Here is a 60,224-nt window from a genome sequence, read left to right on the forward strand (position 1 = left end):
GCACTCCAGTCTGGGCAACAGAGTGAGACTCCAACTCAAAAAAAAAAAAAAAAGAACCCAGAGGAAATCTGTTACCTTGGTATTCATATGTATTGGGTTTTGGACTTCTGTACTAATAGGTAAACAGTCCACAGACCTCAGACCCCCAAAGATCAGTGCCAGAATGGCATACTGGAAGAATAACATGGAAAAGGAGAAGTGACAGGAGTGTCCTCCGTTTGACACTCAGCATTTTACTGTATTGGGGTGTTTTCCTTATCACCCCCTTAAAGATTACAAAATCCTACCGGAAAGTGCAGTAATCAATTCTCTGTTCCTCTGTAGCACAGTGGGTGCACCTGGAGCTCCTGCTCCGCCCCAGTGTGCCCTCAGAACCCGGGGCGGGGAGACCCCCAGGGGCTCTGGTGGCCTGCGTCTGACTGAGGGTCCCTGGACCTACGCCTCCAAAGGGCCGCTTTCTCATCCCGCCAGGATGCCGCAGCCTCGCCTGAATCACTCCACACCCCACCTGCTTTCTGTGTCCTCTGTGCTCCCAGGTGCACTCTGGTGGAGAGGCCTGGTCTCGCCCCAGGTCGCCGGGCCCTTCGGGCCGCCGTGCTGGTCTCTCTGGGGAAAACCTCCGCGGAGTCTGGAGCTAAGAAGCGGCCCTGCCCAGTAAGAGCGGAGCGCACGCCACAGCGCCAGGCCCGGGGACTGTCACTCTTCTCCGTCCTCCTAACGGCGGTCAGGAGCGGACCAGACACCTGAAAGGTGTAGAGAAGCGAGGCTTTAAGGATCTGAGCCTAGGGGCTACGGAGAACCTCCCTACCGACCGGCAGGTCCACCCCGCCGGCGTCTCCATGGAGCACTGGCGCGCTCCGACCTCCCGCTAGGGCCCGCTCCCGTGTCCTGTCTGGTTGGAGAACGCCACCCGGCCAGGGTGCCATAAAGGTGGCGGCCACGAAGTAACCACAGCATTTACCGAGTTTGAAAGAATGACAGTCGTGGCTATCACTGTGGACCTGCGTCTTCCTCACCTCCCGGCACCCTACCCAGCAGGCACGCCGGGTCGGTGGGTTCCTGTTTGAATTGCTTGGTGCGCCCCTGCGCCCAGTCCCCTCCCACCAGAGGATGGGGTGCCTGTGTACCGGGGTGGTGGAATAGGAAATAGAGCCTCCTGCGCTTCCACAACCGTACACACACACCCTAAGAACCCCTAAGCTGTTTGCCAGCTCTGTATCTTATTGCTGAAATTTTTTTTTTAATTTTTATTATAAAGATGTGGGGTACAATTCAGGGTTAGGTATATAAACATTGATCATGGAGGTCCCTTGTTGATGAGGTGTGCCCCTCCCTCCCCTAGCAGTTTCCCTCAACTGCCATTCCCACCCCCACCCCACCCTCCACAGTTTCCCACTACTGCCAATCGCTTTCTCATATTGCTGAACTTCTTAAAGCACGTGCGACTAGGGCACAGATTCTGAGGTCCACGCCAGGGCTCTGGGATTTGGCTACCGATGGTGATAGGAGCTGGTGGTGGGATTCAGAGAAGATAAAATCGAGCCAATATCTTCCGGGCACTAGCGATGTGCCAGGCTCCGCGCCCAGGGCCCTGTTCCGACTCCAGCAGGCCCAAGGAGGCAAGGGCGGAGAAGCCCGCTGCACGGAGAGCGGTTGCCTGCACGCAAGTCCTGGGGCTGTCTGCAGCACCCTGGGGGCTCTCGGCGGTTTACTCAGTTCCTGCTCCAATCGCAGCTCTCAGGACGCTCTCTGCCATTCTGTGTTACAAAAGACATTATTTCACCACTCTCCTGCCCAGAACCAGTGAGTCACTTGAATGTGCCGAGGCCAGTTGAGGAATCTACAAGGATGAACTTCTTTCTCTCAAAGCCCCATTTCCCTAAGTGACCTGTTGAAATATAGTTTCACAAAAATAGAGACGCTCATCAAGAAACGTGGACTGTCAAACGGGTTAAGAGAAGGGGACTAATCCGTTGTTTTATGTAATCACAGCTCTAAGAGAAAGGCATTATTCGCTTTTTAAATTAAGTGTTTTAAGTAGCAAAAACATGGAACCAATCATGTTTCCCATCGAGGCTGGACTGGTAAAGAAAATGTGGTGAATATACACAATGGAATATTATGCAGCCATTAAGAAGGACAATATATGGACTTTGCAGCAACTTGGATGGGTTTGGAGTTGATCATACTCAGTGATCTATCACAGAAACAAAGAACAGAGTACCATATGTTCTCACTTGTAAGCGGACCTTGAACAATTATAATACTATAAGAAAGCGTTTGGCAGTAATGGGAAACTGTCAGGGGAGGGGGGTGGGATTGGTAGTTGAGGGAAACTGCTATGGGAGGGAGGGGCATACCTCATCAACAAGGGTACCTGCATAATCAATGTTTGTATACCTAACCTTGAATTGTACCCCACATCTTTATAATTAAAAAATAAAAATAAACTAAGCATTTTAACAATAGCAAAAACATGGAACCAACTGTGCAAAAATAAAATAAAATTAAATTAAGCGTTTTAAATACTCATATGCTCATTGCAGCACTATCCACAATGGCAAAGTCATGGAATCAAACTAAGTGCCTGGCAATGACTGGCTGGATAAGAAATTGTGATCTATATATAATGAACTGCTATATCTCATGGAAATATATATCGTGGACTGCTATACAGCCATAAAAAAGAATGAAAACAATCTGAAACTTAGGCCACTGGCATCCTGAGCAGCTAATCACGATGTCAAGACAACCCCCCACCCCCTTTCCTAAACCCCTGTAAGAAAGTTTCAAGATCCCTAGCCCTTTGCATTTGGGGCCGTGCTCCTCTTATTGTCTGGCACCTTCTCCTCTCTTGGGAAAGTGAATAAACTCTTTTTCTGATCTTAAGAAAAAAAAGAAAAGAACAAAATCATGTCCTTTGCTACAACATGGATGGCGCTGGAGAACATCATTTGAAGTGAACTAACTCAGAAATAGAAAACTAAACACCACATGTCCTCACTTATTTGTGGGAGCTAAATGACCATAAATATGGAAATAATAGACACTGGAGACACTAAGAGAGGCAGAGTGAGGAGCTAGGGTTCAGAAATTACCCATTAGTTGTTTTAGATAGCTTTACTACAATGTTCACTATCTGGGGAATGGGTCACCTGAAGCCTAATCCCCTCCAGTATCCAAGATGTCCATGTAACAAACATGCAGCTGAATCTAAAATAAAATTAAAATAAAAATATTAAATTCTTTAAAAGTGAAACATAGCATTATACATAAAAGTACACAAATCATAAACTTGAAAATGAACGCACCCAGACCAAAACTTAGAAGCTGTCTTGGTGCCCCTCCTCGCTGAAACAGTAAAAGACAAGAGAGTAACATAACTAACTCTATTTTAGGCTGGACAGTGGTCTCTGGCCTCTGTTCATGCTTGCATGTAGGCTAAAATAATTTTGAAACACTGAAAATGACCGGGCGCAGTGGCTCACACTTATAATCCCAGTAATTTGGGAGGCCAAGGTGAGAGGATTGCCTGAGCCCACCAGTTCGAGACCAGCCTGGGCAACTTGGTGAGACCTCATCTCTACAATAAATCAAAAAATTAGCTGGGCATGGTGGTACATGCCTGGAGTTCCAGCTACTTGGAAAGCTGAAGCAGAAGGATTACCTAAACCCAGCAGGTAGAGGCTGCGGTGGCCATGAGCGTGACACTGCACTCCAGTCTGGGTGACAGAGTGAGACTCCAACTCAAAAAAGAAAAAAAGAAACGCTGAAAATATAAAGTAGGAACAAGAAGTATGCAGCTGTTGAAACTAACTCTGAGTAAAAGGGGGAATGTGTACGTGAACCATGCTTTGTTAAAGATTTGAAGGAACAAGAAGACTATTATACAAGGACAAAGAGATGTCACAGCTTCTTTCAGACCTCTCCCAGTGCCCAGATGTCTTGGGTTCTGGGCCACCGTTTGATCTGGGCCCCCTCTTTTACCCCATGCCTAGATAAAAACTTAACAAAGCATACACAATTCAAGATGGATCTTTAGGACACTAGGCATTAATCTTCTCGTTTTTGCTGGCACTATGAAATAAAATCACCTTTCTTGCTCCAACTCCTTGCCTCTGGATTTATTGGCCATTGTGCAACGAGCAGAATGAATTTGGATTCGGTTATACCATCACTATCCTTACCCTCCAACTACAAGTAACCACTATCCTGACTTTTAACATCATAGGCTAGTTTTGCCTGGTTTTGAACCTATATAAATGGAATCATTCACTACACAGTATGTTCTCTGAGACCTAGCTTCTTTCATATGTTTGTCAGTCACATGTAGCAGTATTTTGTCCTTTACAATGGTGTATTGTTTTCCATTTTGGGAGCCATGATGAAAAATGTTCTCTCTCACTGTTATACATGTACGTAAGTACATATTTCCGTTGGCTGTGAACCTCAGAGTTGCTGGCTGTGCATATGTTCAATTTTATGCCAAACACTTTTAAGAGATACTGCCACATACACTTCCCTAAACTTCCCAATGTAAATGCATATGAGTTTTCATTACTCCACATTCTCACCATCACTTGATTTTTTCAGTGGTTTTAATATTAACTATTCTGATGGGTCTAGAGTGACATCTCATTATAATTTTCTTTTCCATTTCCCTGATGACTAGTAAGACTGAGCACCTTTTCATATACTTTTTGGCCTCTTTTATAAAGAGCCTGTTCAAACTGGGCTTGGTGGCTCAACATGTAATCCCGCGCCTTTGGGAGGTTGAAGTGAGTGGATTGCCTGAGCTCACGGGTTCAAGATCCGCCTGGGCAACTTGGTGAGACCTCATCTCTACAATAAATAAAAAAAAATTAGCCAGGCGTGATAGCACGTGCCTGTAGTTCTAGCTACTTGGAAGGCTGAGGCGGAAGGATCTCCAGAGGCCGGCAGGTCGAGGCTGCAGTGGCCAGGAGTGGCCACTGCACTCCAGTCTGGGTGACAGAGTGAGATTCCAACTCAAAAAACAAAACAAAACAAAAAACAATAACAAAAAAAAAACCCATTTCATTCCAGATACAATATAACCCTTTGTTGATTAAATGTTTAGCAATCTTTTTCCACTCGGTGACTGACTTTATTACTCTCTCAGTGGCACCTCTGGATAAATTGAAATTCCCTATTTTAGTGAAGTCCAATTTATCAATATTTTCCTTTATGGTTAGTACTTTTAAGTCTTATTTATTTTTTGGTTTTTTTTTTTGAGTTGGAGTCTCACTCTGTCTCCCAGGCTGGAGTGCAGTGGCACATCATGGCCATCGCAGCCTCAACCTGCTATATTCAGGCAATCCTTCCGCCTCAACCTTCCAAGCAGCTGGAACTACAGGTGCATGTTACCATGCCCGGCTGATTTTTTGATTTACTGTAGAGATGAGTTCTCTCCAAATTGCCCAGGTTGGTCTTGAACCCCTGGTCTCAGGCAATCCTCTCGCCTCGGCCTCCCAAAGTGCTAGAATTACAGGCTTGAGCCACTGTGCTTGGCCTATTTTTAAGTGTTATTTAACAAATATTTGCTGGCTGGGCTCAGTGGCTCAGCCTGTAATCCCTGCACTTTGGGAGGCCCAGGTGAGTGGATTGTCTGAGCCCGCGGGTTCGAGACCCACCTGGGCAACTTGGCGAGACTTCATCTCTACAATAAATCAAAAATTAGCCGGGCATGGTAGCCGGGCGTGGTAGTGCCAGCTACTTGGAAGGCTGAGGTAGAAGGATAACCGGAGCCCAGCAGATCAAGGCTGTGGTGGCCGGGAGCGGCCACTGCACTCCCGTCTGAGTGACAGAGTGATACTCCAACTCAAAAAAAAAAAAAAAAAAGAAAGAAATATTTGCTTACTCCAAGACACAAAGATATTTTCCAGTGTTGTCTTCTAGAAGATTTCTAGGGTTTTTTGCTTGTTTCTTTGGTTGCTTGCTTGCTTATTTTGAGTTGAGGTCTTACTCTACCACTCAAGCTGGAATGCAGTGGCATGATCACAGCTTACCAAAGTCTCGACCTTCTGGGCTTAGGCGATTCTTCCACCTCAGCCTCCCTAGTTGCTGGAACTACAGAAGTATACCACCATGCCCAGCTACTTTTCTGATTTTTTTTGTAGAGACAAGAGTCTCGCTATGCTGTCCAGGCTGGTCTCAAATTCCTGAACTCTAGTAATCCTCTCACCTTGCTTGGCCTCTCAAAGTTCTGGGAATATAGACATGAGCCACTGCACCTGGCCTTCTAGTTTTATTGTTCCTATTTATTTATTTATTGAGACTGAGTCTCATTCTGTCATGCAGGCTGGAGTTCAGTGGCAGATCACGGTTACTGCAGCCTCAACCTGCTATGCTCAGGCAATCCTTCTGCCTCAGTCTTCCAAGTAGCTGGGACTAGAGGCATGCGCCACCACACCTGGTTAATTATTATTATTATTATTGTTGTTGTTGCTGCTGTTATTGTTATTATTCTTATTATTTTATTTATCGTAGGGATAAGGTCTCACCATGTTGCCCGGGCTGGTCTTGAACTCCTGAGCTAAGGCAATCCTCTCGCTTCAGCCTCCCAAAGTGCTGGAATTACAGGTGTGAGCCACCACACCCAGAAAGATTGTGTACTTAACTGGCAAAGGATTAATATCATACAGAGCAAGTTCTCTGACAACAATGTACTTAAATTAAAAAGCAATGATAAAATTATTGAATTTTTCCATTATATGTTGGAAAATGAAGAAACATACCTCTAATTCATGATTTTTCTCTAAGAGAACTGGTTGGAAAAACTTAGAAAGTTGGCAAGTATTGGTTGTTTCTTGTTTTGTTTTATTTTTAGCAAACTACTTCAATAAAGAGATAAGCTCAGGCTAGCATTGACCTATTTGCAAGCACAGATAGAAAGAAATAGAACTCTGCTGAAAAAGCCTTCTTACCTGTGGTCTACAAAGCAAAAATGACTAAGAGTCCAGACTGGAAAAGCCAACTGCTTTTATAACCTGAACAGTGAGAAACAAAGACCATTTCTCATAGCTTTCCTTAAAGGTCTACCATGAAGATTTCTTGGCCAGACAATGGGACGCATCCTGTGACAAAAATCAGATAAAGGAATTCACCTTCCCTCCCAAGGTGATTGGTTTCTTTGGATCTTCTTGGACTATTTGCAGAAAATTCATGTTAAAGAATGTGGTCTCTTCAACCCAAACAAGATAAGATTTATCCAACTGACCCTGAATGCCTCTGACAGATATTACCTCCTCAAAGTCAAAATGAGTAAGACTGTGGTGCTACTTCTGAGAGATTTTTCTCATAAGGAGCTAAATATACTCACTCCATCCCAAATATGAGAAAAGAAGAATTTGGCTGGAGATCAAATCACACCATTTACTGACAATGAATGTTGTATGTATTTTCAAAAGGGCTACACCCCAAAGTTGATTGTCATTCTCTATTAGAATAAGAAGGGTAGGATGAGTTTAGTTTTCTTCTGTGAAAGAAACCCATGCAAGACTTAGCAAAATGGAGGTTGTATGTGAAGATGTTAGTGCAGGAAAGAACTGAGAAACTATGGTTTTCCTGATATTCGCACGTGTTCTCTGGCAGTATAATGGGGTATTGTGTTGGATTTGGTCCATGTCCTAACAGTGCAACTTTTCAATAATCTGTCCCTTGTCCAGCTGATGTCCCGGGCATATATACAGTTACATTTATTATACCAAAAAATTTTTACTTATTGTATCAAGAACCATAAATCTGAATGCCCTACTCTCTATCCAGTGCTGAGAATAGAATTGTTGACCCTTCAATAAACATGGATAAAATTGGGATATACTAGAATGTCAGTACTAGATCATAGTTATCTTAACTACACTAGAAAGGCAATATTACTAGAGAAGTTCAGATCTACAAGCATATTACTTATGCCATTCTTTTGTAGCTAGGCCTGATGTATAGAACAAGTTCTTTGGTCTGCCCAACTTTTTTTATGGTGGCATGCCTCTTTTGTTCCTTAATCACCCTAATCAGTCCATGTCAATCGGATAGGGATGAAGCTCTTTCTCACCCCTGACATGCATATATGACCAGCCCTGGCCAGTTAGTATTACACCCTGGATATATTGGCTCATGGATGGAAATGTGACCTGAGACACAGACAGATCAGAGTCATCCCTGGCAATTTTGCTGGGTTACTGAGAATACTTCTCTCTCTTCTCATCCATAGTGAACTATAACAACTATGTAAGTCTGGAGCTGCTGGGGATGATCTTTCCTACTACATGGAGAGAGCTTGCCAGAGAATGAAGTTAACTCAGCGGAAATCAAAGACAAGATATGGGAGAGGGGGATAAGAGAAAGAAAAGGGCACACACACCGATAATAATATTGGTGACAACATTTGAGCCTCTGGGTCTAACAGTGTCAGGCCCTTCCCTGGATGGCCAAGATACATGAACCAATGAAGAACTTTGAGTTGGTTTCGTTTACATTCATTATGTCTGTTTTACTTGGAAGACTTTCCCAAGCAAATTGCAAAGATCATGTCACAGTGCACCAGAGACTCAGAAGGGAGAGAGGGGAAGGGGTGGAGGGAAGAAAAATCACCAATAGGGTACAATGTGCACAGATGGGGGTGATAGGTACTCGTAAAGCCCAGACCAAAAACTATTTGTACCCCCAAAGTAATTGAAATTGTTTAAAAAATCATGTCACACTGTTGAACCTAAACTCTATTTCCATCACAGATGAGTGATAGGAGTGGGCATGGACTGGGACAGAGGGCTTGTGGGTGAAACATGAAGTTCTTTTTCTTTTTCTTTTTTTTTTTTTGAGTCAGAGTCTCACTCTGTCGCCTAGGCTGGAGTGCAGTGGCCCCCTCACAGCCACCCCAGCACCCCAGCATCAACCTGCTGGGCTCAGGCAATCCTTCCGCCTCAGCCTTCCAAGTAGCTGGAATTATAGGCTTGAGCCACCACGCCCGGCCAACATGAAGTTCTAAACAGCTTAATTCCAGCAGTGTGGGAGACAAGGTATGAAAACCAGCACAGATCAGCATCAAATACAATAACATTAATCTTTATGTTTACCTAACTTTATGTGTGCCTTTATTAGTTCTTACCACACAATCCATTTTCCAAAATATAAAAACTTCAACCCATTGTCATTGCCTTCAGAATGGGTACAGAAGAATCATCCCACCTGTCTTCTAATCATAGTTAAAAATTATTCTAGGAGTTTCTGGAACATGACACATGTAAAGAGACAGAGAGCAAGAGAGATAGTGAAACATTCAAACTTTGCCAGAACAAAGGGGAAGGCTCACAACTCATGGAACAATCAAGTCTTTCCTTTATATTGAGACTACATTGTTATGCTGTGATCCCTGGACAACCTGACCCTCCAGGAGTTCCCAGTTCAGGACTCTGCATGGTACAGAACCAGTCCCAGCAGCCCCCTGGATCCCAGTCTAAGACACTGGTTTAATGTAGCCATAATCTATACACTTGATGAGACATTCCCGGGCTGTCTGGACCACTTCCGTGTTCTTCTCGTTTGGTTCCTGCTTGCCCACCACAGTCAGGATCTCCAGCATCTCACTCTCCACCAGTTTCTTGGCCAGCTCAGCATCAGCTGCCAGCAGGTTGTAGGCAATGACCAGACCCCGGTGTTGGACAGACAGCCGGTCGTGCAGGCAAAGTCGTTGTAGGATCTCCAACCATTGGGATGTCTGGAGAGGGGGAAAGGGTAAGGAAGGTACTAGATTTGAGTGTGTCCTCAGAATTCATGGTGGAAATTTGGTCCCCAGTGTGACAGTGGTGGGAGGTAGGGTCTTTAAGAGGCAATTCGATCATTAAGAGGAATTAATGCTGCTCTCACAAGATTGGGTTAATTCTTGCAGCAGTGGGTGAATTCTTGCTCTCAAGGGACTAGATCAGCTACAAGAGCTCTTCATGGCCCTATGTGCTGCCTCTGGTGTTTTGCCCTTTTCACACATACCTACTTCCTTTCCCACTTCTCCACTGTGTTATGACATGGCTTGAGACCCGCACCAGAAGCTGACCAGATGTGGTCACCCAGTCTTGGACTTCTCGGCCTCCTGAACCATGAGCCAAAGTAAACCTCTTTTCTTTATAAATTACCTAGTCTCAGGTATCAGAACAGAAATGAACCACTACAGAAGGATTAAAGGAATAGCTGTAACTTAGCTATGGTCATACACCTGGAAAATGGTAGAGGGCTAATATCCCCCATCCATTTATTTCTCAAGCAGACTGAGAATCAAAGGGCAAGGCCCACTGCATTCCTGAGCAGAACAGGGATGCAGTGCTCAAAGGGAAGATTCTCACCCTGGGCACATGGGAAATGCCTGCCTCTGCCACCCAGGTACTCTTTTAGACATGCAAACATGCTCTTCATCAGCCCTGGCTTTGACTGGAATCAACGCAAGAGACTGGGGTGTGTCTTCCCCTCCATTCCTCCTCCCTTTCCAGTCGTGAGGCAGCCCAACTACTAAGCATGAGGAGGCCACTTTGCATGACCCCAGGAGACAGGGATGAAGCTAAGAATAAAACTGGAAGACTAGGTGGGGTAAGGTAGCTCAAGCCTATAATCCCAGCACTTTGGGAGGCCAAGGCAAGAGGATTGCCTGAGCCCAGGGTTTCAAGACCAGCTTGAGCAACTTGACGAGACCTTGTCTCTACAATAAATAAATTTAAAAATTAGCCAGATATGGTAGCGCATGCCTGTAGTTTCAGCAACTTGGAAGGATCTCCTGAGCACAGCAGATCAAAGCTGCGGTGGCCGTGAGTGTGTCACTGCACTCCAGCCTGGGCAACAGGCTCTGACTCAAAAAAAAAAAAAAATCTGGAAGGCAGCGGGCTCAGTGGCTCAGCCTGTAATGCCGCGCTTTGGGAGACTGAGGTGAGAGGATTGCCTGAGCCCGCGGGTTCATGACCCACGCGGGCAACTTGGTGAGACCTCATCTCTACAGTAAATCAAAAAACTAGCTGGGCTTGGTAGCGCGCACCTGTACTTCCAGTTACTTGGAAGGCTGAGGTGGAAGGATCGCTGGAGCCCAGCAGGTCGAGGCTGTGGTGACCGGGAGCGGCCAGTGCACGCCAGTCTGGGCAACAGAGTGAGACTCCAACTCAAAAAAAAAAACAAAAACCTGGGAGGCTTGACTCCTGTATCATTCAATAGACACACACAGGCAGCCGAGTAGAATCATCATCAGCATGGGTTCTGGTGTCAGAGAGATGACTGTTCAGGTCCCAGCTCAGCCATTTACGAACTGTATAACCTGAGCTCAGTTATTTAATCTCCTCAAACCTCAGGAGACTCATCTATCAGCCACTATGCCTACCTCTAATGTTGTGATGATTTAATAAGATGATACTTGGAGAACTGAAGTGTAGTAAGTACTCAATAAGTGGAAATGGACAGGGTTGATGATTTAAGATACCAACCCAAAGTTCTGCCCCCTCAGGCTTCCTCATTCCTGTTATCCTCACTTGGCATTTGTCGAAGGGATCACTTTCTTTTTTTTTTTTTTGAGTTGGAGTCTCACTCTGTCGCCCAGACTGGAGTGCAGTGGCCGCTCCCAGCCACCGTAGCCTCGGCCTGCTGGGCTCCGGCGATCCTTCCACCTCAGCCTTCCAAGTAGCCGGAATTACAGGCATGCGCCACCACACCCAGCTGATTTTTTTATTTATTGTAGAGATGAGGTCTCGCTGCCCAGGCGGGTCTCGAACCCACGGGCTCAGGCAATTCACTCACCTCAGTCTCCCAAAGGCGAGGGATTACAGGCTGAGCCACCGAGCCCGGCGGGATCACTTTCTACATATACTGCTTTCAGATGAGAGACAGACACAGAGGAGGAGAAAAGGCAACTTCTTGGCTTCTGGGCATCTAAGTGAACTTTTATAAACTCTGAACTGAGTCTTCTACCCCAAGGAAAGAAAATGAAAGCTCAGCTAGCTGTGGTAGGGCTCAGGGAAAGGTTCTGTGCCAATGGGTAACTGATAATGGCTCCAAGGCCCATTACCCTCTAGAATGAATCATTGCGGGTCAAAGGAAAGGGTGATAGAAACCCAATAGGGATAGAATCCCAGGGTAAGAACTGTTGTCTTGTTTCCCCAGGCATATCCCAGCCGACATGAGACTGTAGAGATGTCCAGCATCCAATGTGGCCACAAGGCCATACAAAAGATGGGTCTGGGCAGCTTCACATAATCCCCAGGATATCTTTGCAGGACAAAAATGCAGCCAAGAGTTCTCTGTGTGGCCTTAGGCTAATTATTTTCTGCACCTCCATTGACTCATCTATAAACTAGGGATAATAATAATAATATCCACCTTATAGGGTCATTGGGAGAACTAAATGACAAAACATATATAAACACTTAGGGCAATGCCTGGCTTACTGTCAGCGGAAGGAGCCACAGATGTCCTGCGAGAACCTGTCAACAGGGGTTATATGACCAGTTACTCCAGCAGAGGCGACTCTAGGGCAGTAGTTTCAAAGTGTGGTCCCCAAGTCAGAAGTGCTACACCTCCAGTCTACTGAATCAGAATATCTGGGGAGAATGTTTTAACAAGCTCTTCAGGTGATTCTCATATACGTTACAGTTTTGAGAAGCTTGCCTTAGGAAAGGGGTCAAAGACCAGAGACCACACAGGACGAGCTACATCCAGCAAAGACACCCTCACCTTGTGCCAGGACAGTGTAAGCCCCCTTTGAACTTAGAGAACACACCCATCTGTTCACACACCCCTTCAACTGACTATCTAAAAGAGCCTGACTGTATGTTTGTTTTGTTTTGAGACAGGGTCTCGCTCTGGAGTGCAATGGTGTGATCATAGCTTGTTTGGCTCAAGCAATCCTCCCACCTCAGCCCACTGAGTATTGTATCTAAGACTACAGGTGCACGCCACCACACCCAACTAATTTTTTAAGTTTTTTTGTAGAGATAGGGGTCTCATTATGTTGCTCAGGCTGATCTCAAACTCCTAGGCTCAAGGAACCCTCCTGCCCTGGCCTCCCAAAGTGCTTCAGTTATAGACATGAGCCACCATGCATAGCCTAAAAGAACCTGCCTTTAAACTGGAGGTGAGTACATTCAAATTTAGATGTTTACATGTTTCACCATCAAGGGAGATGAGTGCCCATCAACTAAGTTCAGTTTGGTGAAATGTGGAAAGTTTAATTTTGCACCTCCATGTTGGTGACTATGTGAATATCATTCTATCATTCCCATTGCACCAGCTGTGATGTCCACAGTCCCACCACAGGGACTGGTCATCATGTCCACTTAAGAGAATCTGTCTGCCAGGCATGATGGCTCACACCTGTAATCCCAGCACTTTGGGAGGCCAAGGCAAGAGGACTTCCTGAACCCAGGAGTTCAAGACTAACCTGGTCAACATGGCGAGACCTCATCTCTACAGTAAATTAAAAAATTAGCCGGTGTGGTAACGAACATCCCAGCTACTTGGAAAACTGAAGTGGAAGGCTTGCCTGAGCCCAGCAGGTTGAGGCTGCAGTGGCCATGATCACGCCACTGTACTCCAGCCTGGGCGACAGAGTAAGATTCCAACTAAAAAAAAAAAATAAAAAGATTAGAAAACTTGGGAGCCCCACGGCCATAGTTAACATTGCTGTGACTATTGGTAAGTAATGAGTTGTGTGCACCAACAAAAAGCAATGGAGAAACTACAGTGGAAGGGATTTCAGATAGAAATCTGGAAGGACCAAATAATGAACTAAGATGCTGAAGGGAACAGACCCTCCTCTCTGTAGGTGGTAGGAACAGATACCTGGGGGCTGGGAGGGGTGTGGTCTCAGGGTGGGGAGATTCCCCAGAGTCCCCCAGCCCTTCCTGTCCTCAGAACCCACTCTTACCACTTGAGTCATCTTGAGGCACAGTTTCTTGTGCGCTGCTGTCAGCATGGCCAGGGCCCCCGCAGCTGCATTCTGCACCTTGTCATCGTCTTCCCCACAGAGCAGCACCACCAGCTTCAGCCGGTCATTCCCATCAGCCAAGAACCTCTCTTGTACCTGTGGGAGGCGAGTACACAGCATAGGAAGTTCTCTGACCCAGGATCCCTCAGAGTGATCCCCTAAACAGCTCATTCATGTCACTTCCCCCAGGAAGGCTTCCTGTTGTTGGATGAAGGGGCTACAAATTCCTCCAGCTAAAGGGTAAAGAAAATAAGGGATTCCTCTTCTAGGGTGTTTCACCACCTCTGTTTGCATTCAGTTCTCCACACCAGGGGAAAGAGGCAGGCACAGACTCCCAAAGATGATACCTGAAGAACCGATGGGCTTTCAGGGTCTGCCATAAAATGACTTTGCAGGGACTTGGAAAGGAGCAGGGGACATTTAGGTAGTTTACTTGGTATTAAAATCTGCTGTGCCATCTCCACCAGATGAAGGATGAGACTTCCCAAGGACCTAAAAAATCAGAAGAGCCTCCCTGGGGCCAGGGCCCTGACATGTCTCAGAGAGATATTAACCCTCACAGCATCTCACTTTCACTCCTATAGGCTACTGGTAAAATCTGCTTGACCAAGTTTAAGGGCATTTTATTGGGTCAGGTTTCCTAGACGTGGAACTGTGACAAAGGTCACAGCTGCCCACGAGTAACCCTACACGTGCATATCTCTGAAGCTGGAGTAGTGGTCATCAGAAGTGAGAGTATGGCAGCATGGCCCCCTCTCATGGGGCACAGCCTGGCCTCACACTAGCCCTACATGAGGGCCAGAAGGACCACTTGGCCTGGCCTCATGTTCATGAAGAGTTGCTGGGAAGCAGTTGTCCCACCAAGGACTACAGTCCCCCTCCTCTCACACCTACATGGGGCAGTGGCCTAGTTCTCATGGATGGAACGTGAGTGGAAGTGATGTGTGTCACTCCCAGGTCACCACAGTTGGGTACTACAGGTGCCTGTCCCATGGTCTCTCTCCCCAATAATCAGAATGGAGACCACTCCCAGGGTAGCAGAGGAAGAGACAGTTTTTGATAATCAAAGAAGCCTAGATCCCTGAGTCGCTGTTTGGAAGGGAGCCACTCATCCAAATGGGACTATGATGTGGTGAGCAAGAAATGAATTTCTATCCTATTGGGAGTACTGTATTTTCATTGGGATTGTTGCAGCAGTTGGTGCCCCCACAGGGAAGATTGCCTCTCCCCTCTTATTGTCTCTCTCCATCCCCCATCCCCACCCCCACCCCATCTCAATGGACATACTTTCTCCCACACAGCTGCCAGACCTCCAGTTCAGCCTTAGGTCAGCTCCCTGGTAGACCCTGGTAGCTTTGTTTTCCTTGACTTTAACAATTTTAATGGGTCAGACTTTCCTCTTGTAACAGTGAGAAGATCCGAGGTTTAGGTATTGAGGGTAAACAGACTGGGTCTCACACTAGCCCCTACATGAGGGCCAGAAAGGCCTCTTGGCCTGGCACTCACATTCGCGAAGGGCCTCAAATGTAGACTATGTAGTTATTTCTAATAAGATTATACTCTGATGGGATGGTGAGAAGGTATTCAGCAGATGGTTATAATTTGTCCCATTACTGGACCATAAGGCCGATAGTATATTCTGAGTTCATTTTATTTTTATAAATTCTATAATTATTCTGCGAAGAGCACAGTTATATTACACTGAAGTTTCTTTGGAAACTGCGATGGTTCATTAAATGTTAAACATTTAAAATATTCATCTTTGTTTTTTTGGGTTTTAGTTGGAGGTCTCACTCTGTCACTCAAGCCAAAGTAGTGGCAGAATCACAGGTCACAGAATCACAGCCTCGATCCCCTGGGCTCAGACGATCCTCCCACCTCAGCCTTCCAAGCAGCTGGGATTATAGGTGTGCACCACCACACCTGGTTAATTTTTTTTTTTTTTTTTGTAGAGACAAGGTCTCACTATGTTGCCTAGATTGGTTTTGAACTCTTGGGCTCGAGCAATTCTCCCAAAGTGCTGAGATTATAGGCATGAGCCACCACACCTGGCCTAACATATTCTAAAATCAGTTTCTTTTTTTTCTTTTCTTTTTTTTTGAGTTGGAGTCTCACTCTGTCACCCAGACTGGAGTGCAATGGCCGCTCCCAGCCACCACAGCCTCGACCTGCTGGGCTCCGGCAATCCTTCCGCTTCAACCTTCCAAGTAGCTGGAACTACAGGTGTGTGCTACCATGCCTGGCTAATTTTGGATTTGTTGTAGAGATGAGGTCTTGTCAAGTTGCCCAGGCGGGTCTCGAACCCGCGGGCTCAGGCAATCCACTCACCTCGGCCTCCCAAAGTGCTGGGATTACAAACTGAGCCACCGAGCCCGGCCTAAAATCAGTTTCTAACTGTATTTTGGCATTTCTTCTTCTTTTCGTATATGTGAGCTTCAGTAAATGCAAATGGTCTAGCTTCTTTTGACCTCTAACAGACACTGGTCTCATATCCTGCTCTGTTATGAGGTTATTTAGGCCTAAGTATCTTTGGGAAATGGTATCTTTCACCTCATCTAGCCCATGCTTTGGAGTCAAAGCTCCAGCTTAGGATAAGATTACTTTGTGTTTTTTTCTTCATGTATATATTTCTCTCAGGGCCTTCACAGGGAGGGAGGGAGGCTGTAATCTGGGAAAGATCTGGGGATTCCTGGGTTCTCTGGTCAAAATACTACCTTAGTGCTATCATAATAGCCCCAATCTCACCCGTGGCCCTGACCTCTGACCTGACTTTCTGCACCTTGATCATGCCCCATCTCCATTCCAAGTCCCCACCCTCACCTCCTTGTTGACCACCATGTTGCACATGCACTCAGTGGCCGCCTGCCGCAGTTGGTCATGATTCTCAAACATGTAGTTCTCGATGTCTGGCAAAGCTCTCTCCTTAAATATCTTCTGCCTAGGGTGGGAGGGTGAAGGAAGAGAGGCTCTTGAGTTCTCTATAGTGAGCGTGTGGGTTTTCTGGACACCCAGGGGCCATTCCTCCATCCAGGTGGTATCCCTGCAGTGGTACGCTCATGGCCACCACAGCCTTGACCTGCTGGGCTCAGGGGATCCTTTCACCTCAGCCTCCCAAGTAGCTGGAACCACAGGCATGTGCCACCATGCTTGGCTAACTTTTTGATTTATTGTAGAGACAAAGTCTCGCCAAGTTTCCCAGACTGGTCTCGAACCCATGGGCTCAGGCAATCCTCTCACCTCGGCCTCCCAAAGTGCTGGGATTACAGGCATGAGCCACCACGCCCAGCCTTCCAACATGGTTTTCATGGCATTTGAACATCCCCCAGCTCCAGGATGGGCACCATGGACTTAAACTAAATGACATAGCATAGCATCCTGGCCATAGCAATGGGCTCTGGGATGAACATGTCACCCAACTAAGAATCTGTATTATTGTTGGGGAAGAGAAATTCTCTTTCTCTTTCCCCTGCTGTACATGAAGCCAAGAAGATGTGAAGTCCAGAGCTGCCCTTACAACCAAGAAAGAGCAGAAGAGCTCATCTGAGAACTAAGACAACACAGAAAGGGGAAGAGACACAGAGAGAACAAGGACCCAGGGTAGCTTCCTAAGCCCAGTATCCAAGCCACGCCTGAATCTGGTTGCCCCAGACTTTTAATTTACATGAGTCAACACTTAAGCCTATTAGAGTTGAGTTTTCTGCTACTTGCAACTCAATCCCACTCCAATACATTCCACCATACCCCTGCTTCCAAGAAGAAATGTACTTCATCCCCACCATCCACCTGGATATCTACTTACTACTTTAGAAAGAAATGTTTTATAGTGTCCTTTGGCTTCTAACATTCACAACATGCTTTTCCAAGCGCTAGCTCAAATCCCTCCCATTGCCTTTGTTTCCAGTCACTTCCAGGAGAGCAGTTTTAGCACATTAAGTATATGAAATTTCAACCAAACACTTCATGGGTCACCTTTCTTCACCCCATCCTCTCCACCTTGCCCCACTCACCGGAGTTTGTCACTCCGCCCAGACAGGTTGGTGAGGCCTAGGAGAGCCTCATAGTTCTGGATCCCATCTCTCTGTGTGTCCAGGAGACTCACAAGGGGCCGCACCACCTCATACACCTGTGGAAGGGGCTGGGGGTCAGGTGGGGAACTTGTTCCCCCAGAACCTCTCATTTATAGGTAGGTACCCAGCTTTAAAGTTTCCAAAGCAGGTCAGGTATGGTGGCTCAGACCTGTAATCCCAGTATTTTGGGAGGCTGAGGCAGGAGAATCACTTGAGCTCAGGAATTCAAAACCAGCCTGGGCGGCATAGCCAGACCTCATCTCCACAAAAAATACAAAAAGTAGCTGTGCATGGTAGTGCATGCTCGTAGTCCCAGCTGCTCGGGAGGCTGAGGCGAGAAGATCACCTGAGCCCAGGAGGTCATGGCTGCAGTGAGCCAGAATCATACCACTGCACTCCAGTCTGAATGATGGAGTGAGACCCTGTTTCCAAAAAAAAAGAAAATGCTTCCAAAGCACTTTCCCATGCATTGCCTGATTTGATCTCCACAATGATCCTGAGAGGCAGGATTATTTCTTTCACTTGGTAGCTGAGATGACTAGTTTTTAGGGGGACAGTCCTGTTTGTCAGAGACTCAACCAGGGTTAAGGTGACAAAGGGAAAGACTCCTAGGAGCAGTGAAAACTCCTCCCACTGTACACCCACCCAAACACCCACCCGCTCCCCGGGGAAAGCGATGTCTGGATTGGAGACAGCAGCGATCTTCGCTAGAGCATGGGCTGCCTTCACCTTGCCCACATCTGTGCCCTCCAGTGCCAGGGGAATCAGGGCCTGCAAGAAAGGGCGAGGTCACTACTCAGTCACAGACATCCAGAGGTCTCTCCCCATCCTCCCACTCCAGCTGCTGTCTCTCTGCCACACCCATAGATCCAGGAAGAATCAGATATAATAAGTCCTTGCTCATCATAGAAAACAATTAAGTACTTAATGATGGATTCACTCCCCGGTTCCCAACCCACATCAAGGTCTTTCCCCCACTTCTGTCCACCCATCCTTCAGTTGCTGGAAAAGTAAATGGTCCTCTTTAGCATGACACCTTCTAGGACGGTGAGGACCTTATCCTGCCCAATTACCTTGCCACCACCTTGAGCCACAATGGTGCCTCGGTCCTTTGGGTTGTCACACAGTGCCAGGAATACCCTGTAGGACCAAGGAGAAAGGAGAACATTTAATGCCCCATCACACCCTTTCCAGGAGTTGGCAGGCCAGCCAGTTTGAGCCAGTGAAACCCTGGGACGAATAGTAAAACTCTGGAAAGTGCAACTGTGTGCCTTGCCGCAGAATTAGTCAACTTGGGAAGATACTGCCACGGAGGAAGTGAGGACAAGTGAGGCTGCAAAAAGCCCCTCCATTCCTATTTAAGGAGACAACTGCCCAGGAGAAACTCTTCAACATAGAGGTACTCCAGGACCTCCCCTCTGGTCTCATCTAACGTGGCTCTCTCCCATGCACTCCCTGCCCCAGACATACTGCAAGAGAATCCCAGATTCACTCCTTCTCCCTTCATCCTCAATGTCTTTACAGATGCTATTCCTTCTGTCTGGAACCCTTCCCTCCCCTGCATTCAGGTGGCTGCTTCCCTTCCTTCAGGGCTCCTTTGAGTTGCCACATCCTCCAGGAGGCCTTCCCGGCTGCCCACCCACCTCCCATCCAGTCTGGCTGGTGGGGGCCACAACCTGTGCCCCAGCCAGCCCTCTGTGCTTTCAATTCGTGGCACTCCGGCATTGGTCTGTTGCTGTGATCTTGCCTGCCTCCCCCGTGAGGCTGCACAGATGCTGTGCCTTTAATTTCTGGGAACAGGTAACCAGAAGAGACAGTGCCTCCTTCCTCCTGACGCAAACTTCCACCTGTGACGAGCTGCCTACCTTGTTGTTTTTCCAAGCTGATCCCCCTAGACCTCCCCAGTAGCTTATCCCCTCATTTAGACCTCCATTCCTATCTCCCTGTCCAGGCTCCTGCTCTCCAGGTCTTTCAGCCTCCAGCCCTGGCCCACCGCAGCCACACCTGGCCAGCAACTCCTTGGTCTGGTCGGTGAGAATGGCACTGTCCGCTTTCACCATGCAGGCCAGCACAGAGATGACACCCGCCTTCAGAAGCCGCTTCACCCGCATGTCTATAAAGTCCTTCTTGTCCTGGGGAGATGAAAGGATGGCAATAGGGAAGGGGCCTGGGCCAATACAGGCCAATCTGTATTGCAGCTAAAGATGGTACATGTCTGAATCCTTGGGGTAGGTTCAGCAATGGTCCCCAGAGATATCCGTGGCCTAACCCTCAGGACCTGTGAATGTGCAACCTTGAAAAATACCATTGTCCTAAGTGAAGTAACTCAGGAATGGAAAACCAAACACTGCGTGTTTTCACTGACATGCAGGAGCTTAGCTATGGGTCTGTAAAAGCATATAAAGTGGCATAATGGACACTGCAGAAGAAGGGGCAAGCAAAGGAGGAGGTAAGGGATAAAACAGCACGTATTGGTTACTCATATGCAGACCCTGAACATCTGAACATTTACCATAATACTATAAGAAAGGGATTGGCAGTAGCTGGAAACTACTAGGAGGATGGGAGAGGACATAACATTAATAAGGGTACCTGATCTCAAACCAGGCAAAGTGAGAACCAAAGGGAGGCCCAAACTTTACCTGTACAATGACCACTAATCCTGAATTGTACCCCACGTCTTTAAGATAAAATACATTTTTTAAAAAATTACCTATTGAGGTGATGGGAACACTAAAAGCCCAGACTTCACCACTATACAATTAACCCATGTAATTAAAAACCACTTGTACTCCTAAAGCTACTGAAATCAAAATAAATAATTAAAAAAAAAAAAAGCAAAAGGGACTTAGCTAATGTGATTAAGTCAAGGATCTTGAGATGGAGAGATAATTCTGAATTATCTAGGTGGGCCCAATATAATCACAAGGGTCTTTATAAGAGGGAGGCAGGAAGTTCAGCATTAGTATTTAGGAGATGTGACCATAGAATTCAAGCAGGAGATTGGAGTGATTCAGGGCCATGAGCCAAGCAATGTAGAGGCCTCTAGAAGTGAAGAAGGCAAGAAAACAGATTCTCCCCTGGAGCCTCCTGAGGAACCAGCCCTGCTGACACCCTGACTTTACCCCTATGAGACTGATTTTAGGATTTCTGACCTTCAGAACTACAAGATTTTTAAAGTTATATTGTTCAAGGTCATGTGCTCCAGAAGCAATAAGAAGCTAATACACTTCTCCAGCTTACCTTTGCCCAAATAACTACCAAGGGGCATACAGCACGTTCTGCGGCTGCCTGTGACTCTCCTCTGCCTTGCCCTCCCTACTCCCAGTACAGAGTCTGAGGAGCAGATACCATAAGAAAATCAACCTCAAAGATGCTGTCATTCACAGAGGAGTGAAATTGTTAAAAAGATCATCTAAAACGCTAGATTACCATATGTTGGTATTCTTGCAAAAAGTTTGGTTTGGGGTCAGGGTATGGAGAGGATACAGGCAGGAGTGAAAGGGTGTAGTAGATGAAACTGCCCACTGATGGACTGGGCTTTGCTGGAAACCCAAAGCTAACCCAGAGTTGAATAGTCCCTACAGACAATCCTTGGAGGCGGGAGTGGGGGGGTGGGGCGTGGGGGCGAGAGGCTGACAATCACAGGCAATCTCTGGAAGCCACACTCGGACCTCACAGCCACAGAACATGCTCTGCACCCTGGCTGGGATGAAATGCTACACAGCTTTTAAAAACGATTTTGAGAATGAGATGGTAATCTAGAAAATGCATCAAGGGAAGACCAAAAAAAAAACCTTGAAATTTATTTATAAAAAATTGTGTATTTATTCTTACATGTTTAAACCTCGGTCACCTTCAAAGTACTCATTTGATGCAATACACCTATTAAGATACTTTTTCCACTGCTCAATACTTTTTCCAATGCACAACTCATGGATGTTGATGCCTTTTAGTGCTTCTGTTGTTTTTGTTCTACCTCTTCCACATCAGCAAAATGTTGCCCTTTGAGGACTGTTTTCTTTTTTTTTTTTTTTTGAGTTGGAATCTCACTCTGTCGCCCAGACAGAGTGAGGTGATCCTTCCGCCTCAGCCTTCCAAGTAGCTGGAACTACAGGCATGTGCTACCACACCCGGCTAATTTTTTGATTTATTGTAGAGATGAGGTCTCGCCAAGTTGCCCAGGTGGGTCTCAAACCCGCGGGCTCAGGCAATACACTCACCTCAGCCTCCCAAAGCACGGGATTACAGGCTGAGCCACCAAGCCCAGGTTGAGGACTGCTTTCATCCAAGGAAACAATAAAAGTTGCTCGGGGCCAGTGAAGAGGGAGAGTGTGGCATGGGGATCGTGCTGTTTTTGATCAAAAACTGCTGATACTCATCACAGTGTGGACAGGTTGTTTATGTAAATCACTCATCATGAAATGGACAAACACATAGAAAGAATTTCCAAAAAAATTCACTGGAGCTGAACATAGCCTCTCATAACAACACTAGTTGGTACACTGATGCTGATGGGTTCCTGAAACATTTACCTAGTGTGGGAAGCCTGTACTACAAGGGGTCTGCCCTCCAAAAAATAATTCTGTTTTTTGGGGGATGTCCCCCCTTGTAAAGTATGTTTCCAAAATCAGACACAAATTAATAACGACATTCTATGAAAAAAATGCATAGAAAAAAAGCCTCTGGTAGGTAGCCTAACACATCAAAATGCCATCATGTGGAAATGATGTCATTGTGGGTGGTTATTTCTTTTTCTCTACATTTTCATTTGTTTTGCAGCATGGTTATATTAATTTGATCATTTTTTAAAAGTCTAAATTATTTTACTGGCTGAGAATGTCTTTGTATATACATTCATATGCAAATCACATACAAATAATATCTTTGTGTGCAGGGAATCATTAGGGAGGTCCCTACGGTATTTTGAGACACCTGGGCTAAAGCTGACCTCATCCCTCCTCCTCTCATTATTCCTGCTTAGCACTCATAAGATCCAGATAACCCAGAAAATCAAAATTTTACAAGTGTTTAGAACATGAAATAAAATTGTCTTACAACCACATACATTGCAAAATATTCATCATGGCCCTATTTTCTCAGATTAAATTGTTTGCACCACCACCTTAAGAAAGAAAATCGGGGAAAACTTGCTGACCACATGCAGAAGATTAAAACAAGACTTCTGCCTATCACCATACACAAAAGTTAATTTTAAATGTTTCAAAGACCTAAACATAAAACCTAAAACTATAAGAACCTTAGAAAATGCAGGAGACACCCTTATGGAAATTGGAACTGGCAGTCAATTCCTGATCAAAACCCTAAGTGCCCATGCCACAAGAGATAAAATAGACAAGTGGAACCTCATCAAACTGACAAGCTTCTGCAAAGTCAAAGAAACCATCGAGAGATCAGGGAGACAGCCCACAGACTGGAAATAAAATATTTGCCAACTCCATGTCTGACAAAGGCCTAACAACTAGGATCTACAAGGAACTCAAAGGTGCCAAAAAGAAAAAAACAAACAGCCCCCTTACAAAGTGGGCAAAAGATATGAATAGGCACTTCTCAAAAGAAGACATAAAAGCAGCCAACAGATATGTGAAAAAATGCTCAGCCTTACTAGTCATCAAAGAAATGCAAGTTAAAAGCACACTGAGATACCACCTAACTCCAGTCAGGATCGCCATAAATAACTGAAAAAACAACAGATGTTGGAGAGGATGTGGGGAAAAGGGACCACTTCTATGCTGTTGGTGGGAGTGTAAACTAGTACAACCTCTGTGCAAAACAGTTTGGAGATTCCCAAAAAGTCTAAAAATCAACCTCCCATAGGACCCCGCAATCCCCTTATTGGGAATATACCTGGAGAAACTCAAATCACTCTATGAAAAAGATAGCTGCACACGCAGGTATAGCAAAACATGGAAAAAACATGGAACTAGCCATGCTACCCATTGGAAGAAGATTGGGTAAAAAAAAAATGTAGTATATATACACGAAGGAATATTACGCAACCACAAATAAGGACAAAATTATGAACGTCACAGCAACTTGGATGAACTTAGAGTCTATAATACTGAGTGGTCTATCACAGAAACAAAGAACTGAGTATCACATGTACTCACTCATAAGTAGACCTTGAATAATTACTGTAATACTGTAAGAAAAGGATTGTCAATAGTAGGAAATTGCCCTGGATTGGGGGGTGGTAGGGGTTGGCAGTAGTGGGATTCTGCAGGGGAAGGTGGGGGGCACACCTCATCAACAAGGGTACCTTCATAACGAACATTTATATACTTAACCCTGAATTGTATCCCACATTTTTAAAATAATTTTTTTTTTTAAGATAGAAAATTGGGATTGGAAACATCTGGCAGGTCTCCTGCAGGGAAACAGTATGACCAGGAAAAGACCTTTCCCCTTGTCTCCTCCCATCAGGAACCCAGAGATGTTAATCTCTCTGGAGCCAGTTACCTGGACTCCATCCATTAGCAAAGCAATAACTAGGAGCTATATCTAGTTTGGAGTTGAGAGCAAAAGCGTGGTTTTCTTCTTTGAAAAACTTGTTCATCACAGGTCTTTCTGCCATGAATCTTCCTTCTTCCTTTTAATCTTTTTCTCGCTAATAAATTTTATTTGAAAACTGCAAAAATAAATAAATAAAATAGAAAATTGAAACAAAGAAAAGCAGGAGCGCCACCTGTTGGGGAAATTTCCCACTATCATCTTCGATTTATCTCTCATCCTAACTCATCCCACACACCGCGCAGCAAGCAACACCGCTCTTTTTTTCTGTTCCATCTCCTTTGGAGGCCTGGTGGCACAGACCCCTCCAGGGCCATCCCCATCCCCACCTTGGGGTGCTCCTCGGGCACGTGCTGCTTGGAGAACTTGGCGAGCTGGACGAGCTCCGGGATGACCTCTTTGACATCGTAGCTGTTGGTGCAGTTCACCAGGGTGGTGGCCACCGAGTACAGGATGGTCTTGTCACTGGTCTGGAGACACAGGGTGGGGGAGGGAGAAGGCAGAAAAGGAAACCTTAGGACCAACCTCTGTTTCCAGGGCACTCCCTCATATGGCCCCAAGTTGGCTAGGGAGGAGTGTGGGCAGTGGGGCCCATCCTGGGAAAATACAGCAGCACAGAAGGAGAAGAACAGCTCTGCTATAAAGTATAAGCAGAAATGTCTCCTGCACCCTCAACAGTACCTTTGAGTATATGAGTAGGAGTCTTCTCCCAAAGCTCCCTGCTTTGTGGCTCTTTCAAAAGCCCACAAAGTCAGCCTGGTGCAGTGGCTCACACCTGTATTCCCCGCACACAGGTGAAGGTGGGAGGGTCATTTGAGCCTAGGAGTTTGAGACCAGCCTGGGCAAAATAGCAAGACCTCGACTCTACAAAACAGTAAAAAAATAAAATAAAATAGCCAGGCATGGTAGCATGAGTTTGTAGTTTCAGCTACTCGGGAGGCTGAGGCAGAAGGATCGCCTGAGCCCAGGAGGTCCAGGCTGCAGTGAGCTGTGATGCTGTGATTGTGTTACTGTGATTGTATTACTGCACTCTAGCTCACGCAACAGAGTGAGATCCCTGACTAAAACAAAACAAAAGAAATAAAGAAAAAAACATAAAAAATAAAAAGCCCAGTCTAACACTTTCCCATCCAACTGAGGTGGGGATGGTGTGGGAGCTGGATAGCCTTTGGTCCAGCCCTGGTGGAAATCCCTCCCATATTTCCTCCCCTACTGGTAAAAAGGAGCCAGGGAGGTGGCCCAGCAAAGGAGGAGAAGAATCTGGGAGGGGCTAGGAGGAAGAGGATGCCATCCAGAGAGGCTAGACACTGCCTCTTGTCCCATGAGACCTCACTTCTAGGGGGCCCCAGAAAAAATGTACTGCCCTTTTGTTCATTCTCCCACTGCCTGGAAGGTCTGAAGAGTCATGAGTCCATTTAACACTCAGGTAAAATGAGGGCCAGAAAGAGGGAAATGACCAATCCAGGTTTACACTGGGGGATGGGGGTAGAGCCAGGACAAGTACACAGGGGTTCATTCTCTGTGGGTCTGGACCCAGAAGACCTTTCCAGAGGTTAGCAATCAAGGCAGACTCCACACTTGCCTTGGCCAGCTCAAACATGGCCTGCAGGGCAGGAATGTCCTGGACAAAGTCATCCTTCACATCAGCGTCCAGTGTGAGGTAGGCCAGGCCCTCCACTGCCCAGCGCCGGGTCCGCGTGTCTATGGCCGCATTGCACAGCCACCTGGAATGGGGGGAGCATTGCTGAGAAGGATGTCAGGGCTCAGGTCAAGAGGGTGAAGCGATTTCAGGGTAGTGGACAATGGCCAAGGCCCCTTTCACTCTCTGGCGCCCAAAGAGACCTCTACATGGAAGCCCATGAGGAGATGGAGGACCTGGGAAATGAAGCCCCCTTACTTGCGACACTGTTTGGCCAGTTTCTCTGTCGATCCTTCCGCAAACTGCCTGAGACCGTAGTCTGTGCCACCTGCAGAGCCGAGCTTACAGAGTCCCTGTGGAGGAGCGAAGACAGTGGACACGCAGGATCAGAGACACCAAGGCTTAGGGACGATGACTTGTACAAACAGTGCCCTGTGGCCAGAACACTTCACCCTCTTTCCTTGCCTGGATACACCTCTGTGTCACCTCTTCTAAAATGCCTTCCCTGATGCTTCTTGGTTAGGGTAGGTGCCCAAGAAGCTGCAGGTTCTTATTCTGCCTGCTTTCCCCCAAAATGTTTGATTCAAAATGTTTTGTGCCCAGCATTTTTGAAAAATCAGTAAAAGACCATGCTAACTGTATCTGAAACTACAATTGTAAGTCTTGCTATGGCACAAAAACTGGCAGAGAAATCTGTTATCCATCTCTTGTGGATAACAGATTCAGATGCACATTTGACCTAGAGAAAATTGGACCCTTCTTGGGTGGGGGGGAGTCTTCCATAAGAGAAAACTCACAATGGCAGAAGCTAAAATTAGTTTTTTAAAAAATTGTTATAGGTTGGGTTTGGTGGCTCAGCCTATAATCCCACGCTTTGGGAGGCCGAGGTGAATGGATTGCCTGAGCCCACGGGTTCAAGGCCCGCCTGGGCAACTTGGCGAGACCTCAACTCTACTATAAATCAAAAAATTAGCCGGGCGTGGTAGCACGCGCCTGTAGTTCCAGCTACTTGGAAGGCTGAGGCGGAAGGATCGCCAGAGCCCAGCAGGTCGAGGCTGCGGTGGCTGGGAGCCTGCCACTGCACTCCAGTCTGGGCGAAAGAGTGAGACTCCAACTCGGAAAAAAAGAGAACAAAAAAATTGATATAAACAAAAAACCAAATCAATGGCTCAAATCGTCAATGTAACTGTTTACAAGAAAAAGAAAAGATCAATAAAAATAATTTCAATAAAATGAGAGTGGAAAAAATAAAATGGGTTTAACTATGCCACAGAGAAACTTATTAAGGAAACAAACTTTTTGAAATTTGCTCTGAAAATGCATTCTGGACGCAAGCTCATCGCGTCAGTGTCATTTGTAAGCAGGGAGGTGAATGTTCTTTGTTAAATAGTGGGCCCGCCACTCTGATCCTCTATCCTCATAGGCCCCACAGATGGCCCCATTCTGCAGGAGCCTATGGGTGGGTCTGGTACCCCCTCACACATTGTTTCCCAAGGACAAGGGCCTCGACTCATTCATCCTGGTGTCCCTGGCACCTGCCATGGCATCTGGAGCCAGGTAGGTGGGTGGTAATCGCTCCCACTCACCACCAGCGTGCGGATCTTGATCTTTTCATTTTTGGTGGTCTTGTAGATTTGTTTGAGCATCGATACGCCATTGGTGATGATGAAGGTGGCACGACTGAGCTTGGTGGAGGCATGGATGAGGGCCTCCACGGCCACCAGTTGGTCCACCTCACGCTCCGAGCCACACAGAGCCACCATCATCTCCATGACACCTTTCAGGCCCAGCAACTGGTTGCCCAGGTCAAAGGGGCCCTGCAGGATTCCTGACACTGTCTGGATGGCATTCAAATTCTTGTCCATGTCCTGGGGGTCAAACTTGCCCCTAAAACAGAAGGCAGGGTGGTCAAGAGAACGGGCCCAAAGGGGTGGGAAAAGTGTGAAATCTGGAGGCAGACTGATTTGGATTTTTATCCCAACTCCACCTCTCATGTGCTATGTGACACCTGGCCAGTTAACTGAACCTCTCTGCACCTCAGCTCCTGTAAACTGAGAATAGTACAACTACTTCTCAGAGTTGTGATGAGGATAAGTGACACAAAAGATGCGTCACTGGATGTGCCCCCTAGGAAGCCCATGCTGACTCGGAGATTGGCATGCAGAAAGTTTATTAGACAGAACTCTTGGGAAGAGAAAGATACAGAACTGAGCAGAAGAAGGCATTGGGCTGCAATGCAGTCACCACAAAGTCTTAGCCCATGAAGAGTTCTGGAGCTGGGGCACCCTCCAGAGTTTCTCCAAGCTGAGATGAGTCTTTGGGTACAGGCTGCCCTGGGAAGGATGAGAAGGCAAGTCCCAAGGAGAGGTGACAGCTGAACACTGTCAGTCAACAGACTTTCCAACAGCTATAACAACTCAAAAGGGCCTCGTATTGCTCTGCAACGTGGCCGGGGCCAGCCACTCTCTTCTGGTGATCTGATCTCAGTCCCTTCCCCTGTCACTGAGGGTGTGGGCTAGATATCCAGGAAGGTTCTGCCTTGTTTTCAGAATCTACTCTAGGGGAGAGTCTCTGCGTGGGGATGGCAGAGGGGACATGCCTTCTGCTGTTTCTTTGATCTGCTCAGGTTGGTTCAGTGCAGAGAATCGGGATAGATGTGCACAGCAGAAATGCAGATCCGCATCAGTGAAAGAAGGTGGCATGGACTGGTCAGGAAAACCCCACACCAAGAGTCCCAGACCTGTGCTTTGGTTCCTTATCTGCCTCTGAATGCTGGGAGATCTTGCGCAAGTCCTTCTTGGGAGAGGAGTTGGCTTTGGAAGTTCTGAGAGCCCTCCTTCCCCAGCTTCCATGTCCTGTGCCTCATCTCTCCACCCAGTGCCCGGAGAACACAGTGTCTTTCATAACTAGTTGGGGTGTGCTCTTTGAGCTGGCGCCTGAGCCTCCTCACAGGCTCTGCCCCTGATGAAGCAAAGTGCATTTCACCCTTGCTGGGGCCACGTTGGGCACCATTTGATGAAGGCAGTGAGCCCCATACTCAGCATTCCACAAGATGACCAGAAAGGGACCTCAATCAAAAAGCCCAACAAGGACTCTCTGGGTTACTGGAACTCAATTTGGGACTTCATGAGGGACTTCATTTAATCAGCAGGCAAAGCAGAAGTGGAGATAGAGAAAGACAGAGAAGCCATGGGGAGCTTTAAGTGAACCAAGGGCAGGGGTAAGTAGAAGCTGTGGGATGGAACAGGAGTTAGCAAATCCAGGAGCTGAGGATAGCTTATGCATTTTAAAGGGTTTTTTAGAAAAAGAATATGTGTTAGAGACTGGATGTTGCTTCAAGTCACTGAATTTTGGAATACTTTTTTACACAACCATAGTTAACATATACAAAGCCCCACCCTGTGAGGCCTGCAGGAAACTTACGTGATATATTCCTCGCAGATCTTGCGAAAGTGATCACGTTCCGGGTCACAGCGCAGGTCATCATAAAGCTTGTTGATGAGGATAGAGGCCAGCATGCAGGTGTTATCGGTCAGGGGCAGGCAGGACGACAGATCTGGAACCTGCCCCACGACCTTCAGGATCTTCCTCAGGCCTACGGGGTAGACAGAGGTAAACATGAGATTCCTCACAAACACATTGCCTGCTCGGTGATGTCTTGTCACCAGTTTCATTCCAGCCCTGTCGTAGGCAGCACATGGGCACTATCCAGAGTGAGGGACACTAGATTGGGGTCAAGACACCCTGGTTCTACCCTGACCTTGACCAATTTACCTCCCTCTAGAAGCACTTGCACGTGTATCTTGCTGAGATCTGTGAAAATCAAACTAGGGAAGTGTAATATCAAAAGATAATAAATTTCAAGCTGATCTGAACCTTTCAGAACAAGGTATAGTCTATATATCATAAAACCTTTGGGAGAATTTACCATAGCAGATTTTAAAGCCACAGGTATGATTCCTGAACAATTAAAGAAATTGATTTAGGAGAGGGGTAGCACCCTGGAGCTGACAGATTAAGTGAATATCTGCTAAAACACTTTTATTGTGCTTTATATAAAACTTACTTGACGTCATTTTCTCCCTTCTAGAAGACCTGTAAAGTATTTCACCAACCATGAGCCATTCTAGCAAGTTATAGAACCTGAAGGAGGGGATCGTGGGGACTTATAATTTATAGTTGGCCAGTCAGAAGCACAGGTGGCAACCTGGACTTGCAGCTGGCATTTGAAAGGGGGCAGTCCTCGTGGGACTGAGCCCTCAACCTGTGGGGTCTGTGCTAACCTGGAGAAGGAAGGACTTAAGAGACTTCTGGAATTTTATCCCACGGTTGGTGGAGTCCTGTTTGTTTTTGACACATGCCCCTATTTTTCAGGTAACTCCACCCAGTTAGTCTGGGGTGGGTTTGGGCACTTTCTGGGTGTGTTTAGGAATTCAGAACCTTGGCCTACACCTTCACCTGCCACTGATGGCCTTGAACTTGCTAATGCCTTTTCACGCATTTTTGATTGGGATTGAAGACTCTGGCCTCTTCCACTTTGTGCTCAGAGCAAGGTACGTTGGTGCCCACTTCAAAGGCTTGAGTGAGCCCCAAACCCTCCCATGTCCTCACCGTTATCCACCACGTAGATGGTGCGCGAGTTGTCGTGAATGGCAAGGTCTTTCCTGGGGACGTTCTTATTGAGCAGGTTCAGCGCCTGATCCCTGCCCTGGCCAGACACCTTCTTACTGACCAGCATGTCGAGCAGGTGGCTGGTGATCTGCTTCAGGTCCTTCTTGGTGTCTGAGGAGCAAGAGGACAGGGGAAAGAGAGAGGAGTAGGACATCTGAGATATACGGGACCAGGAATGGCAGAGGCTTCTAGACTCTGGAAATATGGATCCATCACTTCCTGGATATGTGGATTTCCCAGGAGAGTACAGTATTGCCCATCTTACTCCCAAAAAAGGGAGGGAAGCCCCTAAACAACACCCCCAAGAGGTCATCCAACCACCCTGAACTCTCATTTCTACAACAGTAGAAATTCATTTCATTTCATCCTTGAATAGTCTGGGTTCTTAGAAAGTTCTTCACTCCCAGAAATGACTGACAGGCATCCAGGGATGCATTATGTTGTTTTTAATAAACTGGCCTAATAAACTGTTTTTCATAAAGAGAGTTTATACTCCTTATAGACATTTCACTCCCTACAGCTTTGGGCATGCTGGGAGCCTGAATTCATACTTCTACATTTGTTGCCAGGATCTCCTGCTCGCTGGTGGATCTTGAAAGGCAAATGTCTTGTTCTGATTTTGCCCTGTCCGACCTCCCTGAAACTTAGAGGCTTTTTTTTCTCATTCTAGGATGGAGTCCAAGGCCAGATATGCAGGCAAAAAAGCAAAGATCTCCAAATCATGTCAGGTACATAACTGATAAAAGAATGGGGCTTCATAACCTGGAGGAGGAAGGACATAAGTGGATTTTTGACAGGTTGTTTCCAGTCAAGGGTATGTCATGAGGGTGAGATAACAGACATTTCTGTGAGACTCCAGAGGGCAGAATCAGGACCAGAGCTGGATGGAAGCTACAAGAAGATGGATTTGAAATCAATATGTGGAAGAATTTTGTAGCAGAAATATCCAACCCAAGGAAATCATGGAAGACTCAGGCACAACCTGAGACTTAAAAAGCACATTGGGGCTTGTCCATTTAGAATTCAGTCACCATATTACTTAGAAGCTGGCCACTAGAGAGGCCACAAGGAGAAAAAAATGGAGGTTTCCTAGCCAACATTTCCAGTTCACCACCAGTGGGATCATTCTGAATCTTTCAAAAACTCTAGCTCAGGGGGGGAAAAAGTGTGCCTGTAGTTCTGGCTACTTGGAAGACTGAGATGGAAGGATCATGGGGGTGACACTGGGGTGGTCATGAGCGTAACACTGTACCTCAGCCAGGGTGACGGAGTGAGATTTCAACGAAAAAAAAAAAAAGTGACTAGCTGACCACTACAATCAGAGCCACATCAGGAATCCAGGACTCCAACAGGTTAATATTATTAATCTATAATGAACTTTTATGAACAAATAAGAAAAACATTTATATTCCAAGAGAAAAAATAGAGGCTAGACTTGGTGGCTCAGCCTGTAATCCCAGCACTTTGGGAGGCCGCGGTGAGTGGATTGCCTGAGCCCGCGGGCTCAAGATCCACCCAGGCAACTTGGCGAGATCTCAACTCTACAAGAAATCAAAAATTAGCTGGGCGTGGTAGCGCGCGCCTATAGTTCCGGCTACATGGAAGCCTGAGGCGGAAGGATCGCCAGAGCCCAGCAGGTTGAGGCTTCGGTGGCTGGGAGCGTGCCACTGCACTCCAGTCTGGGTGGCAGAGTGAGACTCCAACTCAAAAAAGAAAAGAAAAAAATAGGTAACAGCGTGAACAAACCATCCAAAGACAAAGAAATCCAAATGGCTAATAACGATAAAGAAAAAAGATCAATCTCACTAGTAATTTATTTTGATTCAAACAAGATAATTTTTATCTACTGAATAGAAAAAAATGTTTAAGAATGACAGTATTCTTCAAATCTGGTGAGAATGTGTTAAAATGGGACCTTTCAAATGCAAACATAGATTTTTTTTTTTAAAGGCTACTGAAGAGTTTTGTATGAGTTTGCAAATTGGAAACAATCTAAATCTCCAAAATTGGCTGGGTATACTCTGGCTCATGTCTGTAATTACAGCGATTTGGGAGTGGGGAAGGAGGACCACTTGAGGCTAGGAGATGGAGACTAGCCTGTGCAACATGGGAAGGCATGTCTACCAAAAACACAAAAAATTAGCTAGGTATGATGGCACATGCCTCCTAGCTGAGGCAAGAGGATCACTTGAGCCTTGGAATTCGAGGGTACAGTGAGTTATGATAGCACCACTGCACCTTCACCCAGTCTGAGTGACAGAGTAAGACCACATAATACATACATACATACATACATACATACATTAAGTCTTCAATAATATAGAGCTGGTTGGTGAATTTTGATATAGCTATAAAAGGGAAGAATTATGAAATTATCTAAAACAAAGTTTTCTGAGTGAACGCGCCTGTGTGACCCTCCTAGCCAGACTAGGAGCTTCTAAACTGATGCCTAGGACCTGAACATGCAGGAGGAAGTATGAATCTGTATGTGCATATATGTGGGAGACAAATGTAAAATTAATTACTAAGACTAAAGGAATCCTTTTTAAGACCATGAAATGGTATGCAATATTAATATAATGCTCAGGGAAGGAAAACATAAAACTCTCCATAGCAGAATTCCAACTTTGTCAAATAGATAAATATCTATGGATGGATAAAAAAAAGACAGGAAAGGAGCCGGGCTCAGTGATTCACACCTGTAATCCCAGCACTTTGGGAGGTGGAGATAAGGGGTTCGAGACCAGCCTGGGCAATGTCGCGAAATCTCATCTCCACAATAAATTTTTTTTTAAAAAGTAGCCAGGCATGGTGGTGCATGCCTGTGGTTCCAGCTACTTGGAAGACTGAGGTGAAAGAATCACCTGAGCCCAGCAGGTCGAGGCTGGGGTGGCCGTGAGCGTGCCACTGCACTCTAGCCTGGGTGACAGTGAGACTCCTACTCAAAAAAAAAAGAGAGAAAAGACAGGAAGAGTATGCTCAGTGGTGATGGGTAGCTGAATGGGAGGCTGCAGATTTTGTTATTATTGTTGTTGTTTATCATTTTTACATAGTTCTATATTTTTCTAGGAAGCCTCTGTCACTTTTATTAAATTGTGGTAAAATTTACATACCATAAAATTTACCATTTTCACCATTTCTAGTGTACAGTTCCATGGCATTAAGTATATCCACACTGTTGTGCAACTATCATCACTGTCCCTCCACAGAGCTGTTTTTCATCTTGCAAAACTGAAATTCTATTCCCATTAAACGATAACTCCCCATTTCCCCTCCTCTAGCCCCTGACAAACACCATCCTACTTTCCATCTCCATGAATTTGACTGCTCTAAGCACCTCATATGAGTGGACTCATGCAGCATCGGTCTTTTTGTGACTGCCTGATTTCATTAACATAAGGTCCCCAGTGTTCATCTACGTGGTAGCGTGTGTCAGGATTTTCTTCCTTTTTTAGGAATATTCCATTGTGTGTATGTACTACATTTTGCTTCTCCAGTCATCTGCCTGTGGACACTGGGTCATTTCCATCTTTTGGCTACTGTGAACACTACTGCTATGCCTGTGTAACTTTTATCATCAGAAAATATATGCTAACATAAAACCAAGCCACCTCCATGTACAGCGAATGCCCAGTCTGAGGTGATGACTGACTCTTCCTCTCCCCAGCCTCTTGAACCAAAATTGAAAAACTTCTCCTACCTAGAACCAGGGCCTCCTCCTTCCCTCGATGCTCCCGCTTGTCCTCCCCAGACAGGGAGTCAATGATGACTTGGAGAAGGTTGCAGACGGCCAGAGACATCTCCTCATTCTCCACAGCCAAGAGGCTACAGATTCGGTCAATCCGCACTGCGTGCAGGATCACTGTGGCCTAGACCCCCAGCAAGAACCATGATCAGCTGCGCTGCCTCCCTTCCACCTGCCACCAAGTTTAGAGGATAGGTGATAACTGCCCCCGCCTCACCCCATGCAGCAGGGAAATAAGCCCGGGCAGCCAAAGCCTCAAGGGGCTCCCAGTCCTGGAAAGGTCTGGACGTAAACCATACCCATTTCCAAAAAGGTCAGAGCTGTGCCATTTACAACACTTGCCACATGGGCCTGTTGAGCACTTGCAATGTGGCAAGACCACATATAGTTGTGCTGTAAGTGTAAAATAGCACTGGGTTTCAAAGACTTAGCATGATCAATGTTAAAATGTCTTTGCATTCAGCTCTTCCTCACAAATCACTCTTAAAAATCTTATCTTGGCCAGGTTCAGTGGCCCAGCCTGTAATTCCAGAGCTTTGGGAGGCCAAAGTGAGTGGATTGCCTGAGCCTGCGGGTTTGAGACCCACATGGGCAACTTGGCGAGACCTCATCTCTACAATAAATCAAAAATTAGCCGGGTGTGGTAGCGCACGCCTGTAGTTCCAGCTACTTGGAAGGCTGAGGCGGAAGGATCGCCGGAGCCCAGCAGGTTGAGGCTGCGGTGGCTGGGAGGGGCCACTGCACTCCAGTCTGAGTGACAGAGTGAGACACAACTCAAAAAAAAACAAATCTTATCTTTGGACCAGGGATGGTGACTAATGGCTGTAATTCCAGGATTTTGGGAGGCTGAGGTGGAGTGATTGCTTGAGCCCAGGAGTTTGAGATCAACCTGGGCAATAGAGTGAGGTCTTGTCTCCACACACAAAAAAATTTAAAAATTAGCTCAGTGTGGTGCCTATAGTCCCAGCTACTTGGGAAACTGAGGTGGGAGGATCACTTGAGTTCAGGAGTTCAAGGCTGCAGTGAGCCATGATTGTGCCACTACACTCTAGAGTGAGACCCCCAACTAAAAAAAAAAAATCTTATCTTTGCTTAGTCAAACCCACGTCCAGTTCAAAGAAAGAAAAAAATTGGAACATTCTTTAGACTTTGTATCAGGTTCTGTTGATGCTAGCCCCAGCCCTGGACACAGGTCACCCTGCAGATCCTTGGAAAGGCAGCTATCCACTCCACATGCCCAACAGTCGGGCCCTCACCCTGGCTCGGTGGCCACTGCACATGCCCGACAGGGTCCGCACTGCAGCCAGCACCAGCTCAGGTCTCTTAGTATCCAGAAGCTGCAGCAGCAGGAACACTCCGTTGTTCTGGAAGATCTTCTCAGCCCCTGCTTCCTCACGGCCTAGGACAATGAGGTTGTTGGCAGCCTGAAGGAGGGAAGGAGCAATGAGGGTCATAAGGGAGGCATGGCTGCTCAGGTATTGACCATGAGCCAAGAGCTGGCAAAGACTAGGTCTTCAGAACACCTTTCTATTCTCTCCTCTTACAGTCCTACTCCTGAAAACACAGCCCAAGAACATAAGTCAAAAGAAGAAACAAAGTAACTTGCATAAAGACCAACTTAATGAAATCTATTGTATCCATCAAAATCATAAATAAAAAGACTTGGCCAGGCGTAGTGGCTCATGCCTGTAATCCCAGCACTTTGGGAGACCAAGAAGAAAGGATTGCTTAAAACCAGGAGTTTGAGACCAGCCTGGGTAGCATGATCTCATCTCACTGGGTGCTATGGGTCACGCCTGTAATTCCAGCACTTTGGGAGGCAGAGGTGAGAAGATTGCCTGAGTCCAGGGGTTTGAGACAAGCCTGGGCAACTTGGCAAGACCTCGTCTCTACAATAAATCAAAAAATTAGCCAGGTGTGGTGGCATGCACTTATAGTCCCAGCTACTCCAGAGGTTGAGGTAGAAGGATCACCTGAGCCCTGAAGGTCAAGGCTTTGGTGAACTGTGATTGTGCACTCCAGCCTGAGTGACAAAGGGAAACCCCAACTCAAAAAGAAAAAGAAGGAAGAAATAGCAAAGGATTTGTGGATATACAGAGGGTGCCCAAAAAAGTATACACATTTTAAGACAGAAAAAAATTGAACTAAAATTGTAATACTCGGCAGGGAGCAATGGCTCACACCTGTAATCCCACTACTTTGGGAGACGGAGGCTAGAGGATTGCCTGAGCCCTGGGGTTCAAGACCAGCCTGGACAACTTGATGAAACCTCATCTCTACAATAAATTTTTTAAAAATTGGCCAGGCATGGTGGTGCACACCTGTGGTTCCAGCTACTTGGAAGGCTGAGGCAGAAGGCTCACTTGAGCCCAGCAGATTGAGGTTGCGGTGGTCATGAGTTTGCCATTGCACTCCAGCCTGGGTGACAGAGTAAGACTCCAACTCAAAAAAAAAAAAAAAAAAATCTCATCTCTACAAAAAATTAAAAACATAGCCAGGTGTGGTGGTGTGCCAGTAGTCCCTGCTACTCAGGAGGTGGAAGGATTACCTGAGTCCAGGAGGTTGAGGATACGGTGAGCCTTGAGCGTGTCACTGCTATCCAGCCTGAGCAACAGAGTGAGATTTTGACACACACAAAAAAAGTACTTTGATTGTACTTAGGTTAAAATAAAGCTGTGTGTGCCTGCTTGTGGAGAAGGACTAGAAAAATGGTAGAGAAAAATGAAGTGTTTTTACATGGAGAATCATCTCCTTAAAGCTTTTCCTTTAATATAGTTTTAGCATTTTTAATTTGTTTGCCTGTTCAGGAGAATCTAAAGCTGTAAGGGTTCCCAGGAAGGTGGAAGATGGTAGACAGAAAGAGTGCTAGATGGGACGGGTAGCCCTGGGCTTGGTTTCTGATTCTATTCCCTGCTAGCTGTATGAGCTTAGGTGAGTCACAGCATCTCTCTGGGCCCCAGATGCCTCATCTGTAAAATTAGACTGAGCTAGAAGATTCCCAAGCCTCGTCCCACCTAAAGTCTTCCAACTTGAAGATACGTGAACCCTGAAAGGTTTCAGATGTGGTGCAGGAGGTCTCAAACAGGACCTGAGAAACTGGGGCTGAGAGATCTTGAAAGGTGGGAGGAGAGGAGGAGGTAAACAAAGAGACAAGGAGTGAAATGCTGGGGAGATGGCTGGTGGGGTGAGTTCAGGCAAGCATGACAGGAACTATCACTCCCAGGCCAGGGTTTTGTGCTTTTCAAAAAAAAGTTATTTTTTTCTATAAGGACTCATTATGTCCTCACAAGAGTTTGTTATAAAAGATATTTGCATATTTTATGGATTTATTGACCATAAAACTAACAAAAATTCCCCAGGCATCGTCTGTCAAGTTCTTATAAATGTAAAACACTCAAATATTCAATTTCTTTCTCCACAGAGGGACTAGGAGGGAATATGAAAAACGCAACAAATTTGGTTAAGAAGATGATCATACCAGTAAACATTTTAATTTTTCAGAATGACTTCTTTACATTGTTTTTATTTATTTACTAATTTATTTTTTGAGTTGGAGTCTCACTCTTTCATCCAGGCTGGAGTGCAGTGGTACACTCACTGCCACCACAGCCTCCACCTGCTGGGCTTAGATGATCCTTCCACCTCAACCTTCCAAGTAACTGGAACTACAGGCACGGGTCACTAGGCTCGGCTAATTTTTTGATTTATTGTAGAGACAAGGTTTCACCAAGTTGCCCGGGCTGGCCTCAAACCCCTGGACTCAGGCAATCCTCTCGCCTCGGCCTCTCAAAGTACAGGTATTATAGGTTTGAGCCACAGCACCCAGTGAGATGAGATCATGCTACCCAGACTGGTTTCAAACTCCTGGCCTCAAGCAATCCTTTCTTCTTGGCCTCTTTACAATGTTTTTAAATGAAAGAAGACATTATTTTAATGTGTCTTTGTTTCTTGGGGCCAAAATTATGGTGAGGCAAGTGAGGAGCTTGCCTTGGGTGCAAAATTTAAAGGGGCACCAAAAAACTCAATAATCAAGGTAAATAATATTTAATGCAATATTTTTTATTTCTTTTATTTTTAATTTTTTTTATTTACTTTTTCGTCGTAGTCTCACTCTGTTGCTCAGGCTGGAGTACAGTGACACAGCCACCACAGCCTCAACCTGCTGGGCTCAGGAGATCCTTCCAACTCAGCTTTCCAAGTAGCTGGAACTACAGGCACACACCACCATGCCCTGCTAATTTTTCTTGATTTATTATAGAGACAAAATCTCAGCTGGGCTCGGTGGCTCAGTCTGTAATCCCGTGCGTTTGGGAGGCTGAGGTGAGTAGATTGCCTGAGCCCGCGGGTTTGAGACCCGCCTGGGCAACTTGGTGAGACCTCATCTCTACAATAAATCAAAATGAGCCGGGTGTGGTAGCGCACGCCTGTAATTCCAGCTACTTGGAAGACTGAGGCGGAAGGATCTCCAGAGCCCAGCAGGTCGAGGCTATGGTGGCTGGAAGCGGCCACTGCACTCCAGTCTGGGTGACAGAGTGAGACTCCAACTCAAAAAAAAAAAAAGATCTCACCAAGTTGCGTGGGCTGTTCTCGAACCCCTGAGCTCAGGCAGTCCTTTCACCTCTGCCTCCCAAAGGGCTGGGATTACAGGCATAAACCATTGTGCCTGGCTGCAATATTTTTAAAGATAAAAATTAAAGGCCGGGCTCGTGGATTACCTGAGGTGGCAAGTTCGAGAACTGCCCAGGCAACTTGGCGAGACCTTGTCTCTACAATTAAAAAAAAAAAAAATTAGTCGGGCCTGATAGCACATGCCTGTAGTTCTGGCAACTTGGAGAGGCTGAGGTGGAAGGGTCGCCTGAGCCCAGCAGGTCGACTGCATCCCAGCATGGGCAACAGAGTGAGACTCCAACTCAAAAAAAAAAAAAAAGATAAAAATCAGAGTCTGGACAACACAGTGAAGCCTCGTCTCTACCAAAAAAAAAAGAAAGAAAAGCTGAGTATGGTGGAATGTAGTCCCAGCTACTGGGAATGCTGAGGCAGAAGGATCTCCTGAGCACAGGAGGCTCAGCCTGAGTGACAGAGACCCCTCCCACTCAAAAATAAATACATACATATATATCAGGCCGGGAAGTGGCTCACACCTGTAATCCCAGCACTTTGGAAGGATGAGGCAAGAGGATCCCTTGAGCCCAGGAGTCCAAGGCTGCCGTGAGCCAATTGTGCCACTGCACTTCAGCCTGGGCAACAGAGCGAGACCTTGTCTCTAAATACTAATTAATATTAAAATAATAAAATAAAAATCAATGCAAAAAAATCCATGATGAACGAAATCTCAGATAAAGACAAGTCCTACAACTTGGGCAACATAGCGAGACTTTGTCTCTACAAAAATAATCCAAAAAATTAGCCGGGCATGGCTGTGCACTCCTGTAGTCCCAGCTCCTGGGGGGGCTGGGAGTGGGGGCTGGAGGAGGGCAGGCAGGGATGACAGAGGTGGAAGGATTGCCCAAGCCCAGGAAGTCCAGTCTGTAGTGGGCCGTGATCATGCCATCACTGCACTCCAGCCTGGGTAACAGAGTGAGACCCCAACTCAAAAAAAGAAGACAGCATCCAATCCTACTGCATGGCTCTTCTCATTGGATCCACCCTAATCCCAGCCCTTCTTAGAGTTCATGCTCTGTTTTTTTAACCATTGATCAATTTTCCTTCACTTTCTTCAAGGATAGGTCTCCCAGTCCCACTAACTCCCAGAGCGGTGCTACTGTCCAGAGACTGGGGGATCCAGAGAGCGCCCTCTGCAAGCTGGATGACACCAACCAGCACTCACCTTTTCACGTTTATCAGCCTCACTGTTTTCATCCAAGAGGATCTCAAACATCTTTTGTACCCTCGAGTCTGTGGAGAACTGCACACGGAGCTGAGGAGAGAAGAGGCGGTGGGGAAGGTGGCAAGTGTGGATCACACCATTTCAGTCTGTGCCACATTCAGTTCAACTCCATGAATATCAGGGTATCTACTCTGGGCCCTGGCACATTCATTCATTCGTTTATTCATTCAACAAACATTTACTGAATAAATACGGTGGTCTGGGCACTATTCTAGATGCTGGGGACAAAATGGTGAATAAAATCATGTCATTGCTCCACAAAGTTTCCCGTCTAGTTACACTTGTTAATCCCATTTGGTTATCACCACAGTCTTGGAAGGCAAGAGATTATCAGTCTAATTTTAGAGTCTAGTAAACAATTCGCTATTAGACATTTAAATAGGGACAAAGACAGAAATATGCCTTCCAGGCTTAGAAACCTGAAGCAGCTCTCAAGTACTGTGTCGAGCAAATCCAAACCATTACGTTTGAGTATCTAGTCCCTCACACTCCCCACCCCAAACCCACAGTTCCAAGTATTTCATACAATGATCTAACTGGCCATCATCCCCCAGCTGGCCAACTCCTTGTGTGCCTCCTACTGTTTTGTTCTGCTGATCCACACTTCGCCTATGTCTGGGCTCATTTCCTTGGGGTGGGGAGATGTCTTTCTTCCGCCTACCCCTTCTCTGATCTCTCCTCAGTCTTCCAGTCTGCACCCTGGACAGCATGCTGTGGTCTCACCAGGGGACTGCTCCAAATGCATAGGAGTCCTGGCAAGGGACTGAGTGCCCAATGACCCTCCTGCTCTTACAGAAAGGTAACCAATACACCCAGAGGTCTCTCAGAAAGTTAGCCACTGAGCCAGAACTCGGGTGCAGGATTTCTCACCACTGGTCCAGGTTCCCCCCACCCCACTCCACTTTCCCAGATAAGATTTCGTGTTCTGAATGGTGCCTGACTCTCCTGTATCCCTCACCGACATTCCCCCATTCCCAGATATCTCAGGATACCTAGAAAGAGAAGAAAGTCGTGTTGCAGACATACTAAGTTATAATAATTGGGGGGGGTTGGAATCTCACTCTGTTGCCCAGGCTCGAGTGCAGTGGCACGCTCACGGCCACCCCAGCGTCGTCCTACTGGGCTCCGGCAACCTTTCCGCTGCAACCTTCCAAGTAGCTGGAACTACAGGCATGCGCTATCATAACCGGCTAATTTGTTATTTGTTTATTGTAGAGCCAAGGTCTCACCAAGTGGCCCAAGCTGATCTCAAACCCACAGACTCAGGCAATCCACTCTCCTCGGCCTCCCAAAGTGCTGGGATTATAGGCTGAGCCACCAAGCCCAGCCAGTTATAATTTTTAAAGCCTTCATCTGGAGTGTAAAAGGCCCGTGTTGTAGCCCTGGCTGGCTTGTGCCCTCACACTAACATCAGAGATAGATGTGCCTGCTCAGTTGTTCTGTGGAGCCTGCCCATGCCACTTGCTGTCTCCATCTCAGAGCATAGAGGTAGTACCAGCCCTGCCCCGATGTCCCACTTCCCAAATCCATCCCTACTAGGAATGAGTGTGGGGGATGGGCAGCCGAGGGTTATGGGAAGTGCCTCACCTTCTCCTGAATGCTGGTGTTGAGCCTTCTCAACGTCTCCTGGAAGTTCTGGTTCCGTGGCTCAAGGGTGGCACAGCGCTGCACGTCCTTGAAGGCCTGGTCCAGCTTCCCCAGGTGCTCCAGTGCCTGGCATCGCCGATACAGAGCCTTGATGTCCGAGGAGTTGATGTCGATGGCTGTCGAGGGGAGACAGGCAGGACCTCAGGAGGTTAGGCTGCAGACCACCCCCCGCCCACTGCCCCAACCCCAGGAACCATGCTCTAGCCGGGTCTCTGTGTCTTACTTGGACATTATCCATCCGTGTGGACTATCTAGCTCATACCTCCCCTTTGCTGGGGAGATAGTAGATCCACAGAGTCTCAAGGTTGGAAGAGGGTGTAAGGGTCATCCCACCCCATTCCCAATGCTCCAGTCTCTGCTATAGGATCCCTGGCCAAGGGCTCATCCAATTGGCACTTGCATACCTCCAGCAGTGGGGAGCTCCCTCCTTCTCACACCCAGGCAGCTCCAACAGAAGACCCTTTCCTCTTTCTACCTGAAATATATTCCCTGTAACATTGCCCTTTTATCTTAAGTCCAGCCCTGGAACCCCTGAGATGAAATCCAATCCTTCTTCCTTGCAACAGTCTTTTAGGCACTGAAAGGCAGCTCTCCGTCCCACCTGGGAGTTGTCTTCACTGGGCTAAATATTGCAGCTTTCCTCACTTGCTCTTCACAGGGTGTTTCCAATCCCTTCTCCGGCTGATTCCCTCCCTTATGAACTCATTTCAAACTATCACTGTCTCTTCCCTCAAAATGACAACCAGATCAAACCCCAACAGAGAGAATGCAGAGGAGGGCATGAGAGGGCAAGCTTGGGGTGGGGGTGGCTTACCTCTGGAGGCATCTGAAGCGGCTTGGGCATAGCTCTCCTGTGGAAGGGGAAAGGGGAAGGGAAAGGAGACTCCGTTAATGCAGACTCAGTGCAGAGACAGCAAGTAGGTATCCCCGGAGTGAAGGGAGAGGGTTTTTAGGGGGAGCTGCAGGCTGTCAGGGGCCCAGGAGTGCCTCTCAGTGGGCATGGAAAAGTGGACAGGCTTTGGCATCAGATAAATCCAGGTTCGAATCCCGTCTCTGCTATGACTTGGAAGAGCTTGGGCAAGTTAATTAAGCCCTCTGAGCCTTGAGTTTCTTACCTGCAATATGGGACGACAACACTACCTTGTGAGTGGTTACTAAGATGCTATCAAATAACACATGAAAGGCACCCTACATTAGGTCAATTCTGAGCTAGATGAATTTATGTCTCTCCAGAGCAGAGGGTCAGGCAGTTGGAGGCACCATCTCCAACCTGAGGGGTCCAGGTGAGACTCTGGGATGACAGCCAGTTTCTATCAGGACGAGGGAGCTGCCTCCCCACCCCTGCCACCCAGTCCTGAGGTCCCTCCTCCTCGCTCCAGCCTAACTCTGCCCCAGACCGTCTTCAGGCCACAGGCTGCCCGGTTCCGATAGAGAATGGCCTGCAGGTCCTTATCCTTGGTCAGCTTCAGGGCCTGGCTGTAGCTCTTTGTGGCGGCCTTGTAGTCCTGGAGCTGGAAGTGCCGGTTCCCCTCCTCCTTCAGCTGCGCTGCTTCCGCCTCTGCCATCTGTGGGGACAGGGGCAGCTCTGTCTGGCCAGCCCCTCACTCCATTCTCAGCACTGGGCTTCTGGCCTGAGGTTCAGAGCTCCAGGCTCCCCACTCACCAGGGTAGAAAGTGGAGATTATGCCTGGAAGGGACCCACTCCCTGGCACCCCCAAATCCATTGCCTCAAAAGGACATTACAGCATCTGCTGAGAGCTTGGCCCCAGTTGAGGGGGTGGTCTCAGAGTCCCTGTGCCTTACCCTCTGTTCCTCCCAGCCACCCTCTGTCCTTCCCAGCCTGAGCAGGTGAAGCCATCCCACACCAAAGGCCTGAACTCTCACTGTTCTCAGTCTGCCTTCTCCCTCCTCAACCTGGGACACTAGGGCCCGGCTCACTTTCTCAGCAGGGACAATGCGTTGGATCTGTCCTCCTGCTCCTCTGAGCTCTCCTGTGTCAGCCTCCAGTCAGCCAGCCTTGGTCTGTCTCTTCCAGCCCCCACCCGAGAGACTTTATCACCCCTGCCAGTGGCTCCAGACCATATTTGGCCACGGGGCAGGTGTCCCTGGAGCCTGTCACTGATCCTCAGGGCCCTCCCACTCCTCAGAGTGGATGGTCATGACCACGTGGAAATGCTGACCAGTGTCTGCCTGACAACCCCACTCAGGGGCAGTCTTGGGGGCTCAGGCACTCACACCCGAGGAATGAGGGAAAGATCCAGAAGGGACAGGAACCCCCACCTCAACAGACTCCCCTCCCTAGGGACAGCTATGATGCCCCCTCTCCACCTCTCTTCCAGATAAACAACCTCCTCTCCCTCCCCAACCTTTGCTATTTTGGGAGCAGAGTGACAGCTGAGGGGCTGACAGACTTGGACACACAGACCAATTGCCCAGATGTCCGACCAACTGGAGACTTCCATAAATACCTTTCTGGAGGAAGGGGGGAGGGAAGAGAAGAGGAAAGATACTTTTCCTTCTACTTGTTCATAACACCTCAACCCATCCCGTGTTCATTTGTTGAAAATGCTCTTGCTTTTCAGAAAGATCGGCAGGACTTAACTCACTTTAGTGTTAGCAGTTTGTTGGTTCCAGTCCACACATCGTCATCTGCTCCTCCCCCTGTATACCGAGGGAGTATATTCAGCCTACCTCTCCCAACAGATGGGGAACTACCTGAGTGTGGACTCTGTATACCCGTCATCAGACTGGAATCTCTTAGGGCAAAGGCTGGGTTAGATTGTGAATTCCCTGAAACTGGGGACTGTACCCATGCCCGTCCGATGGGGCACTCTCCTTGGACAAGAGACTCCTTCTCCTTCCCCTCTGAAGGGGGTCTTCCTGGGACAAGAAGTACACATTCAGCCTCATAGAGGAGTCTCTCCTGGGGTGGAAATTGTTTCTCCTCATCTGACTGAAAGTTCCCAAGGCAAATTTGAGTTTGTCCCCCCTTGGACTCAGAACTCTCCTGACTTCCAGTGCCTCTAAGCTTGGGCTGTGAGCTCCCTCCCAGAAGGCAAGAAAAACAACCCTGAATTGCCTGAGCCCACGGGTTCGAGACCTGCCTGGGCAACTTGGTGAGCCCTCATCTCTACAATAAATAAAAAAATTAGCCGGGCGCCACGCCTGTAGTTCCAGTTGCTTGGAAGGCTGAGGTGGAAGGATCGCTGGAGCCCAGCGGGTCAAGGCTGCGGTGGCCGGGAGCGGCCACTGCACTCCAGTCTGGGCGACAGAGTGAGACTCCAACTCAAAAAAAAAAAAAAGAACAGCATCCCATACAGCTGAGCGCCTGTGTCCACCCCCTTCCCATACAGAGCCTGGCAGAGACGGTGCCCAATGTGTGTTTCCTGGATGGAGTGAATGAGTGAATGTCTTCATACTGACAATTCACTCCACTCACCTCCAGTCTCTCTCCCCACACCCACTTCCACCCCCCACGTCTTCTAACTTACCTGAGAAAGACACTAAAGAAAAAGCACATGTGGAATCATCCTCACTAGATGCTACTCCTAGTTTTGTGACCTTGGACACACAGCTATGTGACCTTGGACATGTTCTACTACCCTGCTGGATACAAGGCCCAGTCCTACCACATATTTGTTGAATGAGCAAATAAATGAATGAACAGATGAATAAATTCCCTGCCCTCATGGTACCCCAAGCCCTAGGCCACTTTGTGGGGCAAGCTCTTTGTAGCAATGAGTTAATATGATAAAGGATCTTGCCATTGGCAGAGAACTATGGTCCCTTTAGGTCCAAGGGATCTTAGATTCAAATCCTGATTCAGTAATTCATTCCACAACCATTTCTGAAACATCTATATCCACCTGCATGGGCCTCACACCTGTAATCCCAGCACTTTGGGAGACTACTAAAGTAGAAGGATTGTTTGAGTCCAGGAGTTCAAGACCAGCCTGGGCAACACAGTGAGACTTTATCTCTACAAAAAAATTTTTAAAGTCAGCCAGACATGGTGGCTACCATACACCTACAGACATGGTAGCATACACCTACAGCTACTCAGAAGGTTGAGGTGGAAGGATCACCTAAGCCCAGAAAGTCGAGGCTGTGGTGAGCTGTGACTGTGCCACCGCATTCCAGCCTGGGCAAAAGAGTGAGACTTTGATTAAAAAACAAAACAAGACAGCAACAGCAAAAATCTATTAAGTGCCAGGAACTGTGAACGATTATGGAAACACAGAACATTCACGAGGGCAAGAATCTGTGTCTACTTTGTTCACTTACATAGTGTTTGTAATAGCATTTGGTTCAGAGAAGATACTTGGTAATATTTGTTGGATGAATGGATTAAGTGATTCCATGGATCTGTGATAGCTAAATGTGAGGAGCACCAGGATGTTCTGAAAACATATGACATCATTTCAGAGATGATTTCCTTGAAAAGGTGCTAAATGAGCTAATACAGGTAGAGTCCACAGAACAATGTCTGCAGAGAGTAGGTGCTCAACACACTTATTGGTTTAATGAATGAATGAGTAGAAAAAGGCCTGAAGAATGAGAGACCATTCCTGTATTAGTTTGTTCAGGCTGCCATAACAAAATACTAAAGCCTGGGAGACTAAAACAACAAAAACTTATTTTCTCACCGCTGTGAATTTGAGAAATCCAAGATCAAGATGCTGTCAGTGTTGATTTCTGGTGAGAGTTGTCTTCCTGGATGCAGACAGCCACATTCTCACCGTGCCCTTACACGGCCTCATCTCTGTGTGTGCTCTGGCAGCAGTGGGGATAGGGGAGACGGGAGAGGGAGAGAGAGCTCTGTAGTCTCATCCACTGTTTATAAGGGCACCAGTTTTATCTGATTATGGCCCTACCTAGCCTTATGACTTCACTTATTAACCTTTTTTACCTCCTTATAGGGCCTGTCTCCAGATATAGTGATATTAGGGGTTAGGGCTTTGACAAATGAATCTGGGGAATGGGGGTACAATTCATTCCATGACAGTTCCAGACACAGAAATCTGCATGTGCAAAAGCATTGATGCAGGAAGGACCATGGCTTGAAAGAACTCACAAAAAGCCAAAAGGATTTGACCTAAAAGAGAGAGGGGTGGCTGGAGAGAGCAAGGCTGAGTGGACCATTATAAAGAGTTTGGTGTTTTCCCGTATGCAAGGGAGCCATTGCAGGGTTTTAAGGTGAAGAGTAACAGACCAGAGTTTTGGTTTGAAAAGATTACCCTGGCTGCATAGTGGAGAAGGGATGGGAGGGGCAGAAACAGAAACAGGGAGGTTAGTCAAGAAGGTATTGAAGTGGTCCAGGCAGGAAACGACAGCGACTCTGAAGAGAGCGTGGCTAGTGAAGATGGAGAGTGCAGATTCAAGCTGTGTTCATTAGGCGGACTTAGTGCTTGGTACTGCGTGGGTGAAAGGGGGCAAGGGAGAGGAGGGCTGCCAAGGAGGATCCCAGGTTTCCAGCAAGAAAACTCATGTGCAAACCAGGCGGGGTGGCTCAGCCTGTAATCCTGTGCCTTGGGAGGCTGAGGTAAGTGAATTTCCTGAGCCCACAGGTTCGTGACCCGCCTTGGGCAACTTGGTGAGACCTCATCTCTACAACAAATCAAAAAATTAGCCGGGTGTGATAGTACGCGCCTGTAGTTCCAGCTACTTGGAAGGCTGAGGTGGAAGGATCGCCGGGGCCCAGCAGGTTGAGGCTGCAGTGGCCAGGAGCGGCCACTGCACTCCAGTCTGGGTGACAGAGTGAGACTCCAACTCAAAAAAAAAAATTAGTTTTGTATGGAAAGCACCTAGAACAATGCCTGACACATTACTGTTATTATCATAATCATTATTATTGCTTTACAGTGTTGATGCCAATAGAAATTGCTTGCGCTTGTACTCAAGTATTATCGGCTTGATCCATTTTATTTTATTTTATTTTATTATTTTTTTTATTTTTGAGTTGAAATCTCACTCTGTCGCCCAGACTGGAGTGCAGTGGCACGCTCCCGGCCACCACAGTCTCAACCTGCTGGGCTCAGGCGATCCTTCTGCCTCAGTCTTCCAAGTAGCCAGAACTACAGGCACGCGCTACCACAGCCGGCTAATTTTTTATTCATTGTAGAGACGAGGTCTCCCCAAGTTGCCTGGGCAGGTCTCCCCAAGTTGCCTGGGCAGGTCTCGAACCCGCGGGCTCAGGCAATCCACTTGCCTTGGCCTCCCAAAGTGCTGGAATTACAGGCTGAGTCACCAAGCCCGGCTGGCTTGATCCATTTAAAAAAGGAATAAAATTTCTGCCCTCAACCCAATAGTTGTTTCTGGCTTTGTAAGTCACCCTCTCCCCTCCTAGGGGGCTGCTACCTGGAGCCCGGCCTAGTGAGTCCTCTGCCATTTACTATTTTGATCTTGGGGATAATCAATTAACCTCAGTTTCCTCATCTATAAAATGGGGCAAGAATTCCCTTTGTGAAGAGTCAGAGGTTGACCTATCCTGTATGGAAGGCATTGGGAGGCACTGAGTGGGGAGACATTGACCCCTCCAAGGGGCGGCTGTTGAGTGGAGAGAGGACCACCAGGTGAGCCAGGCCATTTCCAGCACCCACGCCGGGCGCGGCATAACACTTTTCCTCCGCGACACCAGAGGGCGCTGCACCCCTGCACGGCTACGGAGGCGGCGCTCTGTCCCGCCTGGGGAGGAGGAGGGACTTTCTCCCCCACGTGGGAGCGCAAGATGGCGGCGGCCATGGCGGTGCGTGTGCGGGGACAGGGGTGGGGGCGTCACGCCCGGGCGCTCGAGCCTGGGTCCCCGCGGCCCTAGGGAGGCAAAGTGTGGGGACTCCCGGGCGAGCGGCGAGGATAACGCCCGCCCCACTTGTTCGCGCAGGACGAGGCGGCGGCGCGCGACGTGCAACGGCTGCTGGTGCAGTTCCAGGATGAGGGCGGGCAGTTGCTGGGCTCCCCGTTCGACGTGCCGGTGGACATCACCCCCGACAAGTTGCAGCTCGTGTGCAACGCGCTGCTAGCCCAGGTGAGTGGCCGACCGGGGCGGCCCGCTTCTCCTCCGGGCGAATGTGGTGGAAGGATCTGCCCTTCAGAGTCCCCCAATACTGGCGTGAGTCCCCTTCCACCTCTGGGGTGGGTCAGAAGATGACATCACTGGGACTGTCGGAGTCCACCTGCTGAAAGAGGCCTAGTTTTGAATGCACTAGGTGCTGTGTTTCATTGATTTCTTAATATCCCCATTTTACAGCGTGACCCGGAGGAACTAAAGTATTTGCACGATGCTACGTAAAAGACTGTAGATTTGAAATTAGAACCCAAATTTGTCAGACTCCATACCTATGCTCTCAACCTTAAACCAGTGTATACGGAAGTGCTTCCCTAGGGGGCAGGGGTGGTGCTTAAAAATGCAGTTCCAGTACCCCACCCCAGACTTACTAAACCACACTCTGGGGTGAAGCAGGGAGTCTGCTTTTTGCTTGCTTCTTAAATAAATTATAGTGCTGTGCGGTGGTTTGGAAAGCACTGCATAATGCTATATTGCTAAGCCTAGTTCTGGACATTTGAAGAACAGTAAAGAACCTGAATTAGTTGTAAGCTAGTACATGGACCTATAATTAGTTGCTCTGAGCCTCTACTTTGAATCTAGAGCAAGTGGGAATATGAATGTCTACTTCCCAGGGTTGTTGGGAGATGCTATGAAAGTGTCCTACAATTGCTGTTCAAGGATTTAAAAGGTCTTGCTCAAGGGGAATGATGAGAGTATTCCAAGCAGGGTGACTGAAAAGAAAGAAACTTCACTTTCCACCACTCAGTGGGGCGTGTTCCTGTCAGGTGGCCCCTGTTCCTGCCAGGTGGCCCCTGCAGGTTCTTCAGTGGGGCATTGTCCTTTTACCATTGCCCTCCAGGAGGATCCCCTGCCCCTGGCTTTCTATGTCCATGATGCTGAGATCGTCTCCTCGCTGGGGAAGACACTGGAGTCCCAGGCAGTGGAGACAGAGAAGGTCCTAGACATCATCTACCAGCCACAGGCTATCTTCAGGGTCCGGGCAGTGACCCGCTGCACCAGCTCCTTGGAGGGTCACAGCGAGGCGGTCATTTCTGTGGCTTTCAGCCCCACGGGAAAGTAAGGACAGCTGCAGAATCATGGAGTGGGTATGTGGGTGTATAGCCTCTGACTAGGGAGAAGAGAGTCTCCCAGAGTTAGACCGATGGAGCCTCAGGCTGCCTACTATAAAGCCAAACTCTGGGCTCAGCTTGCAATTAAGGAACTTCCCCCACTTGAGCTCGGTCCCCAAGGGACAAGGACACCTGCCTAGGACAAACCTTTCCTGTACTTGATATTGGGAGATCAGAGCTCCAAACTGAGCTCTGCTCCTTCTAAGATATGTGACTTGGATAAGTCATCTGACCTTTCTGAGTTACTTTTTCATCTGTGAACCTGGGGTTAGTTGCTTCTCACAATCTTATGAGAGGCTTCAAAAGCTGGTTAAAAATGTAGTTAATCTTTTTAGGAAGAAAAAAGAAAGAAATGACCTCCTGAGGTCTTCCAGATGGTAACATCGGTGTTATATTTATCCTTCTCAGGAGAGAGGAAAGAATCCAGTCCTCTGTTCATAGAAAATGATTGAATAGATGGCAGAAATCCACAATGTGCAGTGGGCACCAGCTGTCCACTACTGCAGAAGTCACATGTCCTTTCTTCTCCCAAGGTACCTGGCCAGTGGCTCTGGAGACACCACTGTGCGCTTCTGGGATCTCAGCACAGAGACACCACATTTCACATGCAAGGGTCAGTATGCAGTCAGCCATTTAGAAAGTCTCAATGCAATGGTAGGCTGCTGATTCACTTAGCTCTTTAGTTCCTGAGGAGACGCAGAGCAGATTCCAACCCTGTAATATCCTTGCGCTCAGCCACCCACCTACACACAAGCAGAAGCTGGACCAAAATCAGCGTGGGATGTGGGGAGGGGCTGATTGACTGGTAGCAAGGAGAACCTGGCTTAAATGCAGTCTCTGTTGCAGGGGTTCTCAAACTTCAGCACACATCAAAATCATGGGCACAGTGGGTCACGACTGTAATCCCAGCACTTTGGGAGGTAGAGGCAAGAAGATTGCCTGAGCCCAGGGGTTGGAGACCAGCCTGGGCAACTTGGCGAGACCTCATCTCTACAATAAATTTTTTTTTTAATGTGACGGACATGGTGTTGTGCGCCTATAGTAGTCACAGCTATTTGGAAGACTGAGGCAGAAGGATTGCCTGAGCCCAGTAGGTTGAGGCTGCAGTAGCTGTGATCGTGCCACTTCACTCCAGCCCGGGTGAGAATGAGACTCTGATCCCCCAAAAAATGATCTAAAGGGTTTGTTAAAATACAAATTGCACCTGAGCACAGTGGCTCATACCTATAATCCCAAGACTCTGGGAGGCTGAAGTGGAGGATTGCTTGAGGCCAGGAGTTTGAGACCAGCTTGGGCAACATAGCAAGACCCTATCTCTATTGGGTCCCATTCTTGGGGTTTTAGTTTTTATTAGGCCTGGAGTAGGGCCTGATATATATATATAACAAGTATACCACAGGTGAGCTGGGTGACCTTGTGTGTGTAGGGCATGTTCCCTTCATAAGCTTCAGTTTTCTCATCTGGAAAATGGGGGTGATAATTTTTGCTTTGTTCCATACCTTAGCGTTCTTGTGTGAATTACAACAGATGTCATGTATGAAAATACTTTATGCCATGTGTCACATAAGGAATTATTAGAAAGTAATGGTGTTAACTGCAGCAAGAAGCATAGCTCTAATACTTGGATCTCCCTTTGTCTAGAAAGCCTTCTCTCTCCTTTTGTTCGATCATTCGTTTATTCAGCAAGTGTTTAAAGAGTACCTGCAATCTGTCAGTCACTGCTAGGCACTGGGGATAAAGATGGAAGTGGTCTCCCCTTTCTCCCTCCTCTGCTTTCTTAGGACACAGACATTGGGTCCTAAGTATATCCTGGTCCCCAGATGGCAAGAAGCTGGCCTCAGGCTGCAAGAATGGCCAGGTAGGTGGTGATCAGGGTAACTAGGAAGGGACTCAGGGGCTCCCTCCCTGGGGGACAGTTCAGAATCAAGTTCTGGAGTCTTCAAGGAGAGTTAGATGGGAATGATGGACAGGGGACTTTGGGTAGGGCTAGGGGCCGGTTGGGGAGGGTTACGCATTGAGCTTTTGTCCTTCAGATTCTCCTGTGGGACCCAAGCACAGGGAAGCAAGTAGGCAGGACCCTCTCTGGCCACAGCAAGTGGATCACGGGGCTAAGCTGGGAGCCCCTCCATGCGTAAGTAACACTGATGGGGCTGGGGCAAATGAGGAGCCAGGGATTCAAGGCTGCCCCTCTACCCTGCTTGATGCAGAGAAGTTTTATATAAGGGGACAAGATAGGCAGCCTACTTGACAGTGGGGGCGATGCTCAGCAGGCAGTGAGGAAGGTCTTCCCGTTCAGACCCATTGCTGCTTGGGAGGAGACTGCTTATTGTGGGGCTGAGAACCACCTTGCCAGGCAGCCAGGTCTTGGAACTAGAGAGCTGTCAAGAGATTGCCCCTGCCCTTTGAGTTGGGAACAGGGAGGTGTGTGGGCAGACAGCCGTTGCCTGGTCACAGGTGAGACATCTTCCTTCCCCTGGTCAGAAACCCAGAGTGCCGCTACGTGGCCAGCAGCTCTAAAGATGGCAGTGTCCGGGTCTGGGACACAACTGCAGGTCGCTGTGAACGCATCCTCACCGGGCACACTCAGTCGGTCACCTGTCTCCGGTGGGGAGGAGAAGGGCTTCTCTACTCTGCCTCCCAGGACCGCACCATCAAAGTCTGGAGGGCTCACGATGTAAGATCTGGAAGGGTTCAGAAATCATCCTTTGACTCAAGTCATAGGATGCTTTCGTGGGGAACAATTTGACATCAGCAAATCCAGTGTTATCTAAATGTGTGCTGGAAGTCAGGGAGGAGCTTTAAGAACAAGGGGTACTGTGGTTGGTGCTGCACCACAATGCAGATTCAGTGTCTCCAGTAAGTAGTAGAGCCCTGGAAATTCCTGCTATAGGAAATTCCTGTTTAGCTTATCAAACCTACTATATCCCAAATGTATTTGACCAGAGCTTTTATTCTGACATACTCCTTTTCTGTGAAACATATTTTCAGAAATGCTGATCTGGTCCAGGGCTCTCATTTTGCCAATGGGGAGAGGCTTGAGTCCATAGGGGTGATTTGGTTAAGATCACAGTGAATGAGTGATGAGACCTCAGGGTACTGATTCTTAGTTCCATTCCACCCATCTCAGGCTCATTTCCCAAGGATGGAGAGTAATGTGTGTCTGTGTGTCTGGCCTGTCTCCCTCTCCACTAGGGTGTGCTCTGCCGGACCCTGCAAGGCCATGGCCACTGGGTGAACACCATGGCGCTCAGCACTGACTACGCCCTGCGCACAGGGGCCTTTGAGCCTGCTGAGGCCTCTGTTAATGCCCAGGACCTCCAAGGGTCCTGTGAGTGAGCAGGAGGGGGGAGGGAGCTGCTTGGGAAGGGGCCAGACCTCTAGCTTAATGGGACACATTTGCTCTGAGTGTCAGATCTTCTAATCAGCCTTGCTCCTCATCTCCTTTTCTCCTCTCCGGTACCTGGACACAGTGCAGGAGTTGAAGGAGAGGGCTCTGAACCGATACAATGCCGTGCGGGTGAGTGTGTGCCAGCTGCGTGCGTCTCCACCTCTGTTCTCTCCCTCAGTCACTAAAACCTTCTGCAGGCAGAGCTCTCTCCCTTCTAGCCCCAGCTTGGACTGTACCTATTCAAAAAGTTGTTCTTGATGATCCTAGTTTGCAATCCTAAAAGCTTAATGTGCTAGGGATCATTTTATTTCACTTTTGTTTATTTGCTTATCTACTTATTACATTCCCAAGATACCTCTTTTTTCTTTTATTTAGTTTATTTAGGGTTCTTTACACATTCATGTGGTCTAAGGTTCAAAGAATATGAAAAGTCTTTCATGTCTGTTGTGCAGTTACTCATTCCTTCTAGAAACATCCAGTACTACCAATAACTTGTGATTTATCTTCCAGAGATGTAATATGTACATGTGTATATATACAATATAGTCATTCACACAAATATATACATATAAGCACATAAGTCATAAAATTCTTCCCTTTTTAACACATCATTATGTATTTTGCTTTTTCATGTAATTGTGTATCTTAGAAATCATCCCATGTGCATGTAGAGTTTTTTATTCCTTTTGGGTGAAATGACTTGCCTGAGGCCACGTGAGTGAGTGGCTGACCCAGGCCTCAATTCTCCTAATCCTGGCCTCATGTCTATCCCTGGTGTTGAGTAATTAGTGGTGTATGTTTGCTGCTGACGTCAGGCTCTCCTCCTGTCTGAGACCACGTCCAACATAGTGTGCTTTCTGCTTTCCTTAGGGCCAGGGCCCAGAGAGACTGGTATCTGGCTCAGATGACTTCACTTTATTCCTGTGGTCCCCAGCAGAGGACAAGAAGCCCTTGGCACGAATGACAGGACACCAGGCCCTCATCAACCAGGTGCTCTTCTCTCCTGACTCCCGCATCGTGGCCAGTGCCTCCTTCGACAAGTCCATCAAGCTCTGGGATGGCAGGATGGGCAAGTGAGTGGGGAGCACGGACTAATCTTCTGTAAGCAGAGTAGTGGGAGGGGCTTGGCCAGTGTTGGGATTTTCCAAGCCTCTGTTTCCTCCTCTGTAATATGCAGGGCCCCTACCTCAGCTTTGTTATAAGGATTAAAGGAGACAATATATTTAGGACCAGTATTAAATGTTAACTCATTTCATATCTTAAAAGAAAAATGATCTCAGCTAGCTAAAGGGCTAGGAATGCCGCTCTGGAGAAGGTGAAGCAGTAGGTAGGTTTGTGGCACAGTCATGTGGCCTTCCTCAAAGTGTGGGTCACAAACTGGTAGTATCTGTATCACCTAGGGGCCTGATAGAAATGCAGTCTTAAGCCAGGCTGCAGTGGCTCATACCTATAATCCCAGCACTTTGGGAGGCTGAGGTGAGAGGATTGCCTGAGCCCACAGGTTTGAGACCAGCCTGGGCAACTTGGTGAGACCTCATCTCTACAATAAAAAAATTTTTTAAAATAAAAAAATTTTTTCGTTTTAATGTAGAGCCTTGGGCCCCAACTTGGACCCTAGAGTCAGTGGGTGATTGTGCTACCCATTCAAATGTGGAAGCCTTGGCACCGTGCCCTTGGGGATAATCAAATTGGAGAAAAGGCAAAGCAGGGTCCAGGGAGAGAAGGAGCCAGGGAAGGAATGCCTGGTTGGGGCTTCAGGGAAGCTCTGCATCGGTCATTGTGTGCTTGCACACAGCACCCTTTTGAAATGGGCAATTCACTTCCTTTTTAAAATGAAGAAACTGAGGCTCAGAGAGGCCTAATGTCCTAAGAGACATAGCTAGACTGTACTGGTTTGAAAGTTCCAGGTGGGCCTGACCTGCTGTTCCTCCATGCCATGTATCAGCAGGCAGCTGCTATTTGGGGGATGTCAGGCAGATGGGCTAAGCAGATGGCCACACTGGAGTCTGAGGCACGCAGAGTCATTTGGTGTGAAGGCCTGGCAGGAGTAGAAGCTATTTGCTTGGAGAAGTTTTGCAGATAGTAATGACCAGTAATGGTTAAAATGGCCTGGGGTGGGGGCCAAGCAGGTGATGTTATGGAAGTTCCCAGGTAATTCTAACAGGCAGCCAAGATTGAGTACCACTGCCGAGGGCATAGGGGACCTTTCAGATATGTTTGAAGAACTAATATCCATTATCATCTTCCCTGGTCCAGGTACCTAGCTTCCCTGCGTGGCCACGTGGCTGCCGTATACCAAATTGCATGGTCAGCCGACAGCCGGCTGCTGGTCAGTGGCAGCAGTGACAGCACACTGAAGGTGTGGGACGTGAAGGCCCAGAAACTGGCCACAGACCTACCTGGCCATGCTGATGAGGTAGGGCCGGCCCTTGTGGGCAGGGAAGGGGCTGGGAATGCAGCCTGACTCTCTCTGCCTCAACACCACATTACCCTCCTCGGCTTAGGTGTATGCTGTCGACTGGAGTCCAGACGGCCAGAGAGTAGCTAGTGGTGGGAAAGACAAGTGCCTCCGGATGTGAGTGTGGGGAGGTGGTGGGCTGCTCGGCTCTCCTGCCCTTGGGTTGGTTCCTCTTTGTGCTCTTTGCCTTGTGACTGCGTTTGAGTATGCAATCAAGGAGAACTTGGTTAGTTAGTCCCACAGACGGTAAGGTCTACATTGCATACATAAAGGGTTGTCACTGGGTGGTGGGCATCCCAGAGACAGACCGTGGGCGGAGGTATTGGCAGTGGCAGGCAGTAGACGATAGCCTGAGTTTGGGAGGCTAGAGCCAGGCTCTCGGTAACTCTGGACCGTTCCTCATAGTGTGCCCTAGGATAGTATGGCAGCCTCCCTTTCCTGAGGCGGATCTCCATCCTGATGCCCTCTCTTTGTCCACAGATGGAGGAGGTGAGAAGGATTATAGTTCTCCCTGACCCCCACCTGGATTCATCATGCTGGAGAACAAAGGCCAAGGTGGCAATGTACACACCCTCCTCGCCAGCGTGACCTGAGAACATACATGGCCTGCTGTCCTTGACAGACTCCAGTGGGGTTGTCCTCCATAGGTCCCTTGCCCGTGGCATGCCCCAGAGCCAGAAATCGAAGGTTGTAGTAAGTTAGCACTGAACTTGGCTGTGACTGCCACTGTGTGCCTTGCTGGTGCAGGCAGTGGTGTGGGGGAGGCCAGGCTCTGTGACTGGGCCCCTACGGTTGCCCCTGCTACCTTTTCCAAGTGTTAGGTTCTGTGACCAAATAAATAACTTATTTTGTGTGTTTGGGTTATAACTCTTTGCCCTAGAATCCTAGAGCTCAACCAAGGACTGTGACAAATCAGTTTGTCAAGCCCCCTCCCTCGTACAGGACTACACCCAAGCCATACTTGGCCAGGCAGTTGCCTTTCCTCTCCTCCCTGTCCCTATAAGGAAGAGGCCAGAGTGATCATAGCTAGAGGACTGTCTAGCGCTGAACGATCTGCTGTGGTAGGCACCAGCCACATGTGACTTTTCAGAAACTAGATAAGTACAGTTAAAAATGCAGTTCCTCAGTCACGCTAGCTATAGGCTGCTGTATTGGACAGCGCAGATAAAGGTTTCCCTCACAGCATTCTGCAGCAGCCCTGCTCCCATGGGTGTCTCTGCCTCTCTTACACATGCTTCTTGATGTCCTACTGGGCGCTGAGCCCTGCACTTAGCCTCAGGGTGGAGGAGAAAGGCAATGGCTATCCTGGAGGAGACAGGATGAGGAAGCAGTGGTGTAAGCTCTGAGCAGAAGTGGGTAGGGTCTATCTTTGTCTCGTGAGAAATTTCAGGTAATGAAAGGAATCCATCCCTACTAGGACCTCCTTAGACCTTTGACCAAGATCTTGCCCTGTATGTACTCCTCTATATCTGGTGCTAGACTGGGTCATAGTGGATCCTTCAGGCTGGGCTTCCAGGCCATCCTTGTGTGAACTGCTCAGGGCCACAGCATTTCTAGTGTCGTTCCTTCTCACTCCATCTGGGTTTTTTGATTGGGAGTTTCACTCTGTCACCTGGGCTGGAGTACAGTGGCACCCTCATGGCCATCCCAGCGTTGACCTGCTGGGCTCCAGCGATCCTTCCGCCTCAGCCCTCCAAGTAGCTGGAACTACAGGCGCACGCTACCATACCTGGCTAAGTTTTGATTTTATAGTAAAGATGAGATCTCGCCAAGTTGCTGGAGCTGATCTCGAACCTGCGGGCTCAGGCAATCCACTCGCCTCAGCCTCCCAAAGTGCTGGGATTATAGGCTGAGCCACTGAGCCCGGCCCCCATCTGCTTATGATTCTACACAACACTTGGCTGTGGGTCTACTGTGCACATCTCTGCCATAAGGCTGCGTGAGAGACACAAGGAGCCACTAGCTGCTGTGCTCCTCCATGCTAAGTGCTTGTCTACTATGTTCTGTCAGATCCTGCACCATGCCTGGAAGGTTCTCACATACATTAGCCCATACCTTCACATCCAGTAAGAGGAAGAGCTGGGACTAAACCAGGTCCTGGCTTAAAGCTTGTGTACTTGGAACCACAGCACTTCAGAGCTTAAGTGTAGTCTCCCAGTCTGGGCCACCACGTCTGTCCACAATTGTTGGTGTAACAGAGTTTGAGTCTTGAGTCCCAGTCTCCCCTCCCCCCTCCACTGGGGGAGAGCTGATGGTATCCCATTGTCCAGCCCCCCTTCTACCCACCCAACCTGGACTCTTGGCCCTGGCGGGAACTGGGAGGCAAGTAACAACAGGTTCATCTGAGTCTGTCAATTTAGGGGTGCTGGATGACCGGCGGTTCTTTAATGAGGGACCTGGACCCAGCTCAGATCTGGAGGAGGAGGGAGACTAGCAGCTATGGGTGGTGGCTGAGCCTGGCCTGGACTGATCTGAGATGGCTCCAGGTGAATGAGACCCCTGTCCAACCTTGGCCCCAGCCCAGGGATAGGGTTCTGGTACCACTATGCCAGGCCCTGGGGCAGCGGGGTGGTCAGTGGTACCCGGGCGTGGTGCTGGTGGTACAGTATGTGTCATGGTTCTGGTTGCTGAGAGCCCTGGGCTGAAGCTGAAGGTTGGTGGGGAGCATCCGGGGCCGTCCCCCTTAGTAGGGAAATAAGTATTCCAGGTCCTCCAGCCTCCGCATCTCCTCCAGCCCTATGGACACAGTTTTCCGCTGGGGTTCCTTGCGCTGCACGGTGATCTGGATGGGGTTGTTCTCGGGGAAGCTCTTGAAGTCAGTGGCCACAGTTGCAAACTGAAGTGAGACAAGAGAACCCCTCAGAGCTCATTCCCAGACCTGCATCCGGCTCACTGTCTTTTCTCTGTCTTCTGACTGCCAAATGGGACTTCAGCCTTGCTTGACCTAGCCATTGCCACAGCAGCCCTGTCTGAAGAGCTAGGACAAACCTGTGCCACCCCAGCTGTATGCTGTTTCCAAACAAAGAGTCATCTGTACTCAGGCCTTTCCCCTTCCCTGACCCCAGGCTGCTTCCTTCTTTGTCCCCCTTTAGCCTCCTGTCTTCCCTGAATCCTTCAATGCCCTTGACTTCCCAGCACACTCGTTGGTTCTGAGTTGAGGAATCCAAAAACCAATGGCTTTGGAAGATGAACCTTAGAGAGATGCTGATGAATACGTTAATTCCCAATCCTGGTTGGCCCCAGAGTGGCTTAATCCTTAAACCTCCCAGAAGAAAGCCGCCTGGAATCGATGCTTACTAGCCCAGGCAGAAGGAAAGCTAGCAAGGGGATGAATGTGGTGATGCAGGGGTGCCCTTTGGTTTCAGATCCCCACCCGACTCCCCTGCCGACCCTAGGGCCCTCCTCCCAAAGCTCACCTTATAGGGCTTGCACCACTTCCCCACCCCTGCTGCATTGGCTGCTCGGACAGTGAGGTAGTAACATGTGTTCGACTTCAGCTCCATCAGCTTGACAGTGGTGCCCAGGATCTTGTTGAAGATCCATGGGCGATTCTTTGCCTTGGACAACTCATTGCCTTTTACCTTGGCCACCTCCTGTAGCAGGACCTGGTAGAAACTGACCTGCTGCTTGCCCAAGGCATAGGTCCAGGAAATCTAGGGGAGGAGAGACCCAAGATTTCCTCAAACCTGTCTTCAGACCTCCCATCTCTCCCAACTGGGGTCAGAATGTCCCTCCCCCATTCCCTGCTCCTGCCAGGGCTCAGGCAGATCTGATGCAAGGCGCTAGGCACTCCAACAACGGGTGTGGAACCTCCTGCCCCACCCACTTTAGGGTGCATCTGTGTCAGTTGAAGGGACCTTAGAGAGCATCTTGTCCATCTCGGTCATTGCTGTGGTGTTATGAAACCAGAGAGGGCAAGTAACTGGGCCATAGACACACAGCAATTACGTGACAGGCAAGGTTGAAAGCTGTAGCTCCAAGCCGGGCTCAGTGGCTCAGCCTGTAATCCCGCGCCTTTGGGAGGCTGAGGTGAGTGGATTGCCTGAGCCC

At 47.9% G+C, this 60,224-nt stretch overlaps 3 protein-coding genes across 6 annotated transcripts in view; 1 reads left to right on the forward strand and 2 right to left on the reverse strand.

Annotated features, from left to right (window-relative positions):
* Positions 1-9,343: 9,343 nt before the first annotated feature.
* On the reverse strand, positions 9,344-43,718 carry UNC45B (unc-45 myosin chaperone B). Of its 3 annotated transcripts, none has more exons than XM_008074287.2 (19): positions 43,551-43,718; positions 42,968-43,004; positions 42,094-42,269; positions 40,447-40,536; positions 35,876-36,043; positions 34,575-34,743; positions 30,815-30,985; positions 29,627-29,798; positions 27,790-28,090; positions 26,462-26,556; positions 26,147-26,288; positions 24,894-25,034; positions 20,038-20,165; positions 19,107-19,173; positions 18,691-18,804; positions 17,974-18,089; positions 16,787-16,904; positions 13,907-14,062; positions 9,344-9,733 (listed from the first exon to the last, which is right to left on the reverse strand). In XM_008074287.2, the coding sequence occupies exons 1-19, from the start codon at positions 43,716-43,718 to the stop codon at positions 9,473-9,475; spliced, it is 2,790 nt and encodes a 929-aa protein (XP_008072478.1). In that variant the 3' UTR covers positions 9,344-9,472. The 3 variants fall into 3 exon arrangements, with proteins under 3 accessions (XP_008072478.1, XP_008072477.1, XP_008072479.1); XM_008074286.2 differs by having other exon boundaries at positions 26,141-26,288; XM_008074288.2 differs by lacking the exons at positions 26,147-26,288; positions 26,462-26,556.
* Positions 43,719-48,860: 5,142 nt separating this feature from the next.
* Positions 48,861-57,041, forward strand: NLE1 (notchless homolog 1). Of its 2 annotated transcripts, XM_008074289.2 has the most exons (14): positions 48,861-48,898; positions 49,034-49,177; positions 50,058-50,275; positions 50,862-50,941; positions 52,110-52,186; positions 52,362-52,369; positions 52,442-52,459; positions 52,810-53,002; positions 53,521-53,656; positions 53,799-53,845; positions 54,587-54,789; positions 55,973-56,132; positions 56,221-56,291; positions 56,655-57,041. In XM_008074289.2, the coding sequence occupies exons 1-14, from the start codon at positions 48,881-48,883 to the stop codon at positions 56,665-56,667; spliced, it is 1,386 nt and encodes a 461-aa protein (XP_008072480.1). In that variant the 5' UTR covers positions 48,861-48,880; the 3' UTR covers positions 56,668-57,041. The 2 variants fall into 2 exon arrangements, with proteins under 2 accessions (XP_008072480.1, XP_021562795.1); XM_021707120.1 differs by having other exon boundaries at positions 52,362-52,459.
* A 1,816-nt stretch (positions 57,042-58,857) lies between these two features.
* The window catches only part of FNDC8 (fibronectin type III domain containing 8), a 6,245-nt gene continuing 4,878 nt past the window's right edge, over positions 58,858-60,224 (reverse strand). Inside the window, exons 3-4 of the mRNA XM_008074290.1 lie at positions 59,591-59,827; positions 58,858-59,010 (exon numbers count right to left, since the gene is read on the reverse strand). Of these exons, the coding sequence (XP_008072481.1) occupies positions 58,858-59,010; positions 59,591-59,827 (390 nt within the window). The remainder of the gene's footprint in view (positions 59,011-59,590; positions 59,828-60,224) is intronic.

Source organism: Carlito syrichta, unplaced genomic scaffold (genome assembly GCF_000164805.1).
Source record: "Carlito syrichta isolate Samal-C Ts95f unplaced genomic scaffold, Tarsius_syrichta-2.0.1 Scaffold316387, whole genome shotgun sequence".
NCBI classification, from domain to species: Eukaryota; Metazoa; Chordata; class Mammalia; order Primates; family Tarsiidae; genus Carlito; species Carlito syrichta.

Coding starts and splice junctions, on each gene's coding strand:
- UNC45B (XM_008074286.2), bottom strand. CDS start 43,718: ATGGCAGAGGCGGAAGCAGCGCAGCTGAAGGAGGAGGGGAACCGGCAC. Junction 26,289..26,461: donor CTGGCCAAACAGTGTCGCAA/GTAAGGGGGCTT, acceptor CCCCCATTCCAG/GTGGCTGTGCAATGCGGCCA. Junction 25,035..26,140: donor TTGAGCTGGCCAAGGCAAGT/GTGGAGTCTGCC, acceptor CTGTGTCTCCAG/ACCAGTGACAAGACCATCCT.
- NLE1 (XM_021707120.1), top strand. Junction 50,942..52,109: donor ACCACATTTCACATGCAAGG/GTCAGTATGCAG, acceptor CTGCTTTCTTAG/GACACAGACATTGGGTCCTA. Junction 53,846..54,586: donor ACCGATACAATGCCGTGCGG/GTGAGTGTGTGC, acceptor TGCTTTCCTTAG/GGCCAGGGCCCAGAGAGACT.